The sequence below is a fragment of the Coffea arabica genome, chromosome 7c (assembly GCF_036785885.1).
Source record: "Coffea arabica cultivar ET-39 chromosome 7c, Coffea Arabica ET-39 HiFi, whole genome shotgun sequence".
In the NCBI taxonomy this organism is placed as follows: domain Eukaryota; kingdom Viridiplantae; phylum Streptophyta; class Magnoliopsida; order Gentianales; family Rubiaceae; genus Coffea; species Coffea arabica.
In genome coordinates, this window is record NC_092322.1 from 20,958,907 (window position 1) to 21,030,995 (window position 72,089).

General features: G+C 35.9%; 3 protein-coding genes across 3 annotated transcripts; all 3 read left to right on the forward strand.

The window, feature by feature from the left end:
• The first annotated feature begins 22,238 nt into the window (after positions 1-22,238).
• LOC113699728 (7-deoxyloganetic acid glucosyltransferase-like) lies at positions 22,239-26,342 on the forward strand. Its single transcript, XM_027220082.2, has 2 exons — positions 22,239-22,868; positions 25,212-26,342. The coding sequence occupies exons 1-2, from the start codon at positions 22,346-22,348 to the stop codon at positions 26,174-26,176; spliced, it is 1,488 nt and encodes a 495-aa protein (XP_027075883.2). The 5' UTR covers positions 22,239-22,345; the 3' UTR covers positions 26,177-26,342.
• A 12,634-nt stretch (positions 26,343-38,976) lies between these two features.
• On the forward strand, positions 38,977-42,120 carry LOC140010596 (uncharacterized). Its single transcript, XM_072057895.1, has 6 exons — positions 38,977-39,203; positions 39,634-39,730; positions 39,833-40,140; positions 40,375-40,511; positions 41,672-41,811; positions 41,935-42,120. The coding sequence occupies exons 1-6, from the start codon at positions 38,977-38,979 to the stop codon at positions 42,118-42,120; spliced, it is 1,095 nt and encodes a 364-aa protein (XP_071913996.1).
• An 8,658-nt stretch (positions 42,121-50,778) lies between these two features.
• Positions 50,779-52,807, forward strand: LOC113697740 (7-deoxyloganetic acid glucosyltransferase-like). Its single transcript, XM_072056833.1, has 2 exons — positions 50,779-51,359; positions 51,556-52,807. Exons 1-2 carry the CDS (start codon positions 50,843-50,845, stop codon positions 52,488-52,490), a joined length of 1,452 nt encoding a protein of 483 aa, XP_071912934.1. The 5' UTR covers positions 50,779-50,842; the 3' UTR covers positions 52,491-52,807.
• The last annotated feature ends 19,282 nt before the right edge of the window (positions 52,808-72,089 follow it).

Below are 72,089 nucleotides of genomic sequence, written 5' to 3' on the forward strand. Positions count from 1 at the left end.
GCATTGAAAATACACCAAATTTGGTACACTAGATCTTCCATATATGAACTATATCTCTACCAAATTTCACACAAAAACTCACGTGGGAAGGCAGTTAACAAGACAATTGAAGTTTGTGAAATTTTCAAAACAAATCTGCTAACTCAAACTTCTCTTATCTTTTTAAACACTTTGTATCATGAAATCAGTCCAATTTTTGGGTCATTTGTGAAATCAAGATCCAAGAAATATTTCATAAGCAATTGTTAGTTGATTGACATCAAAATCTCAAAATAAAACCTCTCACAAACAACCAAACCAATCGGTCAGCATGAAAAGAGGGTTTTCTAGATTTGCTGCAGTTTACAAATTGCACCATATCTTATTCAATACAACTTGGAATTGAGAATGGTTGATGGCGTTAAAAACTAGATTCAAAAAGCTACATTTTATCTGAACAAATCGTTTTGAAATTTAGTTTGTAAAGAAGAGAAAACAGAGCCACAAATTGTAGTTTCTAACTTCCTCTCGTTTGGCCTGACAGAACAGGGCAGCCAACTTTGATCAGTCACTACAGATGATTCACTTCGAATTAGAATGTGCATGATATACCGTTAGAAAATTACAGATGTCTAGTTTTGAATGCCACTGATAGCACTCAGTTCCGATGTCCAGATAGAGAGATATGTTCGTTCAAAGAACACTGCCAGAGGACCACTGTTACACATTTTCCAGATTTTGTTCTTGGCAAAATTCAATTTTTATGCAACCAATTCCTCTCGTTTGGACTGACAGAACAAGGCAGCCGATTTTGATCAGTCACTACAGATGACACACTTTGAATTAGAAGGTGCATGTTACACCGTTAGAAAACTACGGATGCCTAGTTTTGAATGCCGCTGACGGCACTCAATTCTGATGTCCAGACAGAGAGATATATTCGTTCAAAGAACACTGCCAGAGGACCACTGTTACACTTTTTCAGATTTTGTTCTTGCCAAAATTCAATTTTTATCCAACCAATCCAAATGATTTTTTGTAGAAACTTTATACACACTACACACAACATATATACATCTGTTTCAAAGTCAATTGAGCATAAAAAATTTGAAATCAAACCACTACAAAAATAGGACAGATTCGTTCATACCTAACATCAACTTCCATCGGTTTCCTTTTCACTTTTCTACCCAAATATCATCTTGTTTAACATATAATTACCTCAAACAACATTTATTATCACCACATCAGTCCAATATATCCATTGTGGGATTTCATAGAGCCCACTCCAACATTTAAACTCAAACCACAACAATAACCATGAAGCTACAAGCTTCCTAGCAAAAATAATCTCACTAAAGTTAAGATTAAGTGATCGGATGATTACCTCCTACACTTTGGAGAAAAATCAGAAATTTTGCACCTCTAAAGCCCAAGAAAAACCGTGAGATGATGCTTCCTTCCCAGCTCAAGTGAATCTCCAAGTGGTTTTGTAGTTAGTTGCAAAGTTGGAGATGATTTGGAGCAAGAATAATGCAAGATGATGGAGAGCTTTTCTTCCTTCTTTTCTTGCTGTTATGGCTGGCCAAGATGAGAGAGAAAAGAGAGGTTTTGTGTGCTAAAACTTGGAGTGAAAGAATGTAATAGTAGGTATAGGTGTTCGGCCAAAAGTCAACTCTTAATAGTGCGCGCACGCGTGCGTTTGGTGTCCGTTTTCTCTCGGGTTTGTTTCATGTGTGCATTAAACCTCTAATGTACTTCCTTTAATATTATAATTATTCACTCTTAGTAGTTTAGAATAAATTTCTTAAAGACCTCCAATTAGTCATGCGCGTGAAAATGCGAACTTCTGACTCACACGTGATAAAGGCAATTTCTAAGAAATTCTTGTAACGATAATATAATTAACCAATACTAGGGTAATTAATCATAAAAATATCTATTTTAAAACTAACGCATGAGTTCTCAAATCTCCAAGGTCACTGTACTCTCAGATTGAATATTGCCTCCAAACACGTATTCGTTATTTCTTACTAAACGAGTTTCGAAAAATTAAATTTATTAACGGGACATTTTAAAAATATATGCAAGTCATTTTTTTTTCTGAAACGATAAGTAATTTTATATATGAAATGTAATTTTACATTGTCGAGCAAAGGCTCGAAGATGCTAAATAATCAGTGCATCATGGCACTGAGGAAATTAGAGTTCCTCATCTATCAATATGCCTAACGTATAAACACTAATCTTGTCACTAAGATGATTAGAATCTTTACTAACATAACAAAAGGAGCACATGCGAAACTAAGACTTCGGATGATAGATATCCTCCAACAAGATAGCCACACGCATGTCTTGAGTTTTATTGTTTAGAATAAGCTTGAGAGCTTGCTTACTAACCATCTGGATCTTAATCTTCTCCCATTCCTGCATTGCAGCTTTACTCATCAGAAGCTTGACTACTGCTATATCATCTAGGAGCTGACAGCCTGTACTTCTTTCGTGCAATGCCCAGCCTCGCACCTGATCCTGGTTGTTCAGTGATATTGTAGTCCCTATTCCTAGCTTGGGGCTGTTATGCAGCTTTTTTGTAGCAAGTCTCAATCTCATTGTGTCTCCAGTCGTGTCCTCTTGCTGTGGAAGTGTCACTGAGTACCTGTTTCTGCTGTACTCATTCTTGCTGCCTTTACTGAAGCTTCCATGAATTCCAGCCATTCCTCCTGAGCTTTCTGTATTGTCCTAATTGTAGGATGTTGTTTCCCATTGAACTCTTTCTCATTCCTGCTCTTCCAGATTTGCCAGAGAATATTAGCAGTTAAGGATAGATGCTCATTTCCTTCACTTCTTGATTTTGCTTCTGCAATGTTGGTCCACCATTTCCTGAAGCATCCCTGCTGATCCATCATTCCTTCCTATTGGATTGGGGCTATCCTCCACACTTGTTTGACATACCAGCAATTAAGCAATGCATGTTCAATTGTTTCACCTTCCTCTCCATATAATCTGCACATTGGATCACCTTGCTTGGTTCTTGTAATGATGAGTTGTCGAACTGGTAATGCCTGGTTAAGACACTTCCACAAGAAGATCTTCACCTTCTGCTTAACATTTAGCTTCCACAGGTGTCCCCAATTCCTTTGGCATTTATTGCTCCAGCTAGTGCTAGCATCATCCTTATCTGCCTTCCTACTTTTCTTCCTGTCTTGCAATAGCAGCCTATAAGCTGAACTAATAGAGTAGTTGCCATCCGCGCCATGGATCCAAAAATTACTATCATCTCTCTCAGCTAGGCTAATGGGAATACTCAGTATCCTCTCTGCCTTCTTGCTGTTGAAATACCTGAAGATTAGTTGTTTGTTCCACCTCCCTTGGTTTATCAGGTCCGCAACCTTGTGTATTATGCACCCCTGTGGCTTGCATGAGGTTACTTTCCCTTCCTAGTTTCTTGGTAACCAGCTATCCTCCCATATCTTGGTACTTTTCCCATATCCTATCCTTCTTCTAACTCCTTTTTCCACCAGGTTTCTCGCTACTATCAATCCCTTCCAGATCCATGAGGCATTATCTCGTACCTTACACTTGAAAATCGAATCCTTAGGATGATATTTAGCCCTTAGTACCTTGCTGACCAACAAGTTTGGTTGCATGATCATTCTCCAAACTTGCTTCCCAAGTTCTTGAACCCTAGTCCTCCAGATTTTCTGTCTAGGGAGATATTGCTCCACGAAGTCCAGTGCATTTTATTTTTCCCATTTGCCTCGCCCCACCAGTAGTTAGCCATGGTGGAGTTTATTTCCTTGCACAGTTTCTTGGGGAGTTTGAAACAAGACATAGTATACTTTGGCATTACCAAAGCCACTGATTTAAGCATAACCTCTTTCCCCGCAGTACTCAACAATTTATTTTTTCTACTTTTTCAGTCTTTGTTGAATGTTGTCTCTGATATACCCAAATAGCTGGTGTTTGGTTCTAATAACCACTATTGGAGTCCTAGATATTTCCCTTGTGTCACCAACTGAATATCTCCCAATGCCTGGGTGGTTGCCATCACCATATCTTGCTCCACATTTCTACTGAAGAACACTGAGGACTTTTCCATATTAATCAGTTGACCTGTGCCCATCTCATACACTTGAGAATTCTTCTAAGCTCTGCTGCATTCCGAGGATCAGTCTTGCAAAAGATCAAAGAGTCGTCTGCAAAAAACAAGTGTGTAATGCTAGGCCCTTGTCGACTGATTTTCATTCCTTCAATTCTTTTTTCCACCGTGGCTTTATGAAGAAGATTAGAGAATCCTTCTGAACACAAGAGAAATAGATAGGGTGATAGTAGATCACCTTGTCTAATTCCCCTCTGAGGAAGCACATATTCTCTGATCTCCCCATTGATAGTGAAGGAATAGGACATTGTTGACATGCACTCCATAATCCACTGCCTCCATCTGTCATTGAAACCCATCTTCTTCATCACTGCCTCCAAGAACCTCCATTCAACCCTGTCATAAGCTTTTAACATATCCAGTTTAACAACCATAAACCCATCTTTCCCGAGCCTTTTGCTTTTTAGATAGTGTAAAAACTCATGGGAGACCATAATATTATCTAGAATTTGTCTCCCTGGAATGAATGCAGACTGGTTATAACTGATACATAGATGGAGGACTTGTTTAAGCCTTTTTGCAAGGATTTTAGCTATTATCTTATACACTGTAGTACACAGACTAATAGGCCTATAATGTTTAAGAGAGGTGGGATTCATGACTTTGGGAATGACGGAGATAACTGTATGGTTAACAGATTTGATGAGATGGCCAGTGTGGAAGAAAGTTCGGATGGAATTAATCAGATCAGCCTTTGTGGTGTTCCAGAATTTCTGAAGAAAGAGGGAAGGCATTCTATCAATTCCAGGGGCTTTATCTGGATTCATGGAGAAGAGAGCCGCTTTGATCTCCTCCTCATTAACTGGTTTAGTCAGGCTAGCATTCAGACTCTTGGATATAGTATGAGGTATACCATCAAGAATGTCCTCCAAGTCACCTACATTTGATGTCTTGAACAAATCCTTATAGTACTTAGCAATCTCAGCACTCAACTCCTCTTCATTTTGTGTCCAGGTTCCATTCTCTCTTTGAAGATCAGTTATCCTATTTTTTCTCCTCTTTCCCTGGACACTAGCATGAAAAAACTTAGTATTCATGTCCTCCTCCTTTAGCCATTGGACTCTTGCTTTTTGGCTCCAATACACCTCTTCCTCAATGTAAGCTTCTCTTAATCTACTCTTCAAGATTTTCCTTTGGCTCCTCTTATCTACTAAAGCATTCTCCTTCAACTCCTGTAGTTGTCTCTTGATCCTTGTAATGTTCACCTTAGAGTTACCTTGTATCTTATTTTTCCATTTTAGAAGTGCAATCCTACATCTCTTTACCTTCTGTGTAACTTGGAACATTCTTGAGCCTTCATCAGCCTGTTTCCATGGCTGTTCTACTACTTCATTTATCTCTCCATTTTGAAGCCACCGTTTATCAAAGAAGAACCTTTTTTTCCTTCTATCCTGTCCTGGTTTAGTATTAAAAATCAGTATACTATGATCTGAAGCAAAGGAGTCCACATGTTTGCAGCTAATCTTATTAAACGTTTGGTACCAAGTGTAGCTACACAACCCTCTATCCAATCTTTGCTTAATCTCTCCATCTCCATCCCAGTTGTTACACCAGGTCCAGGGATGACCTTCAAAGCCCACATCCATCAACTGGTTTACATTGATAAACTCCTTAAAGTCCTTAAAGCTCTCTTCTTCTTTCCAGTTTCCACCCCACTTCTCATCATTCGCCACAATATCATTGAAGTCTCCTGCTAGTAACCATCTGTCCCCCCATAGTCTTTTCCTAGCTTGAAGCACTTTCCACTGTTGTTTCCTAATTTGGTCCTCACAACTAGCATAGACCCCAACAAACCACCATCACACCTATTCTCCTGATCCTCTATTTGGGCTTCAATGGTAAAAGCAGTCCTTAACACTTGTTTGATTTTAATCTCCTCTTTCCACATAAGAGCCATGCCTCCTGCCTTATACATTGCTTCCACTATAACTATTTCATCAAAATTCAGAATTTTCTTAGCCTTGTCCATGTATTTACTCTTGTTCTTAGTTTCACATAAAAACACCATGCTTGGAGAGGAGAGGTTGTTAACCTCTCTCAGCTAGGGAATTGTTACGGGGCTCCCCACTCCTTGACAATTCCACACTAGAACCCTTTTTTGTCCATTAGGGTCCAGTTGGACCCTTCCCCAACAAAATCCATGCCTTGTAACTCCCCAGTCAATTCCGTTTTGTTCCTTTTTCCATCCTTCTTGCTATCCTCATCAATTTCCATGTCCGTTTCTCCCAGAGCCAGTTTCCTCTTCCCTGGCTTCCTACCTCTGGTAGTATTGGCATTGACCTCTTTTAGAGGTTGTCTTTGTTTTCTAGGAGACCTTAACACCCTCAAAGTTTTTCTATTCTGTTTACCTAAAGCGTCTTTTAATTTAGTACTCTCATTACCTCCCAGGTTTACCAGTTCCATCTCTATATCCCCTACTCCCAAGCTCTCAGTTCTGGGGAGGTGAACCGTCACTTGTTCTATTCCTACTTCCAACATCTGGACAGACATGCTAGCCCCTTCCTTTCCTTTTCCCTTCATCTGCATGTCATCCTCTTTGCTTCTTTCTGGCTCAACCAGAACATCCTTCGTAGTCCTAAGGTCCTCTTTGAGCTGATCTTGTAATATGTTACCCGCAACCCTGTCTGTCCCAACTGGCTCCTTACTGTGGTGTGAGCTTATACCTACATCATTTCTTATTTCCTGTACTTCCTTGCTCTCACCTCCTTTAGCCATAGTTGTAACCTCAGTACCAGTCCTTTTAGTGCTCCCACCATCCTTTGGTCCTTGGTTTTCCTGAATTTCCTCATTTACAATAGAGCTCTCTTTCTCCTTCCACACCCCTTCCTGGATTCTCCATTGAGGCCATTGAGGGTTGTACACCGTACCAACCTGTTTCTTCTGTGGTGAGCTCCTTAAGTTACCAACCCTTAGCCAAGGACCATATTGGTTATCCTTCTTTCCTATACCTGAGGAGGTTTGCGTCTTGCATGTTCTTTCACTATGGCCTATAGTTCCACAATTGTAGCAGAAATCTGGGCATCTCTCGTATTTAAAGCTAGCCCATTTAGTTGCTTCTCCAACCTTGACAATGGTACCCCTCAACAGTGGTTGGCAGATATTAGCAACTACTAGGAGTTTCAAGTGTCTCCCTTCTTTACCCCCTGTTTGGGGAACTATCACCTCTCTTACTTGGTGAAAGATTGAACCTATCCTCTTCCCTGCCTCCTTCGACATCTAATGAACAGGCAAGTTCCAAACTTGGAGCCATAGGAGTGCTAGACTGAATACCTTTTCATCCTCTTCTATTCCCTCATACCATTCATGCAACACCAGAAGTTGGTTATCCATTATCCAAGGTCCCCTACACAAAATCCTCTCTCTGTCCTTCTCAGCTAGTATTATAAACTGAAACTTGTTCGGTCCCAGTTCCACCACTCTCAACTCTCTAGGGTAACTCCATGCTGCTGTCATAAAGTTTTTTACTCCCGTATAGTTTAAGATTTTCTCCCCCACAACTTTACCAATCATGCTTCTTTACATTCACTAATTCCTCCAATTATCTCCTCAGTACCCACCTAGTTGTTTGTAGTTCTGTACTCGAGAGATCAAAATTATGCAAAATTTCAGCCAAGTCATCCGCCATACTCTTAGACAAATTGGTGATACCTCACTATAACCAGAGTCTGGACGTACCCAACACCTTAACACAAAGGAGACGAGCTACCCCCTGCTCAAGATGCAAGCGACCCAGAAAAAAGAATTTGAAGGGAAAAAAATGGCAAAAGAAATTAAAAAGACAGACACGACACAAACTAGAGCTAGGTCAAGATAGTTTATGACCAATTAAACTACCTGCCTCAGCTTAGTAGGGTTTTCAGGTGGTAAGGAAGTAGTGAATCTGAGTTTGAGCTTAGTATACTCTTATGTTCTGCTGTGATTGCCTGCTTTAGTAAAATGGCCCCTCGTACGCTGGTGCTACTGACAATAGCTTCTCTAGCTTCTTGCATGAAGGAGCTTTATCGTATTGTGAATGCTTACAGAAGATGTTTCTAGGATTCCGACAAGATTGTGCTTTCTAAGCGGATCAAAGCTGCTCGGAAAGTCAAGAAGGTTATGGATTGAAGGGCGCCAACCAAGTGCTTTTGGAGTCAGAGTGTTTGAAAGTTCAAAGATTCAAAAAGTTAAACTTTTGTTTTGTCTGACCTTCCATCTAGGGAAGAGAGAACTCTTTTCTTAGAGAGATAAGTTGTTTCTACTAGAGAGAGGGTTTTTTTTTTCTTATATGCAAGTCATAGTTCTATGTAAATGGTTTAAAAATGATTGAAATAAATTATTCGGGGGAAAATGAGTGAATAAATATTTAAATAACCCAGTAAATTACGATAAAAATAAGCGAATTTTTGGGTCCTCACAGGAAGAGAATTGTCAGGACCTGAAGGCTAATTTGCAATTAGGCAATAAGTAGCAGTTTCTGTTAGTCTGTTAGAAAGTTGTTAGGATTGGTGAGGTCAGCAAGTTAGTTAGTTTCCAGAATAAAATAGTAGTGATTGGTTAGCTCACTCTTATATAATGAGCTAAGTTGTAAAAGATGAGCAAGTTGATTCATAATAGAATTGATTCTCATTTCCCTCTTGTTCCTCTCTCTCTCTTATTCCTATCTTTCCCCTCCCTTTTCATCTCCATTGTCTTGTTCTTCTCATTCAACTGCTCCGGGGGCGCTTGGTTCAAGTTTAGGAATTGGAATTGTAATTGGAATCATAGACTCTGGTTTTGGAATTAAAACTTTTCATTCCAATATCTTGCTTGGTTCACACATTGGAATTAGCATTATTCCAATTCCTGATGCTTGGTTTGATGAGTGTTTCGGAATTAAATGCAATTAAATTCCAAATTTACCCCTGATATAACAATTCTTCTAAAACAAAAGAATTACACATACGACAAATTAACATTTTCATAATTGTAACTACAATAGTTATTAACTTTTTGATAAAACATAAGAAAATCATAAATAATAAAAAAATTAATACCAGAAAATAAATATAGTGGCTGCATTAACAAGGAGTAAATTCCCAAAAAAAGGAGTTTTTAAACAATCACCCAAAAGGTGACGATTTTTTAGTCTCTTCCCAAAGGGTGAAAAATGCATCCAAGGAATGTGTTCTTCCAAATAAAAACGCAACTTTCAAATACGTTATTTTATGTTTTGGAAATTTATTTAAATATGAAAAATTGGTTAAATAGCCCATAAGATACCAGCTCTTTATGGAAAACTGGCAGGTTTTGTACCAGCTTTATGGAAAAAATTGATTAAATAGTGTCCAAAGGAAAACTAGTATGTTTTGTATTTAACATAAATTAAATATGTGAAAGTTAAAAAAACAAAATTGCCCATAAGATACCAGCTCTTTAAGGGAAACTGACAGGTTTTGTAGTATGTTTTGTACCAACTCTTTATGGAAAACATACCAATTCTTTATGGAAAAAATTGATTAAATAGCGCCCAAAGGAAAACTAGTATGTTTTGTATTTAACATAAATTAAATATGTGAAAGTTAAAAAAAAAAAGAAATTACTCATAAGATACCAGCTCTTTATGGGAAATTAGCAGGTTTTGTATTTAATACGCTATTTAACCAATTTTTTATATTTAAACAAATTTACGAAAATTAAAATAACGTATTTGAAAGTTGCATTTTTATTTGGAAGAACGCATTTCTTGAATGTGTTTTTCACCCTTGGGGAAGAGACTCAAAAATTGCCAGCCTTTAGGAAATTAGTTTAAAAACTCTTTCTTTTTGGAAATTTACTCCATTAACAAGTCATTTGTGGTTCCTATATTAGATAATGATATGAAATAGATCTCTCCTTACATATATGAACAAAAGAAGGAGACTCAAATCACAAAAGCTAACCATACCAAATACAAGTCAATTGTCTAATCCAGTCGAGAGTGCCACTCAATGTCCACAATCTCCAAAAGACTAATCATATAACCATCGAACAATCACCATAACAAAAAGAAATTGCCATCAAATCATCACTTTCCAGCTAACAATAATTTTACTTCAGCGAGTAGATGGAGGATAAAGGAGGTTAATTACATATTGTCGTTTCATTTCTGCAGGAAGATTGTAGAACACATGAAGCTTGGAAATCTGCTTCGAAAGTATGTCGGCTGCATTCATTACATCTCCACTCGGTAAAGCAAGTTTCATTAACTCAGCAACAACTTGATCTCTTCTATCGGAGACCAATTGCTCACGTTTATCCTCATTTGACATGGCTGCTGCCATAGTTGTGAAATTAGCTTGAATTCCCTCCACGAAATCTCCAAATTTGCTGGTGAGAAGTTGCAATGATGCATCAAGATCACCCCTTGTTGTTGATGCAGATTTCATTTTTTTTGACACATTTGCAATGGGAGGGGATTGTTTCTTTTGTTTCTTGGAATTTCTTGTACTTGTTGAGCTTGGTTGAGTTGATTGCTCTATGGAATTTACTTCATCTTCTTCTACCTTATCATTATCCGAGTTTGACATAGCATCAAGCCCTTCATGTCCTTCCTCCAAATTTTGGACATCTTCCATATCTTGGACAGCTTGTGCAAAATCTTCAGCAATATTTCCAGTGGCTCTGTCTCTTCCATATACAATTTCAAGATCTCCTAAATATGGAAATTTGACATCCCAAAGGCCCTTCGCATCCTTATGAGTCTAGAGATAGAATAGAAAGATAAATGATAATCTTAATAAAAGGTTGAAAAAGAACATATCAGAATGTAAAAAGTAATCAATTTCTTACCTTGCACCAATCATCATACCACTATTTTTCACAAGAAATCTTTTTCTCAGCATCATTCCAACTACAACCACTTTCTTTGCACATTTCAACAATTGCATGGAACCTATTTTTCAGCCACTTAACTTTTGATTCAATATGTGGGCTGACTTGTTTGGTAAAAGTAGGTTGTTTACGCAAGATAATTTTAAGCAATTCGCTCATATAATTATTTTTAAATCCTCCATCTGATTTCCACATTGGATCACAAGCCAACTCTTGCAATGATTCTATGAGCACTTTTACCTCTTCACCAGTCCAAAAACATTTATTTTTCCCTCTTCCACGTACAATTTCATCATTCTCCATCCTATCATTTAGAAGTCAACCCATATATATCAATTAATTTTGATACACAATAGCATATAACTGAAATTTATAATATAACAAAACACATAAAAGAACATACAATTAAGAGTCAATCCAAATTTAAAAGAACATACATCAAGTGTCAATCTAATTCACAAATCCACTACAAGAGTACATCAAATGTCAATCCAAATTTAATGAGTCTAAGAGCTAAACATCCATTCATAGCTAAATACTAAGTCCAGCCCTCCAATTGTCAAACATTTCATGTGCTAAATTATTTCTAAAATTTGCCCATTGATCACTTGGCAAAATAGTGGATATGCACTCTACTTCTTCATCACTGTCTTCATCTTCACTTTCATTTTCTTCACTTTGTAGTAATTCTTGTGGATCAAAAGTCATGAACTTCCTTATCAAGTTGTGCAGCAGACAACATGCCATAATTATTCGCACTTGTGTTTGAATTGGAAAAAATGAAGGGGATGCTAGAATCTTCCACCTTCCTTTTAGCAATCCAAAACATCTTTCTATGATATTTCTAGCTTTAGAATGTTTCATGTTGAAATATTCCTCTGGTCTTTGTGGTCGATAACCATTGAATTCATTAAGGTGATATCTTTGCCCTCGATAAGGGGCAAGAAATCCATCAGCATTACAATATCCAGCATCCACCAAGTAATAACAACCTTCAAAATTCAATCATGTACAAATTAATACTAGACTACCTTATTTTCGAAAAAAAATTGATTGAATGGTATTGAATACTGCAATATATGTTTACCTTGTGGGACTCTATGACCATTTGGTCTAGAGATAGCATTTCGAAGCACACGACCATCATGTGCCGAACCTTCCCAACCAGGCAAGACAGAGATAAATTGCATATTAGGAGAACAAACCCCTAATACATTCGTTGCAATACTTCCTTTTCTCGTTCGGTATCTTGATTTTTGTTCGGTGGGTGGTGTCACATCTATTAATGTCCCATCTAAGGCACCTAAACAATTCTATTTTAACAAAAATAAAAAATATAAATGAGTTAAAATATCTATATTGGATAGTTTAGATGAAAACATACATTTTATTAAATGATTGTATTTTAATATTTGAATTACCTTAAAACATTTCCATCTCTCATCTGTGCAATCTTCGGTAATAGGCTCAGGCTTCTTAAGTAATATAGTATGCAATTTCAAAACTGCTAGGAGGCAAAGATTAAATTGACGACTCACCGTTTCTCTACTTCTCCAAAATAGACCACAAATTGTTCTACTTTTCTTGTGGTGAGCCAAAACATATACAAACATGGCAACAATTTCTTCTATTGACATGTTCTTGTAGCTTTCAAACCTCCAGTGTCTCTAATCATTTCACATAATATCCCAAATGTTCGTCTATCCATACGAAGTTCGCTAATACAATAAGCATCACTCTCCCTAGTCAAATTGAATAAGTGTTGCATGTGCTCAGTGACTTTTTCTTCTTTTGATTTTATTTGGCATCTTCTACTTTTGAGATGTATGAATATTAACTGGTACCACATCATAAACAGTGCAATAACAACCATTATCATTCCTGATAAAATCTGGCTTTGCCCTCGATATTTTTTGCGTCTTCTGTTTTCAATAGGCAAACGTGGCATCTTTGTCTACATAACAATATGACAACCAAACGTAAGTATTCACCAAACTAGATTACGGTATCAAAATCTTCAAATGCATTAAACATCAATTGATCTTATTAAAAGGGCCTAGACATGCATCATACATCCGTAAACACAATGATGTATAGATATAAATAAGCATAAACAAATGAAATTGATGGTTGAAACTTGAAATCCTAATGTACGAATAACTATGAAACTGAAAGCTATTCAAGCAGACAATTTTACAAACAGGTACAGGGCATGTAGAAACCCACCCAAACTATACCAGTATTCACGGATCAAATAACCAAAAGATCAAGAATTGATTGACCTCCATTGAATGCGTAATCCAAGAAAACACATTAAAACCATAAAAATGACAAATCTAGTGACATTAACATTTATCTCACCAAAAAAAAGAACAAAATAATGTATTTGTTGAAGTAAGTGAATTAAAATACATGTATTACAACAAAATACATGGATTAAAAACATGTATTATTCTCACCAATAATAGTGTATTTGTTGCGGAAATAATTTCTTATTGGATTTTGTGACAAAAGAATATGAATTCATGGAAGGAAGACTTTTTGCAAAACTGACAGATTGTGTAGCGTGAGTGGAATAAAAGTGAGAAGGTGATGGGTCCAGAGCATAGCATTTTGGTCCAGTTAGTGTTATTGTATCAGATTCCCTTCTTTTCTTCTTTATTTTCAGCTACCCAGTGAGTAGCCTGAAAAAACAGAGAAGAAGAAAGAGAAAAGCTTGCATACGAAAAGAAAATTGCAGAGGCAAGGGAGTTTGTAATCCACTAACCTGAGATCAAGGAATTCACCCTAGTAGAAGACTCTTCAACTCTAGAATTCGTTGTCCAAGGAGAGTCGAAAGCCACTGATCTTTATGGTTGTCCAACCGGTGAAGTAGAAGAGATAGAAATCTGATGAAGAAGAAGAACAGAAGGTGCGGCGTGTAATGAAGGAAAAAAGAGGGTAGGTTCGTCATAAATGTTTTTGCTCGGGAATGAGTTGAGGGTTTTGTCCAAAACCTCCCAATTTACTCAGGAATGGTGAAAGTCCGATTTTTTAGAAATGATTCCAGAAATTACATTCCAATAGACTTAATCCAAGCAACAAATAAGGGGTTCATTCCATTATTTGATTTCCAAACCCTTTAACCAAGCAGCCCCTTAGTAATGACTAGTACATAATTACTATACTAAATCATAACATTTTGGAGCTCATGGAGTAGCAGCATTTGTAGGTCTGTTGCAGCTCTTTTTCTCTTTCGTTTACTTCTGCACACATTTAGTCCTTATGTTAGAATTCCTTGGTTCCAACCAAGGTGACCAAAGAGGTGAAGAACTACGTATTGGAGTGGATCACAGCATTCATAACAGTATTGTATGTTTTTCTTGAAGTTTCACTTTGTGTATGAACTCTATTACTGTGCCTGCTGGTTTTTCTATTTTCTTCACCTTCAACACAAAGTACTGCAACATATGAGGTTGTTGATTTATTTTACCCTCTCTGATCAACGCTAGATAAAGTCTTTAAAACAATATGGTAATTGTTAAAATTAGGTATCTATCATAAGCATTTAAAGAACCTGGCATATGGATTTTGCTCAAGTAAGTACATGCATGATCTTTCTGAATTCTTATCAACTTTCTAATAGGCTACTACAAGCAACCAAGTAACTACTACCTCAACTTTAAGGTCATGGAAATACAACTGTAGATTATTGCCATGACCATCATCCGAATTGAAGTGATTTAACAAATGATATAGTGTCCTTGAATTCTAAATGCGTAAACTCCATTATTCCTTCTCGAAAGAGTTTTATCAAATTTAACACCAAAAGAGTAAATCTAAAATGATTGTTATATGTTCTTCTATAAGTTCTAAAAGTTTCAACTTCTATTGAGATGAAGTTAATAGCTTTTTAAGGTAGAATCACGTCACCATCTTAATATAAACAATATGCTATCTCAAATTTGACCCACTTCTCTTCATACATCAGTATTACATGTTTTGTGCTTGCTATACGTATTAGTTTCTTTAAACTACTTAGACGTCATGTTCGTGCTAGTGTGCACACTTTTTACTATTTCCTATTGGAAGAATTGGCATGAATATTATATTTTGTATGTAGTTTACTAATATCTACTTATTTAGTTCAGAACTTCTTAAGTATGATCATACATGATTCCTTGAGGCTCTTCCCCATTCATCTCTCTTAGATGAATTCTTAATGGGGTTATCACTTTATCATTTGTCAGTTCACTCTACTTTCGCCATTTCCTTTAAGTTGACTTGTCAGTAACATTGTCAATTTCTTATTAGTAGGTGTAATCTAGTTTGACCATTTCAATCATAAAAGTCGAGTAAGGACCTATTTGGGGTTGCGATACTTGATGAGGTTCTACCATGTACCAAATTTTAAAAAAACTTAAATACCTTGTTTTTTCCAAGTACACAGATTGTTTATTGAGTACAGGAACATTAGGTGTCAATCACACAGAGAAGATTGTCAATTACCGATAGTTTTTGAACTCCTCTATTATTTAGACTATCACAAATGCAAGAGATTGAATCTACACTACAAATATGAAATAAAAGTAATAAAAGTAATAATATATAGAAATCTCCTAGAACTATGGAATTTCTCACTACCCTTACAAGTGAAATTACCTGTTAATTGAATATTATTATCTTGACTACTTATGACGTAATTTCTTAATTCATGTAAAACCTATTCTCGTAATGAATCAACTATATTTGTAACTAAGTCATACCTATTCTTGTGGTTATGAAATTAAATGAAACAACTCACTAAAGTTACAAAGGTGCTTTTCTACTCTCGTGAGTGAACACCCTAGATTTAGCACTTTCTTAAACTAGGGTGAAATTTCAATTCTCATTGTAAACTTAACACCTTAAGATTATTACAATTAATAGCTAGTTAATCATGATTAGAAAAGCAAAAGTGCTAAATAACTTGTTCAAAAATACAACTCAAATAACCATGAAAAGATCATATAATAATCATAGACGTTTATCCATACCCTAGGTATAAAAACTAGCAAAATATGAAAGACATGAAAACAAGATCCAAACTTGTAATATAACCGAACATTAGAATCAATACAAGAAATAAAGTGATAGGAGAAATGTTACCCTTGTTATATGAGTTCCAAGCTCTCCATCTTCATTCTCAGATTCATCTATACTTAGTTACATGCAAGATATGGATGAAACAAACTATGCTAATCTATTCTAACTAATGAACTAAGGAAATTCTAGTAAAAAACTATATTTTTGTACAGTTTCTCTAGATTCCAAAGTTATATAACAAGCTCAACAAAGGTCCTATGTATAGAGAATTAAAGTTCCAAACAATCATGTTTCAAGTTGTGCATATTGTGTCTTGATATTCTCAAAAGTTGTTACTCCAAATTTCCTAGATCTTCTTGCACTTTCTTGTTGCAATCCGTTGAGAAATTGGTCCAAAAGTAATAGGAAAGAGATGCAAGTTAAAGTATAACTAGTTCTAGCTGTAAAGCAGCTGAAATATGAATAGGTAGGTTCAAAACATTGATTAAGGTTGCATATTGGGTCACATTTTGTCCTCCCCTGCAGGTTTGCACTTTTCTGATCAGTCTTCAACATTATTCAGTTTTTACACCAATTTCAACTGATATTTTCTCAATGATGGAGGCTGACTAGATCTTATACAAGACATGAAAGTTATAGTCCTTTGAAGTAGCTTTTCAATGCACTGAGAATCATCTTATTTGGAGCTTTGTAGGCTTTAAAATGACCAAATATCCCTGATTGGTCAAAACCCTATTTCAACTTTCGACAATAAAAATGGTCGACTATTTTTTGACGTTTTTAGCAGAAAAACTCATGAACTGGATTTTGATGTCTTCATAAGAAATGCAGTGCTATGTCTTAGTTTCAAAATGGTTTAAGAAAAATCTCAATCCAATGCTTGTAACTCAAAATATAACCAAAATACCAAAGTATGTCAAATTTGTCAAACTTTTCTTCTTTTTCACTTGTTTGCATTTCATCTTTTAAACATTTTGCACTTCATGTCTTCTTTAAATCACAACAATCATTCAAATATCTTCTCATTTGACTTCAACGATGATTGAGTTATTAAAACCTACAAAAACATGAAGTTTTCACCACTTTAATTAAAAAAATGCAATTTTCTCACTTTAGCCACAAGATATAAATTTCACTAAAACCCTAGTTAATTAGCTATTGAAGTGACTAAAACACACCAAAAACTAAACTATAAAGAATAATTCAAACACACAAAATACACACTTATCAAATTTTTCCACATGTGAATATTTGCTTATTCTCAAGCAATAAGAAATTCAAACCAACAATGATCCTAAACTTTTGAAATAACATATGTGCACAGTTTGAAATCATTTGCTCAAAACAAGGTAAATAACCATTATACAATCATTCAATTAATTTCAAGTACTCATGATATCAAGTAAAAGAGAGCCAATTATATCATAATTTTAATTAGTTCAATTCAATTTCTCAGCATCATCCAATTTCACAAGCAAAATAAATCATATAGTCAATAATTAGCTTCCAAATCCTATGATCATTTTCTCAAAAGAGGGATTTATTTATAAATATATCAAATACTTACTCAAGTTGTGAAAGTGCCTTTTGACGCGAAGATATATATTATTAGATGAAGACCCCTAGTTACTCAACACTTCATATATTCGAGTTGCTTTGTATACTCTTAATTCAAGTACCGTTTTATGTGAAAGTTAATATTTGTAGATGAAAACTCTCGATTACTAAGTATAAGAACCATTCGAATAGAACTACAACTTTTATTCTTTTTTTTCTTTTTGTCAACATAAAGATAATAAATAAACATTCCCCCAAAAGAATAATCATAGGAAAAGTATTGCATTTATTGACCATATTTATCACTCAACTATTTAAATTAAGTAAATAGAAGAAACTTCACCAAACATGCAAAATTTATGCATAATTTCTTCCACTTTACAAGATATATTTTCCTAAAATAGCAAACATTATAATCACATTATAGCCTATTTTAAAGTTAAATAAGAAGTGAATTTCTCAAGTCACACATATTTATCTCAAACATAAAAGGAATTTGAGTTACTAATAGTGTGGAACTTGTTGCTTTAGGATGAAATTAAAAAAATTTTTAAAATTTTGGGGCAATTTTGCAATTTTGGACAAAATTTAGAAAAATTTTGACAAAGTTTTTTCTTGTAAATGGACGAAACTCCCTACCAACAATTCCAATCTTGAAAAATCCAAAGCATAATAACATTTTTGAAGCACAAATCCAATTTTTCTAACTTACAAATCAATCACATACAATGCATATAATCTCAACTCTCCCCCCCCCCCCCCACACTTAAAATATACATTGCCCTCAATATGTAAAAAGGAAAATCAAGATAAAGAAAGGAATACTCCCCTATTGATGTGATTGAAATGTTCCAACCATGAAGTTCCATGATCCATTGTTCATTTATCTCCAAATCTTCTTGAGTTCCACTTGATGCCATTAGTAATAGAAACCTAAAAACAAATGCGTCAAACCAACTAGTAAGGTTCAAATGATGCAAAAGACACAAAGGCATGAAGAGTCCTTGCAAATAACTTCTTGCCTTTGTTATTGTACCAATATAAAATAGACAGGAAACTACTCAAGATACAAACCACACAACACTTCCCAAACTTTATGCATTTTAACAAAATTTGCACCCTAATTACCTAGAATATAAAGTATAAGCATATATCCTTTTCTAGGCAATTATAAAATCACCATAGAATAACAAATTTAGGAGCAAAACCAAACCAAGAAACATATATTATGCACAGTAAGTGTGGTTGAGCATATGTCCTAATAGGAGAGGGACTTAGATGATAACTGTTGAGAGAGACCCATGATGCTCCTCGGGAGGTCATCCAGGAGTGGAAAGGATGAGGGCCTTATTTTCGCGTAGTTTTTGTTGGCCTAAGATGGAGAAAGATATTGAAACACACATGAAAATGTGTCTTGTCTATCAACAAGACAAGGTTGAGAGGAGGAAGGAGCCAGGCTAGTTGCAGTCGTTACCTATCTCTGATCGATCGTGGCAGTTACACAATTTTGCTTGGCCAAGATGGAGAAAGATATTGAAGCATAAGTGAAAATATGTCTTGTCTATTAGTAAGACAAGGTTGAGAGGAGGAAGGAGTCAGGTTTGTTGTAGTTGTTCCTATCTCTGATCAACTGTGGCAATCAGTTTTTGTGGACTTTATCTCAGGATTTCCTAAAGTTTATGGCATGGCTTCTGTTCTCGTGATTGTTGACAAGTTTTCTAAATATACTGTGTTTATTGGTGTGCCTAAGCCATGCCTGTTGATGAAGCTGCTAAGTTGTTTTTCAGAAATGCTGTAAAATACTTTGAACTACTTGAAGATATTATTAGTGACAGGGATACGAGATTCACAGGTAGGTTTTGGACCGTGTTGTTTGGCTTATTTGGTTTAGAAATGAAGTTCTTGACTGCTGCACATCCTTAGACTTCTGAGCGGATAGAGAGGATCAATGCCTTGTTGGATGAGTACTTGAGCCATTACGTGACGGCTAGTCAGAAGAACTAGCTTGAGTTGTTGGATGTGGTGCAAATCTGCTACAATTTGCACAAATCATCCTCAATGAAGATGAGCCCTTTAGAGTTGGTGAACAGACAACAACATCTAACACCGCATGAAGTTGTCCTTCAGGGTGGAATTCATTGTCCCATTGCATACAAATTTGCTTGTGTCAAGCAGGAACAAGTAGATAAGGCGAGAGATAGTTTGTCGCTAGCACAATAGTGAATAAAAAGTATGCTGACCAACATAGATGTGATGTAGAGTTCCAAGTGGAGGATCAAGTGATACTAAAATTGACTCCTTAGATTTGGAAGAAAGTGAGTAGTAAGATAGTTTATCGTGGGCTGATTCCTAAGTACAATAGACTGTTTGAAGTGATCAAAAAAGTGGATCATGTGGCCTATCGTCTATCAGATAGACTAAAGATCCACCTAACCTTTCATATGAACTTCTTAACTCCTTACAATCAAGATGAGATGGATGACGGAAGGAGGCAAGCAAAGCATGCTCCACCAGTGATCCACAAGCAATTTGACAAGGACGTGCTGATAGTGCTTGATCATAGAATGATGGGGCAGAGCAAAAAGAATAGAAGGACAAATTATCTAATCCATTATAAGGGTGAGAATGCACTAAACGCTACTCGGGAACATGATGTGACTTTGTGGCGATTTGAAGACAATATTGCTGAGTATCTAAAGAACTGAAGTAAGTAGACCAAGTTGATGAGGGCATCAACCTCTACAGGTGGGGGTGGTTTGTCAGCCCCTTAGTGTGCAAACTAGACAAGGACATGTAACCGTGGCATATTCAGCCGGTCATGGTCAAGAAGGAAAGCCGAAATAGAAGAATAATGTAGAAAAGGTTGAAATGGTGTTTGTTGTTGTTTTCTATATCTTTGTAGATGTTTTAAAGTGTTATAGGGTGTAGGTGTAGTACTTAGTGTTGTTTGCACTCAGGTTTCAATCTACGACTGATTCTAAGTTTTTTTTTTTTTTTTTGTAGTAAGGAATAACTGTGTCGAGTTAGTCATGGCCAAGGATATAGGGTCAGAGGCTGTTGTTTGACTAAGATTTGTGGGTTATTAGGTGTGTTTCCAGTGGCTTGGAACCTTGGGTCTGGTCCATCTAAGTGCGGGAATGGAACTAGACACAGAACGTTGCAATTGGAGGGAAGCCGTATGCGGCAACCCGTGTGTTGCCTTTATTGTGCGTGCCAAATGCTTGTGAACATTGGAGGCAATTTCTTTAGTTGCTGACTATTGCTAGATAGGCGGGTGGTTACTTGCCAAATTAGATCAGCCTTATCTTGTTTCCTAAATTCTTGTACATTCGAAATAGACCAATGGTTGGGTCCTGTCAACCATAAAAGTAGCTATAAATATGTTGGTTAGGTAGACCAATGGTTGGGTCTTGTCAAAAATAAATATGTTGGTTAGCTATAAATGGTTACGCCAAGTGTTTATAGAAATATTCCTTATATACTTAGTGAAATCACTATTATTAAACTCGATCCGACCCGGCGGTTCAACTGGTCAATCCGATGAACTTGCCATGACATCGAGTTTGGTTGTTAATAGGATTAGTTGTGCAAGAAACTGTTGACTTGTCAACGGACCAGTGGTTCAATCGGTCAACTCGATTGAACCGTACGGTTTTGTAAGGAATCTGAGTTGTTGTGTGAAACAGTTTTAAAACATGTTGAAGCGAACATGAGACCTCACATATGAAAATAAAGTGCAATCACCACTAGACCAACAACCCATTTGGTGCTTGTTTTGTCCTTCTTATATTATATATTAAACTTTTATTTTATTTCTCCAAAACAAAATTTGTTTGGAATCGTTTAATAATTTTATTATTCTCCAAATTCTATAAGTTATGAAATGGATTTAAAAAATAAAGTATTACACAATTCATTTTAAAGACAAATATCATTCTTAATAACCTTTTGCACTTAAAATTCGTAATAAACTAGATAATTACACTTAGATAAAATTTTATACTTGAAATTTTGTAGATTACTAATTAAATTTAAGTTTTATTAATTCCTATAAGAATTAATGACTCTATAACAAATTGGACTAACTGAACATTTACTATGGTGTAGTTTATTATAGTTTCAATTACCGGTTGGATCACTCACCCATTGGTTGAACCACTAATCCGTTGACTCACCTTTTTCGCTGAGTTCCTCCCCGGGCCGGGTTTAATAACTATGAGTGAAATGCAAGGTTGGCTTGTTCTACGTGCCAAGTATTTGTAGAAATATTTTTTATATACTTTGTGAAATGCAAGGTTGGCCTTTTGACTGTAAAGTATGAGCGTTCTTTCATTTTTGCCGAAGTGTTCTACTGTGAATACTTGTAAATGTATTTCGAGACCGCTAACTAGTGAGTGACTTACAAGTACAATTACTTGTGTAGGTGAGACACCTTGTAACACCTATCCACAAGCAATAATAATGAACGCATAATTTATGCACATATACTAGAGTACTCTTTCTTTCATGTAACAAGTTTTGACTTTTGCAAAATATGTACCTTATTCAAGTACTAATTAGTAATTAAGACCATGTGCCGGATCAGTAATCTATGGACGGCATCTCTTGCTTCTGTAAAAAAAAAAAAAAGGAAGGAAGACATCTCCTGTTCCACTTGCTTGCGCATACTCCTTCATATTTCTTGGCTTCACAAGAATTCCTACCAGTAAGAATAATATATACAGAACCAAAACCTGGAATAAGGGTGCAAGTCAAAAAATGGATCATCAAGATGAACTTGTTCCCCACGTACTAATCTTCCCTTTACCCATTCAAAGTCCTGTGAATAGTATGCTGAAGCTAGCTGAACTTTTGTGCCTTGCTGGGCTTCACGTAACATTCCTCAACACAAAGGACAACCACAATCGTCTCCTGCGTTGCACGAATATTCACTCTCGTTTAGATCAATATCAAGGAAGATTCCACCTGGAAAACGTCGATGATGGCCTTCCAGATGAAGATCCTCGTACTGTTGAACAGTTTACAGAGATTCTCGATTCTTTGCAGAGGGTGGCCGAGCCTTTCTTAACTGAGGTACTGAGCGGTGAACGTTTTAGTTGTAACAGTAGTAAACGGCCTCCAGTCACATGCATCATAGCCGATGGATTGTACTGCTATGTTCTTGATGTTGCTGAGGAGATGGGAATCCCATTCATATTTTTCGAAACCATCAGCCCTTGTTGTCTGTGGGTTTACATGTGCATTCCCAAACTCATTGAAACTGGTGAACTCCCCTTCAAAGGTAATTATCAATTCACCACCTCAATTTTGTGTTTCATGGAGCTTTCATTCTTACCCCTCTGCCTCCTCCCCTTGCTAACTCCATCACAGAAAATTTTGTGCTAAATTGTGTGCATAATTAGTAGGGCCAATTCGATCAAAACTTTTTGCGTGACTAACGTGTTGTTGTTCATTTTATTATTTAGAAGAACCTTTTCATGATGATAACATCTTCAACTCTTCTCTTCTCCCGTTTGCTTTTCGGTTCACACACTCAAAAGTTTCGTTTTTCTCGAATTTGTTAATGAAGTTGACTTTTGGGAAGAGGGCAATTGCATATGGTATTGTCACTATTCTATTAGGTTGAAAAAGAAAATTTTATAAAGGCCAAAAAAAAAAAAACCGAACAGGGATTTTGTATTTTGCAAAAGAAATAACCATAACTGACTGTCTCCAACGAATTTGTATACATATTAACTGTTATATAGAATCTTCAGAAAAACCGAACTTTTTTTTTGTTTTTTGAAGATTCTTGGGAGAAGAGCAGGCAAAGAATTGACCATTGGTTGCTTAGTATATAAAATACTTGTGTCTGTGTATAGTATCAAAATTCTGCAAAGGAAATTTTCAATTAATAGATCTTCATCCAAAAGACTTTCACACTATCTTAATTTAATGACAAGAAACTAAGACACTCAATTCAAGATAAAGAATATCCTGGCTCTAGTTTGAACACGCACCTAAACCGAAACAACAAATAAATAACTCCAATTCAAGATAAAGAAAATCCTGGCTCTAGTTTGAACACGCACCTAAACCGAAACAACAAATAAATAACTCATTCTTTTTGATTTGTTATGTATATTCCTAGTTGATTTGTTATGTGTATTCTGGAGTGAGTCACATGAATATTGCAGCTGTATAATAATTTCGTGAACCTGAAAGATTGAGCCAAACCTAAAAGCTCCATTATGATTTTTGATGAAGTTATACATGAGATTCTAAATCGAGAAATTTTATCCCAACAAAACATAATTTATATGTTATTACTGCATGAATGATGCACGAATTTGGCCGCCAAGATGAACCCACCAAATGCAGATTAAATTTTTTTTGAACCAAATTAAAGACATCCAGGCAGTGATACTTATTTAGACGAAGATTAAAGCTCTAATCCTGACTTCATGTAGCATAAAAGGAAAAATCGTTCAAAATATTTCTCATATTTTGTCAAATGAATTTTTCCTCTTTTACTTTTAAAATGGTAACTTTACATCTCTTATAAAATATTTAAGTCACTAAAATTTGGCTCCAAATGAATTTTTGGATCCTTCATTTTTAAAATGATAACTTTACATTTCTTATAAAATCAAATCAGTAAAATTTGGTACCAATCTAAATTGTTTACCACTTTTTATTCTAAATCCATCACGTGACATACACATGGTCAATTTTTTTAGAGGTAAAAAGGTAAGATACTATTTGCAGTAAAACAAATAACCTGATTCATATTTAGTTTTGCCCCTAAAACAATAGGATCTTACCCGAATCATATTCATTTTTCCTAAAAAAGTGGGATCTAACATTTTTTGTATATAAAAAATGATTGCATGTGAGTTACATAGTGATTTCAGAATAAAATGTTGTCAAAAACTTATGTTGGTATCAAAATTTATTAACCTGAATTTGTAAATAACGTGAATTTAATATTTAGACAAATTACACTTTACCCCCTGTGATTTAGTATTTTTCTACATAACCTCCTATGACTTCAAAAACTATACATAACCCCCTTATGATTTGAATTAAAGTGTCAAAGTGACAAAAATGATCATTCATAACGAGTCACCTAAAATGTCAAAAATACCCATATATAAAACTGAAAGTTATTTATTAACCAAGGAGGGTTATGTGTATATTTTGAAAACTATAAGGAGATTATATGGTAAAATATAAAATTTTACAGGGTTAGTGTGTCATGTATTTATAAGGGTAATTTCGATATTTTGAAAACTGTTACGAATGATCATTTCCGTCACTTTGATACTTTAATTTAAACCATGAGAGTGTTATATATAGTTTTTGAAACCATGGGAGATTTATATAAAAAAAATACTAACCACAAGGGGGTAAATTGTAATTTGCCCTTAATATTTAAAAGTGTATGCTAAAAATATTATTTAGCGAACTGTAAGGACGTTTTGAACGATTTTTCTAGTATAAATTTTAAATTATCAGGTGAGTTTGTAACAAGTAGGAGTTTCTAAAAGATAAGAGTTTGATATATAAATTAAATTTGAGATAATCCCGTATTGAGAGTCGACAAAGACCAGCACTTGCGCATTTGTTTACCCTATTGCATCAGGTAATGACTTGGACGCAGAAGTAAAAAGCATACCGGGCATGGAAGGATTGTTAAGGTGTCGCGATCTTCCGGACTTCTGCAGGCGTGATTGCACGGCTGACCGTGGTGCCCAACTGGTGATGGAAGAAATTCGAAACATTCCACGGGCGGCTGGGCTTATACTGAATACGTTTGAAGCCCTCGAAGGGCCCTTTCTTTCCCATATACATTCTCAAGCTCCTAATTTGTATGCCATTGGGCCGTTACAACTTCACCTGAAGACAAAACTTGCAGCTCAATCCAGAGAACTACCAGCAGCTGTATCAAACAGCTTCTGGGTAGAAGATGCCAGTTGCCTATGCTGGCTGGACAGCCAACCATTGAAGACTGTAGTTTATATAAGCTTCGGAAGCCTCAAAAACATAACGAAGGATGAGTTTTTAGAATTTTGGCATGGAATAGTAAACAGTGGACAGAGGTTCCTTTGGGTCATCAGGCCAGGCTCTATCAATGGACAGAAGTTGGAGCAGCATGATGACTTCTTGAAGGAACTGAACGAAGATACAAAAGAAAGGGGCCTGATTTTGAGTTGGGTTCCACAAGAAGAGGTGATAGGCCACCCTGCAATTGGTGGATTTCTAACTCATAGTGGATGGAACTCAACATTGGAAAGCATAATTGCTGGTGTTCCAATGATTTGTTGGCCATCCTATGTGGATCAGCAAGTGACTTCTAGGTTTGTGAGTGAAACTTGGACGCTCGGATTGGACATGAAAGATACTTGTAACAGATCCATCATTGAGAAAATGGTTAGGGATATAATTGAAAGAAGATGTGATTTTGATCAATGCGCAGACAAGTTGTCAAAGTTGGCCAGACAAAGTGTTGCGGCGGGTGGATCATCTCACATTGATTTGGACCGTCTCATTGGAGACATCAAAAAGTTGAGTCTCAAAGGAGATACAAATGCAAGTTTTCTTTCTTAGTTGTGTCGTGATGGGTCCCCAATTTGCAATGCTAACTAAAGGGAGTTGGATCTAACTGTGAGGGTTAATTGTATTGGAAATTGGGGTAATTTTTTTTTTTTTTTTGCCTTTCTTTGGTACTTTCAGTGGTGTGTCACCATTCAACGAACTTTTATTTATAATTGGTAATACAAGTTGACTTAGTTAGTGAGAACAGTCAATTTCTTGCAAAAGGTCGTGTGTCTGAATCTCATTGCCGATGTGATGACCGTGTTAGTGAACGATCTATTAGAATCCTTGTAAGCAACTTATGGTTCTAGGATTATGTTCTGACCCATGTTGGTAATTGGAGTCGAATCTATCCAAACTTTTATTTATAGAAAAAGGTAAAATATAAAAAGTTCTCCGTGGTTAAACTAATATGTAGAAAAGCCATTTATAATTTGAAATCATACATTCCCGTCCCTTGTGGTTTGAACTAATTTGAAATAGTAACTCAAATCATTAAAACTAAGGGAGGCAGAAAAATGACCTAATGATAGAAAAACTACCTATGGTTAAGCCAACCTATAGAAAAGTCCTCTATGATTACCTATTGCTGCCACCATCATTCTCCACCTTCTACCATCACCCTTCCTTCCATCACAAACCCTCTACCTCTCATTTTATCTCCTCTCCCTTGCCTCTCCCTCTTTCTCCTCCATTCCCTCCCTTGCACCCTTTCCTTTCCTTTGTAGCTCCTTTTTTGCACCTCCTCACCTCCTTTTTGTGACCAAATTTGTCACAGAAGAGAGAAGGAGGGGGGCAGGGAGAGGGCGATTTGGTCGCAACCCTTTATCCACACCTCTTTCCTCTCTCCCGTGATCAATTATGGTTGCTGGAAAGAGAGAGGGTGTATGAAAGTGACCGTGAGAGGAGCAAAGAGAGTAGGGCACGCATAGGGGAGGGAGGAAAGGGAAGGGAGATAAGGAAGAAGAAGAGGGGGGTGGTGATTGCATGTGGAGAGTGGTGGTTGCAAGAGGTAGGGGTGATGGTGAAGAAAGAGATGAGGGTGGTATTTTATTTTTATTTATTTATTTTTGTTTAGAAATAAGGTGAGTTGTATTTGAGAGTTTTTGTTCATTTATTTGGTGTATAGAAATAAGATGAATTGTACTTGGGAGTTTTAGGTTGTTTTTCAAATTTTTATGAGCTCTAAAGGGTATAATAGGTATATTAGCTAAAAATTGGATTTAAAAAATTTTAGGTCAAGCACTTGTAGTACAGTTGCATTTATCTCAAATTCGTTAATTTAAATGATTTTCATCGATTTTTAACATTAGTTCAAACCACAGAGTACTCGATTGTATGATTTGAAACCACAGAGAGTACAATTTGTATCTCAAATTGTATGATTTGACCCGATTGTTGTTACCAGGACAAATACTTGCAAAAGAGTCTTTTGCACCCATTAATATAGACGATTTTCATCATTTTCTTAAGCTAATTCAAATCACGAGATATTAGAGTGTATATTTTAAAACTATAGGGGACTTTTATAGATTCTCTTAATCATAGGAGGTCAGTGGACTTTTCACTTGAGCTTAATTCTTACGCCTTATTTGGATTGTGGTTTTCTAATTCAAAATATTTATTTTTTTCATGAACATATCTCTGAATCACTATTTTTATCTCATATACATCAAATTACTATAATATATTTTTATACAAGAACTTCAAAAAGTAGCAGTCCAAATGTGAACTACCATCATCCATGCCTTTGCTTTTTCTCCTTATCCTTTTGTAAACTTTTTGGATGTTATAGCTGCAAAGTTATGTTGATAAGTCACTATTTTGTGCTATATTTGAATCATATTTTATATTAATTTTCATCAATATTTTAATATTATAAGAAAAAAATAGTCCATTTTAGTTAGAATTAGTTCTAAATGATGCTTAGTGCTTAAAGGAGAATTTTGTCCCTTTTACTTGCATATTTTTTATTATTTTTGTAGGAATTGAAATTGGACTTCATTTTGGACAAGAAATAAGTTTGCATTATATTGATTGAAGTCCTAAACTTCGCAAGGTTGACAAGTTTCAAAAGTGGTTCGATTCATTAAAAAAGAAAACGAAGGAATTTGTTGAAAATGAAAGTAGACTCGAATCTCCCAAACAATTCGACCAATTTTTGGAGGGATTGCTTGGAGGGATTCTGATCAAACTTTGCAGTTTCAACTTGCGCAACTTGATTTCAATTCCATCATTTCACACCTTTTGAGGGATAATGTCGAAAATTTGGAGCTGTAAAGTGGAGATTCTAGCAACAAGTCTTGACCCTATTTCTTCAGTAATTCTTGACAAAAATAGTGTCGTCTAAAGGACAAAAAGCCTTTCATAACGAAAAAGAAAAAAGGCGACAGGATCACTCTGGATGAAAATGATGGCAACTAAAATTTGTAATCCTACCGCGTCCCATCTTGGATAGCACAATATTCGATTCAGACCAACAATTTGTCTGGCATACATTAAGGAATTAAGGAAAGACAATCACTATCAAGGTATTGGCAAAACCTCATTGACGGCTTTGTTTTGTAATTGTTAAGTATTGGGCTTTTTCTCCTCCTAAAAAAAGAGAGCTTTTTCTCCTCCTGGTGGGAGCTACCAACAAGTCTGAAAAGTGCAGCTCGGTGGGTGGAAAAATCAACCAATACCTAGCAACTAGTACTTTGGTGTATCTTTTAATCTCATTCTGTCTGCGCTTCTTTATGCTTGCTGTTGTTTATTGCTGTCGGATGTTCTGCAACAGCGAGCAACCTGGTCAACCCCCACTAACACAGGTCACAGAGGTATGAAGCTCTTAGCTAAACTTTGTTAGCTGGAGTGAGGGAGGGAGAAAAAAAAAAAAAAAAAAAAGAAAGAGAGTGAGAGAGAGTCGAATCAGCATCCAAAAAACAGAGAGTGAAAAAAAAAAAAAAAAAGCATTCAATGCAGGGGAAGCTAATAGTCACTACAGTGTAGAGGTTTATAAGAGCAACCAAGAAAGCTGCTTCTGCATTTTGGCAACCAGATCTCATTGGCACCCACGTAAGCTCGGACAGGTAATTTTCGAACCATAACTGTCTTTCCCAAGCTATTTTTGTATTTTTGTACCCTTCCTTTCTGGGGTAGCCCTTTGGTTTGGTGCTGTAGATCTATCCTTCTCTGATCATAAGGACTAGGTTTTTATTCAAACTGTAGAGTAGTGTGTGGTATTTCTTCAGAAAGCTCTTATCATGGCGGATGAGCTGGCCGAAATCTTGCAAAACTTTGACCTTTCTAGTACAGAGCTCCAAATGACTAGTCTGGACAATGAGGAACTAATTGGGGGACTTAAGGAATGTAACAATAGTTTGATCGGTAAAGTTATGGGAGAGAAAGTGGCAAACTACACAGGGATCAAGAATTTTGTGTTAGCTGCTTGGAGCTACCCAAGAGACCTACAAGTGGTGGAACTTGGAACCAACTTGTTTCAGTTTATTTTACCATCGCCAAGTCATAGGCAGAGGATTCTGACAGGAGGACCATGGCTACTTGACAATCAGCTATTGGTGCTAAGCGACTGGTATGAGGGTATTGAGGAGGATGATCAGGCTTTTCGGATAGCTCCTCTATGGATACAGGTTTGGAATTTGCCAGTGCATTGGTTGTCTAAGGAAGCAGGTAAAAAGATAGGGGTAAACTTCCACAAGGTTAGAGAGGTGATAGTCCCTCAGACTGGAGGCAAGGAAGGAAGACACCTAAAACTTTTGGTGATGGCTGATATCTCCAAACCACTCTTGAGAGGAACAATTGTCAAGGTAGGGGAAACCACAAAATGGGCAAGCTTCAAATATGAGAGGTGCCCGGACTTTTGCTACAAATGTGGGATTATTGGTCATAGCGAAAGGACATGTATGAAACAAGGTCTACAGGGGCCTGGGAGGAAAGATAACCAATATGGTCCATGGCTGCGAGCTGGTGGTGCAAGAAACTCACCTAATGAAAAACAGGCTGGAATGGTATTTAACCCTAAAAAATCCCATTGGAGGCTCCAAAATGGGGAATGGACTAAGCAAAGGGGAGTGGAAGATAAGGAGCAAACAGTGGAAACACAAGCAGTGACAGGAAATGGTAAATCCAAAGCCACCGAGCCTGAAGTTGGGGAACTAAGCAAAGTAGGACCTGGCCAGGCAGCACAAGGAGGTAACACTACAGAGAGTGTGCTACCAAGATCAGACGTGTGTGCTGAGTTAGTAAGGAAGACTGATCAGACAGTAGGGAACTTGTATGAAAACAGGGAAGTGAGGAACATGGATCATGGTCCGAAGTTTCTTAAGTTAGCTGAGAGTCTTGTACAAGAACAAGGTCCAGACACTACAAACGAAGGAGATGACTGCCTGATGGTGGAAGAGGAACAGGTTACCTTGGTAACCCAAGTGGGAGGGTCGGACAACAACAAGGAATTGATACCAGCACAGGCATCTGTAAACATGGAGACAATAGAGGGTCCAGAGGTTAAAGAGGCACTGATCAAGCAGGCGCGGAGAATACTGAGAGTGCTAAAGTCCCCTAAGAAACACAGGCACTCATCGAAGGAGCTGAACAGTAATACAGGTAAGGATAAGAAGAGTGGGAAAAGGAAAGGGATTCAGGGGGAACTTGACATGGACATCGATGAGGAGATCATGCAAGAAGGTAAGAGGAATAAGGTAGATTTGGAGAACAAATTCTTAAGGTCAGGGGCGATGGAGGTGGGGTCCAACCATACATGGACCCCAATGGATAAATGAGAGTATTGGTGTGGAATTGTCAAGGTGTGGGGAGTCCCTTGACAATTTCCCAATTGAGAGAGGCGAACAACCTCTCCTCTCCAGAAATTATTTTCTTATGTGAAACAAAAAACAGAAGTAAATACCTGGAAAAAGTAAAAAAAAATTTTGCATTTTGAGGAAGCTATTTTTGTGGATGCTATGAACAAGGCAGGAGGGATGGCATTGCTATGGAAAGAGGACTTACGGGTAAAGCAAGTGATCACAACAGCCTTTACTATTGAAGCTCAGATTGAGGATAGGGAAAGCAAGTGTGATTGGTGGTTTGTAGGTGTATATGCCAGCAGCGAGGATCAAGAAAGGAAACAGCAATGGAAGGTGTTACAGGCGAGGAAAAGATTGTGGGGAGACAAATGGTTAATTGCAGGTGATTTCAATGACATTGTGTCAAATGACGAGAAATGGGGTGGCAACTGGAGGGAAGAGGGTAGCTTCAAGGCATTCAGGGACTTCATTAATGACAACCAGTTGATGGATGTGGGATTTCAGGGCCATCCATGGACTTGGTGTAACAATTGGGAGGGTCCTGGGGAAGTGAAACAAAGACTGGATAGAGGCTTGTGTACCTACCCTTGGCTACAAACTTTTGAGCAGGTCACCTGTAAACATCAGGATACCATTGCATCTGACCATAGCATGCTGATTTTTGACACCAAGCCATGCCCAATCAGGAAGAAGAAACGTTTTTATTTTGATAAAAGGTGGCTCCAAAGAGAAGAAATCAATGACATTATAAAACAGGCATGGGACCAGGATGATGAAGGCACACGGATGTTTAGAGTTATAAGCAAAGTGAAAAGGTGTAGGGTGACACTTTTGCAATGGAAAAACAAGATACAAGGTAATGCTAGAGAGAATATTGAAGCACTCAAGTACCAACTGCATGAGCTAAAATTTAGACACTTCGAGGGCAAGAGGGACGTGAGAAATGGTCTAAAAAAGAGGCTGAAAGAGGCATACAGAAATGAAGAGATGTACTGGAGTCAAAAAGCTAGAGTGCAATGGCTGAGGACAGGCGACAAGAATACCAGCTTTTTCCATGCTACTGTGGAGGGAAGACGAAAAAGGAATCGAATGCTAGAAATCCAAAGGGAGAATGGTACCTGGACTAATGGTGACAAGGAGCTTAGTGCTGAAGTTGCGGATTACTATAAACAACTATTCTCAACATCAGAAACAAGGGAAATGGAGGAGGCTTTGGAAGGTATACCACACACGATCTCTGATAGTATGAATGCTAATCTAACTAAACCTGTGGGAGAGGAGGAAATCAGATCAGCATTATTTTCTATGTATCCGGATAAGGCACCAGGTATAGATGGAATGCCACCCCTGTTTTTCCAAAAGTTCTGGCATATTATCAAAAAGGATATAGTTGGTGCTATCCAAACTTTTTTTCACTCTGGTCATCTAACTAAGTCAGTAAATCATACCATTATCTCTCTCATTCCCAAAGTCAAGATTCCTACTTCCCTCATGCATTATAGACCCATAAGCTTGTGCTCTACTGTGTATAAAATTATTGCTAAGATTTTAGCTTGTAGATTGAAACCAACTCTTCAGCTCTGTATAAGCAAAAATCAATCAGCTTTTATCCCCGGAAGGCAAATTCTAGACAACATCATCATTTCCCATGAGTTTCTTCATTACCTCAAAAACAAAAGGCTTGGGAAATATGGTTTTATGGCTGTGAAATTAGATATGTCTAAAGCTTATGACAGGGTAGAATGGAGATTCCTGGACGCTATCATGCAGAAGATGGGCTTCAATGACAAATGGAGGAGCTGGATCATGGAATGTATTTCATCAGTTTCATACTCATTCATGATCAATGGAGAGGTGAAGGAGTATGTGATACCGCAGAGAGGAATTAGACAGGGAGACCCACTGTCACCCTATCTATTCTTACTTTGCTCTGAAGGATTCTCCAATCTCCTCAACAAGGCAGCAAATGCACAAAGAATAGTAGGCATGCGAATTAGTAGGCAAGGGCCTAGATTAACCCACTTGTTTTTTGCAGATGATACGCTAATATTTTGTAAAGCTGACTCCCAGAATGCAACTGAACTCAGAAGACTACTCCAAGTGTATGAAAGGGGTACTGGACAGCTCATTAATTTTGACAAATCCTCAGTCATGTTCAGCCCCAATCTGGAGAGGGAATCAAAGATGGAAATCTGTCAAGCACTTGGGAATATTCAAGTGGCCACCCAAGGTAAATACTTGGGACTCCCAATGGTGATTACCAGCTCAAAACAGCAACTATTCGGCTTCATTAAAGACAACATCCAGCAAAGAATGAAGAAATGGAAAAATAAGATGTTAAGTGCTGCAGGTAAAGAGGTGATGCTCAAATCAGTGACAATGGCTATGCCAACATATACAATGTCAGTCTTCAAGCTACCAAAGAAGATATGCAAAGAGATCAATGCGGCGATGGCCAACTATTGGTGGGGAGAGGCAAATGGAAAGAACAAGTTGCATTGGAGATCATGGAGTAAACTATCACTGGATAGGAAGGATGGGGGCTTGGGATTTAAAGATCTAGCGACATTCAATACAGCTCTACTGGGCAAGCAAGTGTGGAGGTTGCTCACACAACCAAATCTACTTGTTAGTAGAGTGCTCAAGGACAAATACCATCCTCGGGAGCCACTACTCAAGTGCAAAGTAGCTGGGAATGCATCTTGGATTTGGAAAGGACTGATGGGAGCAAGGCACCTGATAGAAAAAGGGTCCAGACGAAGAATAGGTAATGGGAAGAGTACTCAGATATGGGAAGATAGCTGGCTGCCAGATAAACATCAAGGCAAGATCACCACACTGAAACCACACGGTTGCACGTTGGCTAAGGTTGAGGAGCTTATAATTCACAAAAGATGGAACCAAAATCTGATATTCAGGAATTTCAACTCCAAGGATGCAGAAAGTGTACTAAGTATTCCAATAAGCCTGATCAATAGAGAAGATAGCAACTACTGGTGTCACACCTCCAATGGGAATTATTCGGTGAGATCAGCTTACAACTTACAAGCTGATGTCCAGAGGGAACATATACAAGAAGCCAGGGAGAGAGTAGGCACAAGCTGGAGTTCGGCTACACAAAAAGGCTGGAAATATCTTTGGAAGTTGAACATCAAGCACAAGGTTAAGATTTTCTTGTGGAAATGTCTGAACCAGGCGCTACCTGTAAGGCAACTCATTTATGATAGAACCAAACAAGGTGACCCAACTTGCCGGTTCTGTGGTGAGGCAGGTGAGACCATAGAGCATGCATTGCTTAACTGCAGCCATGTCAAATTAGTATGGAAAATGTCACCTGTCCAGTGGGAAGGAATTCAAGACCAGCAGGGTTGCTTTAGTAAATGGTGGACTACGGTGATGGAAGCCAGGAGGAGAAGCGAAGGTAGCAAACATATCTCCCTAACAGCAAACATCCTTTGGCAAATTTGGAAAAGCAGAAATGCGAACGAATTCGAAGCCAAGCAGCACCCTCCTATGAAAACAATGCAGACAGCTCAAGAGGAATGGTTGGAATATGAGGAAGCTTTGACAAAAACCTCAAGCATGAGCACAGGAGAAACAAGAGACCAGATGGAATCCCCTCAGCAACAGCAACATATCGAAGGCATCATGACACTAAGTTTTGCAATACAAAAGAGCAAACACACCCCTAAATTTGGGATAGGTGCCACTATAACAAGGGACAATCAGAGCATGATACAAGGGTGGACGTTGCAAGAACGAAGTTCTGGACACCAGGTCCTGGATGAGCTCACAGCTATCAAGCTCTTGATGAGTAAAGCTGCTGTCCAGAAGATGGAGAAGATTGAAGTGCAAATCCAGAATAAGGTAACGTTTACTCTTCTCCAGCAAAGGAAACCTCAAGAAATGCGAATGTTCACCTTGATGGAAGATATCTATAGTCTCAAGTCCTTGTTTCGTATGTGCTCCTTTTGTTTAATTAATAGGAATCTTAACCATATAACTCATAGGATAAGCGTGCAAGCGCTAGACTTTGTTGTAGATCAGGAATTCTGGATTCCTCAGTGTTAGTATGCACTGGTTGTAAAGTTTGCTCAAGTATTTACTTGAAACTGTAAAGGTTCTTTTCATCTATGAAATCACATATCGTTTCGACAAAAAAAAAAGTATTGGGTTTTTAGATATCAAGGAATGACAATCACTGTCAAGGTATTTTAAGTTTAAATGTAGATTATATATTATTCATTCAACCATAAGAGTAAGAGTATATATACTGTCTGTGTATATAAAATTAACTCTTATTTTTACTCTTCTTTTTTAGTATTACTATCAAAAGTGATAGAAAAATCACAAGATGCCTAAGGAAGATAGTGAGATAAAAAGTAAGGAAAGTTAGAAAATAATCATAAGAGTAGAGGAGAGAGAAATTATAAAATTATGACACAAATATTGTAATTAATTGTGTTTCGTACTGTAAATTATTGTCTTCCTTTTTTGACCTTTTTCTATGTCCCATCCTTTGTTTCAACCCAAGCAATCTTCAAATGCCACTACCAACCATGGCAGCTCCGCCGCTCCTCCAACCAAATCAAGACCAGATTGCCAAATAAGTTAAATAACTATATTAAAATAATATTTTATGATGGGATGTAAATAAAAAAAATGAAAAGACAACAGCAAAACGTGTTCGTGATATAAGCAATAAATTTTATGAGAAAAAAGGTTGCTAAAGAAAATAGAAAAGTTCTCGGAGACTCCAAGTTCACTTGTTAATTTTTACTTGCAAACTACGCTATGTACCTATCAAAACTCTTCTACGACTCTAAGGATTTTATATTTACAAAAGATTGTTGTCAAAATCACAAGGAATAAAAAATAAAGAGCATAGCCACCAACCACGAATCCACCAGCATTGTCACAATTTGCTACTATGGAAGAAAGGGAAAGTGAAAAAAGAAAGACAAAGTAAATAGGATTAGTAAAGGCATAGTTATCAAATCTGACTAACAAGAAATCCCGCAGAGGGATCAGTTTAATGAATCACTAGTTCAACTAGTGGATTATTGATTGAATTGGTGGGTACTAATTTAATATTTATAAATATAAAATAGTAATTTTAATACGTATTAAATATATAATAAAGTGCTTTTAGATACTAATTATTGTACTTAGAAAGATATATAATGAACTTATAAATATTAATGGAATATTTAATTTCATTTTATCATACTTTTACATAAATAAATAATATAGTCAAATATATAACAAAATTGTGTCACTTGTTTTCAAAGATATATTTCCTTCGTTCCATTGAAAGTGTCCTACTTTTCATTTTCGGATGTTCCAAGATATTTGTCTTGTTGAGAAACTTAAAACATCTTTTTAGTCTCTCTTTCCAATATAACCCGTTCCTCTAATCATTACTATTCAAATTCAAATTTTGAATTTGTGGAAGTACAATTAGAAAGAAAAACACAAACATCACAATCAAATCACTATTTTAAAAAAGTTGGATTCCCAAAATAAGATCAAATAATTGGGACGGAGGGAGTAACATAATTTTTTTATTATTTTATTTTTTCATAAAAATAAATAATTTTCTAACTACTCAAATATTGTTAGTTTGAAAATTAAGAGGATTAATTGTACAATAAAAAGTAAAGAAGTTTATTTAAAAACATAATTGGTTATCAAATAAAAACTAAGCACGTGGTAAAATATTATGTACATTTAAATGATGATCCAATGTACAAATCTTGTAAAAGACATATACATACTTTGTTTTAAAAACAAAGATCCACAATTATTACAAAAAATGTCTACTGGAAAAATAGACGGATTCCCAGTTGAACCAGTGGGTCAAATGAGTTTGACCGGATTTAATGGAGTCAACTCCTTGTCCTATTAAACTAGAGATCTGGCCTGGCATGATATTCAGGTCACCTTGCCAACCGGTTCAACGATCGGACTAAGCCGAATTTGATAACTATGGGTAAAGGGAATGGAGGAGAGGAGCAAGAAAAAGAAGAGGGAAGGAAGGAAGAAAATAGGGGGCTTTTATTGATTTTTCCAACGGCCGCAATGTTTGACTGTGGCATAATTCTTTCGTCCCACATCGCAGCAGATAACAGGAAGGCTTCGTTGGAGAGCCTATAAATAGAAGGGGTTTATGAAGGAATCGATTGCACCACTCAAGAGAGCATTATATGAGCTATTAGTTTCTTGGGTCATCTAGCCCATTTATAGTCAAATATTTTAGCCTTTCTTATTTTGAGTTTAAAAATATTTTCTAAACTCTTTTGTAAGTGCCATTTTGACCTAAGAACCACTTTCCTACGATTTTTGTATTTCTTTTTCATAATAAAAATATTGCTCCTCCCTTACCCGTGGACGTAGGTCATTTGACTGAATCACGTAAATTTTGGTGTCTTTTATTTTGCTTTGTTATTTGTCTTTATTGGGTTGCCACAACCCTTTTTATATGGTCGGTTTTACCGCCTAATTATTATATGGTTGGTGTTTATCGCCTAACCATTATATGGTCGATTATACTGCCTATTTTGTTTTAACTTTAGTTTATTTATTCCGGATTAGTCCTAACAAACTGATATCAGAGTTGGTTGATATATTTTGCAAGACAGGTTCATCTTGTAGGCCCCGTTCATCCCGTGGGGTCCACTCACGAGACTCGCATATTTGTTTGACCAATTTTTTGAAACAAGCTTCAAGTTATAGATTTTGTGTCAATAATGACGATAACAAAGACGATTGTCGAGAAATTCGATAGGAATGTCAACTTCAGCATGTGGCAGCTCAAGATGGAGGCTATTCTTATTCAAGACGGAGTTGACCTAGTGATTCACGGAATCAAGAACAAACCAGAAGATGTAAAGGATACGGATTTCGCCGATATGGATAAGAAGGCTAGATCCAGTATAATTTTGAATCTCTCCGACAAAGTTTTACGGGAGGTAGCAACGGAGGCTTCGGCCAAAGTTATGTGGGATAAATTGGAAGTCTTGTATATGAAGAAAACAGTCGAGAATCGGCTATATTTGAAGCAGGGTTTATATATGTTTCGGATGTCTGAAGGTACATCTATATTCTCCCATCTTGATAAATTTGATTTCATTATTATGAATTTGGAGAATATAGATTCGAAAATTGATGATGAGGATCAGACCCTATTACTTTTGTGTTTCCTTCTCCAGTCTTTTAAACATTTCCGTGATACTATGATTTATGGAAAGGAAATAATTTCGTATCGTGAAATTAAATCTGCATTAAAATCTAAAGAGCAGATAGATAGGGATATTACTAGGGAAACTAGTGGGAGTCAAACCGATGATTTGTTAGTTCGGGGTAGATGTGAAAAGAGAAATACAGAAAGTAGAAGAGATTCAAATCCAGATATAAAAATGTGGTGTGCAACTATTGTAAAAAGAAGGGCCGTATTATCTCTGATTGCTTTAAATTGAAAATTAAAGAAAAGCAAAAGGAGAAAAAGAGTGAGACCACTGAGGGTAGTATTGCAGTAGATGAGAATGATGGAACCATTTTCTGTACAACAGAAAATAATTTTAGGTCTAACAATGAGTGGATTATAGATTCGGGTTGTTCATATCATATGTGTCCTAATAGGGACTGGTTTTCAACATATGAATCAACTGAAGATGGAGTTGTCTTAATGGGTAACAACGTCGTTTGTAAAGTTGTTGGTAAATGCACAATCCGGATTAAAATGTACGATGGTATTGTGAGGACGCTCACAGATGTTAGTCATATTCCAGATTTGAAGAAAAATCTCATCTCTTTGGGCACTCTTGAGTATATTGGGTGCATGTATTCTGGTGGAGGTGAAATTCTCAAAATCACTCGAGGTGCTTTGTTGTTATGAAAGCACACAGATCTGGTACTTTATATATTTTGCAGGAATCTACTGTTACAGGTGCTGCTGCTATTTCAACATCATCTTTGTCAGATACAGACATCACCAAATTATAGCATATGCGTTTGGGGCACATGAGCGAAAAAGGCTTGGGAATACTGAGTAAAAGAGGACTTCTTTGTGGACAAAGTACCGGGTCATTGGAATTCTGTAAACATTGTATTTTTGGGAAGCAGAAAAGAGTCAGCTTTAGTTCACCAACAATTCACAAGACAAAAGGTACTCTTGATTACATTCATTCAGATCTATGGGGTCCTTCTCGTGCTCCTTCTAAAGGAGGTGTCAGGCACATGTTGACTTTCGTTGATGATTATTCAAGAAAAGTTTGGGTATATTTTCTTAAACATAAAAATGATAACTTTCAAGCAATGAAAAATTTTGATTGAGAAACAAACAGGAAAACATGTTAAGCAGTTGAGAATAGATAATGACATGGAATTTTGTGAAGGTGAATTTAATGAATTTTGTAAGAATGAAGGAATTGTTCAGCATCACACCGTCAGGATGACGCCTCAACAAAATGGTGTGGCCGAATGTATGAACATAACGCTTTTGGAGAGAGCAAGTTGTATGATCTCCAATACAGAGTTGACAAATGACTTTTAGGCAGAGGCAATCAATATGACATGTTATATTGTCAACCGTTCTCCTTCTGCATCTCTTGATTTCAAAACTCCTTAGAAAGTTTGATCAGGTATTCCTGCTGATTACTCCAGTTTCAAAGTTTTTGGGTGTTCAGCATACATGCATGTGAAAGATGAAAAATTGGAGTCTAGAGCTAAAAAGTGCATTTTTCTTGGGTATACTTCTGAGGTGAAAGGATACAGATTATGGTGTCCTGATCCCAAATTTTCAAAATTTGTAATCAGTAAAGATCTTACTTTTGATGAATTGTCTATGTTATCTTCCAAGAAGGAGTCTTCTAGTCCTTGTACTACTGATAGCACACAGAATCAGGTGGAGCTTGATATTGGCAGTTCCGATCTTTCTCAGTCCAAATCTTTTATTCAGCAAGAGCCAGTAGATGCATCTGAATCTACTGTTGAAAATAATTCAGAAGAAGAGGAGTATTTCACAGCCAGAAATAGAACAAGGAGAGACATTCGACCACCACAAAGATATGCAAATTTAGTTGCATATGCGTTGTCTGTTGCAGAAGAAATTGATGCAGTTGGTGAATCTTCCACCTGTTTAGAAGCAGTTTCTTGTGATGATTTTGCAAAGTAGTTGATTGCGATGAATGAAGAAATTGAATCTCTTTATCAAAATGCAACTTGGGTTCTTGTAAAGCCGCCGTCAAATAAGAAAATAGTTGGTTGCAATTGGGTCTTCAAGAAAAAGGAAAGTATTCCAGGGGTTGAAAATGCAAGGTATAAAGCACGATTAGTTGCAAAGGGTTATAGTCAGGTACAAGGTGTTGATTTTAATGAAATTTTTTCACATGTTGTTAAACATAGTTCTATTCATGTTTTGTTTGCTTTAGTTGCCATGTATGATTTGGAGTTAGAGCAGTTTGATGTTAAGACAGCTTTCTTCCATGGCGAACTTGAAGAACAAATTTATATGAAGCAATCCCAGGGTTTTGAGATTGAAGGTAAGGAAGATCATGTTTGCTTGTTGAAGAAATCCTTATATGGATTAAAACAGTCTCCAAGACAATGGTATAGATGATTTGATTCTTTTATGTTAGGTCATGATTATTTGAGGAGCATGTATGGTAGTTGTGTTTAATTCTAGAAGTTAAATGATGGTTCTTTCATTTATTTGCTACTTTATGTTGATGACATGCTCATTGCTGCCAAGAATTTGTCAGAAATTCACATTTTGAAACTGCAGTTAAATAATGAATTTAAAATGAAAAATTTGGGAGCAGTTAAGAAAATTCTTGGCATGGATATCAAAAGAAATCGAGAAGTAGAAAAGTTGTTCTTGAACCAAAAAAATTACTTTGAGAAAGTTTTGGAGTGTTTTGGCATGAAAGATGCTAAACCAGTATCTACTCTTCTTGCTAATCATTTTCGGCTATCGGCTGCTCAATCACCACAATCAGATAAAGAGAAAAATTATATGGTACAGGTTCCTTATTCCAGTGCAGTCGGTAGTGTTATGTATCCAATCAGAGGCGGATTTAAGATGGGGGCATTGGGGGCACGGGCCCCCACTGCCCTCCTTGAATTCCTATAATACTTATACAATTTTGACATAATTTTAAGTGTGCTTCCAGAGTTTTTTTTTGAAAAAATGTGAAAGAATGGGTCACAAAATTTAGTTTGGTTATTTATATTGAGAAAAATATATTTTGCGAAATTCAAAATGAGAAAATTATAAACCGTTATCAAAATATGAAAACTCATCGTGAGCAATTGTAAATAACTTAGTTTGTTTTTGAAATAAAATTATTATTACATTAATAGTTTTGAGTTTGTTTTTTTATATTTTTCATGAAATACACGTATTATTTGTACTTGTTGGTGAATTTTTTTTTTCCTTAAAAAACTAGAAAAAGAGTAGACAAAAAATTTTAATATTATTTTTGCCCTCTCTAAGATTTTTTTTTCTGGCTCCGCCACTATATGCAATGGTTTGTACTCGTCCAGATATCTCACATGCAGTCAGTATTGTTAGCAGATATATGTCTTGCTCTGGTAAATCATATTGGCAGGCTGTGAAAGTGGATTTTCATATACTTGCGAGGTATTTCAAATGCATGTTTAGAGTTTGGAAAAAATAATAACACTTTGGTTGGTTTTGTAGATTCAGATTACGCCGGGGATCTTGACAGAAGAAGATCACTGTCAGGTTATGTATTTTGCATTAACGGTTGTGCTGTCAGTTGGAAAGCTACTCTACAACCTATCGTAGTTTTGTCTACTACAGAAGTAGAATATATGGCTGTAAGCGAAACAATCAAAGAAGCCTTGTGGTTGAAGAGTTTGTTTAGTGAATTTAGTCTACATCAAGGTATTACTGTTATTCACTGTGATAGTCAAAGTGCCATACACTTGACTAAAGATCAGATGTATCATGAGAGGACGAAACATATTGATGTGAAGTATCACTTCATTCGGGATATCATTGCTGAAGGAAAAATCCATATTCAGAAAATCAATACCAAGGACAATCCAGCTGACATGTTTACGAAGCCTCATCCAGTTTACAAGTTCAAGCAATGCTTGGATTTGATTGGTGTTCGTTGTTCGTGATATGACCCATTGGGGCTTATGTGAAGAAGGTGGAGCAATTTTGCTATTGTCGATGGTAGGACTAGAAATTTTGCCAAGGTGGAGATTTGTTGATTTTTTCAACTACCGCAATGTTTGACTATGGCATAATTCTTTCGTCCCACATCGCAGCAGACAGCAGGAAGGCTTCGTTGGAGAGCCTATAAATAGAAGGGTTTATGAAAGAATCTATTGCACCACTCAAGAGAGCATTATATGAGCTACTAGTTTCTTGGGTCATCTAATCCACTCAGGCTCTCCTGTTTTGAATTTAGGAATATTTTTTAAACTCTTTTGTAAGTGCCATTTTGGCTTAAGAACCACTTTCCTACGGTGTTGAGATATGCCACCTTTGCCTACAGATTTTTATCAGATTGATTTTGATATCAAAATAATTTAGTTATTAGAAAATAAGGATATTTGTTAACCAAAATCATGTTCGTCTGTTAACAAATATATTAGCTAAGATTTGCTAGTAGTAGAAGATTATATTTTGATGAGATTTTTAGAATAATTGTTTGTTGGATATTTTGCTAGTTTGTTTCATGTAATCACTATAACTGTGAGTTGATGAATGTAGAACACAAGCTCATTTTTAACCTTCAATACAAGTCTCTTATAAGCTTTTTTTTTGCAACATTAAGGTGTTGTTTCTTAGTTTATGCCCCCAAAAACCAACAAAGTGATATCAAGAAACTATATCTTAAGGGCCTGAGTTTTTTTTTTTAGAGTGATGCATTGGTGAGGATCCATTATAAGTTTAAAACCATGATAGGAAAGAACTTTTTGTCAAATGTTTCAACTTTTAGTGGTGAAATTTACCAAATTTGGGCCATAAAATTTTGGACTTATTTGGTAGTCAATGATCTACGGGATATGGTAAAAACGAAATTTGTTTCACCAGCATTTGAAGAGCTGATGGATACACAAATTAGAGACCATAAAGTTGCAATTAGACAGAGATCCAAAACCAGCATTCACATATCAGTTTTTGATGCCGTTTTCACAAGGATAATGGCTAATAATTTGATTGAGAATAAATTATTCTCAATTAAAATAAAAAGGAGAAGTTTCACTATGAATTGGTCAGATTTTGACAATTCTGAAGTGGAACATGATGATGAAATCAAGAATTCAGATCCTGAAAAAATTCAGGAGGAGATCATTGATAAGTCAGGAGGTATCAAATTGATTCCTGATATTTATCAAGGTTATAACATTTCTGTTTTTGAGTCTGCAGATTTTGATGGTGATGACAAAATGAAAAACCATGCAGAATTTCATATTTTTTGTATAGGTTCAAATATCGTCAAAGTATGTTCCATTTTAAACCTATGAAAAGGTTATTTGGAAACATAACAAAAAAAATCATCTTTTATGTGGAATTTGACATGAGAAGATAGAAGAAGTGGCTTGTTGCAAGACTAATATTTAGCTTGCATAAAAATCCAAAGGAAGAAGTTCATAGCAAGGCTAATCATCAATTGTAGAACTTCTTCAAAAAGTCTCGTGCAAAACAAGATTCAAAAATTTGAGTAGACAATTGAAAATCTACAGCAAAAGTGGTAAGAAGGAGTGTTGAGATATGCCACCTTTTCCTACAGATTTTTATCACATTGAGTTTGATATCAAAATAATTTAGTTATTAGAAAATAAGGATATTTGTTAACCAAAAATCATGTTAGTTTGTTAACAAATATATTAGCTAGGATTTGCTAGTAGTAGAAGATTATATTTTGTTGAGATTTTTAGGATAATTGTTTGTTGGATATTTTGCTAGTTTGTTTCATGTAATCACTATAAATAGTGAGTTGATGAATGTAAAATACAAGCTCATTTTCTACCTTCAATACAAGTCCCTTATAAGCTTTTTTTGCAACACTAAGGTGTTGTTTCTTAGTTTATGCCCCCAAAAACCAACAAAATGAAATCAAGAGCCTATATTTTAAGAGCGTGAGTTTGTTTTTGTGAGTGATGCATTGGTGAGGATCCATTATAAGTTCAAAACCATGACAGGAAAGAACTTTTTGTCAAATGTTTCAACTTTTAGTGGTGAAATTTACCAAATTTGGCCCATAAAATTTTGGACTTATTTGGTAGTCAATGATCTATGGGATATGGTGAAAACAAAATTTGTTTCACCAGCATTTGAAGAACGGATGGATACACAAATTAGAGACCACAAAGTTAGAGTTAGACAGAGATCCAAGGCCAGCATTCACATATCAGTTTTTGATGCCGTTTTCACAAGGATAATAGCTAATAATTTGATTGAGAAAAAATTATTCTCAATTAAAATAAAAAGGAGAAGTTTCACTATGAATTGGTCAGATTTTGACAATTCTAAAGTGGAACATGATGATGAAATCAAGAATTCAGATCCTGAAAAAATTCAAGAGGAGATGATTGATAAGTCAGGAGGTATCAAATTGAATCCTGATATTTATCAAGGTTATAACATTTCTATTTTTGAGTCTGCAGATTTTGATGGTGATGACAAAATGAAGAATCATGCAGAATTTCATATTTTCTGTATAGGTTCAAATATCGTCAAAGTATGTTCCATTTTAAACCTATAAAAAAGTTATTTGGAAACGTAAAAAAAAATCATCTTTTATGTGGAGTTTGGCATGAGAAGATAGGAGAAGTGGCTTGTTGCAAGACTAATATTTAGCTTGCATAAAAATCCAAAGGAAGAAGTTCATTGCAAGGCTAATCATCAATTGTAGAATTTCTTACGAAAGTCTCGCCCAAAACAAGATTCAAAAATTTGAGAAAACAATTGAAAATCTTCAGCAAAAGTGGTAAGGAGGAGTGTTGAGATATGCCACCTTTTCCTACAGATTTTTATCAGATTGAGCTTGATATCAAAATAATTTAGTTATTAGAAAATAAGGATATTTGTTAACCAAAGATTATGTTGGTTTGTTCACAAATATATTAGCTAAGATTTGCTAGTAGTAGAAGATTATATTTTGTTGAGATTTTTAAGATAATTGTTTGTTGGATATTTTGCTAGTTTGTTTCATGTAATCACTATAAATAGTGAGTTGATGAATGTAGAACACAAGCTCATTTTTCACCTTCAATACAAGTCTCTTATAAGCTTTTTTTGCAACACTAAGGTGTTGTTTCTTAGTTTATGCCCCCAAAAACCAACAAAGTGATATCAAGAGCCTATATCTTAAGGGCCTGAGTTTTTTTTTGAGAGTGATGCATTGGTGAGAATCCATTATAAGTTCAAAACTATGACAGGAAAGAACTTTTTGTCAAATGTTTCAACTTTTAGCGGTGAAATTTACCAAATTTTGGCCATAAAATTTTGAACTTATTTGGTAGTCAATGATCTACGGGATATGGTGAAAACGAAATTTGTTTTACCAGCATTTGAAGAGCTCATGGATACACAAATTAGAGACCACAAAGTTGCAGTTAGACAGAGATCCAAGGCCAGCATTCACATATCAGTTTTTGATGTCGTTTTCACAAGGATAATGGTTAATAATTTGATTGTGAATAAATTATTCTCAATTAAAATAAAAAGGAGAAGTTTCACTATGAATTGGTCAGATTTTGACAATTCTAAAGTGGAACATGATGATGAAATCAAGAATTCAGATCCTGAAAAAATTCAGGAGGAGATCATTGATAAGTTAGGATGTATCAAATTGATTCCTGATATTTATCAAGGTTATAACATTTCTGTTTTTGAGTCTGCAGATTTTGATGGTGATGACAAATTGAAGAACCATGCAGAATTTCATATTTTTTGTATAGGTTCAAATATCGTCAAAGTATGTTCCATTTTAAACCTATGAGAAAGTTATTTGGAAACATAAAAAAAAAATCATCTTTTATATGGAGTTTGGCATGAGAAGATAGAAGAAATGGCTTGTTGCAAGACTAATATTTAGCTTGCATAAAAATCCAAAGGAAGAAGTTCATTGCAAGGCTAATCATCAATTGTAGAGCTTCTTACGAAAGTCTCGTCCAAAACAAGATTCAAAAATTTGAGAAGACAATTGAAAATCTACAGCAAAAGTGGTAAGGAGAAGTGTTGAGATATGCCACCTTTTCCTACATATTTTTATCAGATTGAGTTTGATATCAAAATAATTTAGTTGTTAGAAAATAAGGATATTTGTTAACCAAAGATCATGTTGGTTTGTTAACAAATATATTAGCTAAGATTTGCTAGTAGTAGAAGATTATATTTTGTTGAGATTTTTAGAATAATTGTTTGTTGGATATTTTGCTAGTTTGTTTCATGTAATCACTATAAATAGTGAGTTGATGAATGTAGAATACAAGCTCATTTTCCACCTTTAATACAAGTCTCTTAGAAGCTTTTTTTATAACACTAAGGTGTTGTTTCTTAGTTTATACCCCCTAGAAACCAACAAAGTGGTATCAAGAGTCTATATCTTAAGGGACTGAGTTTTTTTTTAAGAGTGATGCTTTGGTAAGCTTCCATTATAAGTTCAAAGCCATGACAGGAAAGAACTTTGTATCAAATGTTTCAACTTTTAGTCGTGAAATTTATCAAATTTGGGCCATAAAATTTTAAACTTATTTGGTAGTCAATGATCTACGGGATATGGTGAAAACGAAATTTGTTTCACCAACATTTGAAGAGCTGACGGATACACAAATTAGAGACCTCAAAGTTGCAGTTAGACAGAGGTTCAAGACCAGCATTCACATATCAGTTTTTTATGTCGTTTTCACAAGGATAATGGCTAATAATTTGATTGAGAATAAATTATTCTCAATTAAAATAAAAAGGAGAAGTTTTACTATGAATTGGTCAGATTTGGACAATTCTAAAGTGGAACATGATGATGAAATCAAGAATTCAGATCCTAAAAAAATTCAAGAGGAGATGATTGATAAGTCAGGAGGTATCAAATTGAATCCTGATATTTATCAAGGTTATAACATTTCCATTTTTGAGTCTGCAGATTTTGATGGTGATGACAAAATGAAGAACCATACATAATTTCATATTTTATGTATAGGTTCAAATATCGTCAAAGTATGTTCCATTTTAAACCTATGAGAAGGTTATTTGGAAATATTAAAAAAAAATCATCTTTTATGTGGAGTTTGACATGAGAAAATAGAAGAAGTGGCTTGTTGCAAGACTAATATTTAGCTTGCATAAAAATCCAAAGGAAGAAGTTCATTGCAAGGTTAATCATCAATTGTAGAATTTCTTACGAAAGTCTCGTCCAAAACAGGATTCAAAAATTTGAGAAGACAATTGAAAATCTGCAGCAAAAGTGGTAAGGAGGAGTGTTGAGATATGCCACCTTTTCCTACAGATTTTTATCAGATTGAGTTTGATATCAAAATAATTTAGTTGTTAGAAAATAAGGATATTTGTTAACCAAAGATCATGTTGGTTTGTTAACAAATATATTAGCTAAGATTTGCTAGTAGTAAAAGATTATATTTTGTTGAGATTTTTAGAATAATTGTTTGTTGGATATTTTGCTAGTGTGTTTCATGTAATCACTATAAATAGTGAGTTGATGAATGTAGAATACAAGCTCATTTTCCACCTTCAATACAAGTCTCTTAGAAGCTTTTTTTATAACACTAAGGTGTTGTTTCTTAGTTTATACCCCCCAAAAACCAACAAAGTGGTATCAAGAGTCTATATCTTAAGGGACTGAGTTTTTTTTTAAGAGTGATGCTTTGGTAAGCTTCCATTATAAGTTCAAAGCCATGACAGGAAAGAACTTTGTATCAAATGTTTCAACTTTTAGTCGTGAAATTTACCAAATTTGGGCCATAAAATTTTGAACTTATTTGGTAGTCAATGATCTACGGGATATGGTGAAAACGAAATTTGTTTCACCAGCATTTGAAGAGCTGACGGATACACAAATTAGAGACCTCAAAGTTGCAGTTAGACAGAGGTTCAAGACCAGCATTCACATATCAGTTTTTTATGTCGTTTTCACAAGGATAATGGCTAATAATTTGATTGAGAATAAATTATTCTCAATTAAAATAAAAAGGAGAAGTTTTACTATGAATTGGTCAGATTTGGACAATTCTAAAGTGGAACATGATGATGAAATCAAGAATTCAGATCCTGAAAAAATTCAAGAGGAGATGATTGATAAGTCAGGAGGTATCAAATTGAATCCTGATATTTATCAAGGTTATAACATTTCTATTTTTGAGTCTGCAGATTTTGATGGTGATGACAAAATGAAGAACCATACATAATTTCATATTTTATGTATAGGTTCAAATATCGTCAAAGTATGTTCCATTTTAAACCTATGAGAAGGTTATTTGGAAATATTAAAAAAAAATCATCTTTTATGTGGAGTTTGGCATGAGAAAATAGAAGAAGTGGCTTGTTGCAAGACTAATATTTAGCTTGCATAAAAATCCAAAGGAAGAAGTTCATTGCAAGGCTAATCATCAATTGTAGAATTTCTTACGAAAGTCTCGTCCAAAACAAGATTCAAAAATTTGAGAAGACAATTGAAAATCTGCAGCAAAAGTGGTAAGGAGTAGTGTTGAGATATGCCACCTTTTCCTACAGATTTTTATCAGATTGAGCTTGATATCAAAATAATTTAGTTATTAGAAAATAAGGATATTTGTTAACCAAAGATCATGTTGATTTGTTGATAAATATATTAGCTAAGATTTGCTGGTAGTAGAAAATTATATTTTGTTGAGATTTTTAGAATAATTGTTTGTTGGATATTTTGTTAGTTTGTTTCGTGTAATCACTATAAATAGTGAGTTGATGAATGTAAAACACAAACTCATTTTTCACCTTCAATATAAGTCTCTTATAAACTTTTTTTGCAACACTAAGGTGTTGTTTCATAGTTTATGCCCCCAAAAACCAACATACGGCTTTTATATTTTTTCTTTGTAGTAGAAATATTACTCCTCTCTCGCTTGTGGAAGTAGGTCATTTGACCGAACCACATAAATTTTGGTGTCTTTTATTTTGCTTTGTTATTTGTCTTTATTGGGTTGTCACAACCTTTTTTATATGGTCAGTTTTACCGCCTAATTATTATATGGTTGGTGTTTACCGCCTAACCATTATATGATCGATTATGCCGCCTATTTTATTCTAACTTTAGTTTATTTATTTTTGGGCCGGTCCTAACAACTTCAATCAGAGGTGGAGTTAGGCATGATAGCTGCCTTTTCTTTTTCCTTTTCGGTATCAAATTCAGTAATGGGATCACTCTCACCAACTTGGTTTGTAATGATCATAATGTACTTTTAGATTTTGATAGTGATTGAACTATATTTATAGTCTATTAAATTATGCTTATTTGTTTTCCCAACCAAACAGTTAGCCAGTTTCATCTAAGCCATTTTGTTAATTTCTAGACAAGTGATTTTGCTATCAATTGTTTGCATCTTCACTGTCGTTCCAGCTATCATGTCCAACGAGAAACTATCGCATAACTAGCTAGCTGGGTGCCATGTTGGTAGTTGATGGACTACCAATTTGTAAACGAGACACAGCTGTTGGAGATTGTTTTTCAATATCTTTTCTCAAAGAACCAGTACTTATTTACATTTGTTTTATGTAACAAGATGGATATTGACATAATTGTTAATTTATACAAGCTAGATAGTTTCCATCTTTATCCTATTGACACGAAAGTCAACAAAGTAAAGTGTTCTTCCTGTTCTTAATTAATAACCATCAAATGTTGGACCGCACATTATCTTTTAGACAAGCTCATAGAAGTTTTGTATCGATTCAAGGACTTACTAATTCACATAGTCCACCTTGCACGTTAAATAAAATCAAGTGGAATCTCATATGTTCAAACAAAAATTTTTCATTTATTTGAGAACAACTGTTAAACATATTTAGTGGTTGTTCCGACAAGCTTCCACCACTAATGTTACTTCACAATGAAAATCGAAGGATACTAGAACTAGAAAGAGAGATTTGTTCCGCTCTACCTCTCCCGTTCTGTGCAAGGATTTGATTTTGGAGCTTTGTTTTGTTCCGTGCAAATTGAGATCAGCGATTCTGCAACTTGTTGCTCCAGTACAAAATCCAATACAACGGTAACAACACTAATTTGAAGATCTTTCACAAAGTGAAGTGAAAGAAAGTAAGGTAAAGGAAAAAAAAAAAAAGTTTTCCACACACTTTTGGTTACTAAAAAAAATATTGAGAGAATATAAGAAATTAATAATGATTAATAGTAGTTATTGAAATTTTTATAAGTAACTAACTATTTTTCTTCAAAATCCTCTAAAGTTTGCAAGACACAAAATGCAGACAAGTGTAAGAAAATGCAAGAAAAATTTTCAACTTTCTAACCGACCAAACATGCATGAAAGATAAATAACTAATTTTCCTTTACTTTCCCACACATCTCCTTGCAAACGACATTAATGTTTACCAAACCCAAGATATTCCATCAGACTAAGTCAGTTTGCCTATTACCCACCTAAATTCATTAATCCCTTGCTCTAATCTCACCTTATCACATAAAATAATTTAGATCTACCAGTAAACAACATTAGTGAAATGAGGGATTCTGCTTTGTCTGTTTGTACATTTCCCACTGTTTATATCCAATCGATGGCAAGTGGCAACTACATATTGTCCCAACTGCAGCCAACTAAGCCGAGGACTCTATTACCACCAACTTCACAGGGGCCAAAAAAAAAAAAAACCAGTATAGAGATGGATCACCAGAAACAATTCTCTACTCCTCATGTGCTAGTATTCCCTTTACCACTTCAGGGTCCTGTGAATTGTATGCTCAATCTGGCTGAACTGTTCTGCCTTGGTGATTTGCATGTTACCTTCATCAACACTGACCACGTCCAGGACCGATTGAGAAGTTGCAGCGATGTTGAATCCCGCTTCGAGCGTTATCCCAATTTCAGGTTTCATACAATCCCAGATGGCCTTCCCGAAGATAGTCCTCGTACGGGTGGTCATATTCTCAAGTTAATACAGTCTTTGGAAGTTGTGAGCCAGCCAATTTTCAGGGCGATGGTAACCTCTGGTTCCCTGGGTCATAACTCGGAAAAGCCGGCCACTTGTATTATAGCTGATGGAATCTTCAGCTTTGCCGTTGATATTGCTAAAGAGATTGGGGTTCCACTCATTTACTTTGACACTATCAGTCCCTGTGGGCTCTGGACTTACCTATGCATACCTAAGCTCATTGAAGCTCAAGAATTCCCTTTTAAAGGTTAGTCATCGCACTTGAATTTCTTCACATTGATTAGTGGCGCGCTTTGTAATGAGTAAATTTTTCCCAGAAAACGAATGAGTATATATATATCTGTATCTTCCTTAAAGTCCCAAAGCTGAACAATTTAACCGCAGGCTAGCATCAGACATGTCTTAATTCTTTTGTATTTTATGTTATTTACCATTTGATACAGGGGATGATTTGGATGCACCGTTAAGCAGCTTGCAGGAGATGGAATGCATTATGAGACGCCGCGATCTTCCAAGCTTTTGCCGTGTGAGGGAGATTGATGACCCTTTAATCCGAATTATTCTGGAGGAGGACCGACAGCTCCCGCTAGCCCAGGCGATAATTTTCAATACCTTTGAGGAGCTCGACAGAGGCACACTTTCACTCATGCGAACTCTGGGCCCGACAGTGTACGCCATAGGGCCGCTCCACACCCACCTCAAGTCAAGATTGGCTGCCACAACTTCTCCGCCGGCCTCTTCACATAGCCTGTGGAAAGAAGATAAAAGCTGCATTGCCTGGCTCAATGACCAACCGGTCAAGTCTGTGATTTATGTCAGCATAGGAAGTCTTGCGACCATGACCAAGGATCAGCTGATGGAGATTTGGTATGGCTTGGTCAACAGTGGGGTGAGGTTCTTGTGGGTTCAGAGACCGGGGTCTATTGCTGGATCTGCTGCAAAGGGGGATCAAATTCCTGAGGAATTGGCTAAAGCAACCCAGGAAAGAGGGTATATTGTGGATTGGGCACCCCAGGAAGAGGTTTTGGGGCATCCTGGAATTGGTGGGTTTTTGACTCACAGCGGTTGGAATTCAACGCTGGAGAGCATAGCGGAGGGAGTTCCAATGATAGGGTGGCCGTACTTTGTTGACCAACAAGTTAACAGTAGGTATCTTTTGGAGGTTTGGAAACTGGGATTGGACATGAAAGATACATGTGATCGAGTCATTGTTGAGAAGATGGTCAAAGATGTTATGCAGTTGAGAAGGGATGAATTCTTGCCAAGGGCAAATGAAATGGCAAAATTGGCTAACTCAAGTGTGAGTGAAGGTGGATCTTCATACAACGACTTGGACAATCTGATTGAGGACATCAAATTGATGACGTTGAAGGCATAAAATGTTTTTAGCATGGCTGAAATATGCTGTCAGGACTCAGGACCAAAGTTTGACACGAAACAAGCAGCGATGATTATTATGATAATGCTTGCACCCCAAGCATTTTGCAAATAATACCGAGATTCAGCCTATGAAGGTGGACTTGGCAAAGTTTGGAGTTTCTTCTTCCTCATTTCTTGTGCTTCGAGAAGATCAATATCGGACGAAATAAATATTTTGAGAGTCTATGAGTATGTCATCGTTGGACTACGAGTGCATTTGATAAATCTAGAGTTTGAAAATTGAAATTTGAAATTTGAATAAGTTAAGTTATTGAATTGTTAAGTACTAAATTTAATATATTTGAGTGTATGTCATATTAAATAATAAATTAATAGTTTATTACTTCTTTCTTGAAATAAATTTATCTAAAAATTTTAATGTTATTTAATTAATTAAAATGTTCTATATTTGGTTATAAAATGCATCTAAATATGTTAAAATCCAAACTTATCAAGTTTAAATTAAATATTGAATCAGGTTATTAAATAGGTCTAAGTTGCAAAATCCTCTTTGAATTGAAGTTCGGAGTTGACATCTATCTTAAGAAGATTGTGTAGCCTACTGATTTACACGATTGTGTCTTGAGTGGTATGCTTATAAAGTAGAGGATATTTTTCATTCTAATCGATTAGTTACTTTGGCAACAAGAACTGACGCACTAGGCTGTTTATCTAGAATATATGGGCTACTAAAGTTGCCCCAGTGGGATCCGCGGATGATCGTGCGGTGTGGGCCTTGACAGAATCAGGAGATTTCTCCATTGCTTCCACGTACGTGCTGCTTGGTAGTCAGTCCCCCTCATCTTTCATGTTTGATAGGGTTTGGCACCCTGTACTTCCAATCAAGATATCATTCTTCATGGTAAGATTGCTGCGGGATCGTTTACCGTTGGCATCGTCCCTAGGAAGGTTGCAAGTGTATGGCCCTTCCAAGTGTTTTTGCTGCTTGGCCTCGCAATCTGAGTCGTTGGATCATGTCTTTGCGGAAGGTGAGTTAGCTCTTTTTCTGTGGACCTTTTTTGGGAATAGCGCTGGAGTGAGTTATAGAGGTATGGGGGTCCGGTCGCGTTTGGCGGCTTGGTGGTGCCAACCGGTTCGGCACTCTCGTCTGGAATCATTACATTCGGTTTTGCCTTGCATTATTTGTTGGCATATTTGGTTGGCACGGAATCTTGCAATTTTTGAAGGGCAGCTCCTGCGTCGACAGACCATTTGTGACCGTATCTTGGCAGATGTCGTAGGGCTATTTTCCAGAAAGTTTGCAGGTGCGTTTATTGGGGTTGGCTCCTGGTCGGCGGTCCTCTCCATCTTCTCTGGGTGGAGGCCTCGGTATTCCCATAGAGTGGTTTGTTGGGAATTTCCAGTCCAGGGAGCCTTCAAGTTAAATACGGATGGGTGCTCGCTTGGCAACCCGGGCGTTAGTGGTAGGGGTGGTGTGCTTGGGGACTCGTCTGGTGCATTGTTGTTTGGCTTTTCTGTTCCGTTTGGGGAACTTACATGTCTGCAAGCGGAGATAAAGGCTTTGGTGTTTGGGGTGCAACAATGCCGTCTTCGGGGTTTCTCGTGGATTCGGGTGGAGGTGGATTCTCTTGTGTTAGTCAACCTCCTGGTAAGACAAGTCAGGTGTCCGTGGTCAGTTCGGTCGGATCTGGAATCGTTACAGGCTGTCCAAGGGTTGGAGTGGACAGTGGGGCATTGTTATCGGGAAATGAATCAAGTGGCGGATGCCTTAGCCAAGGTTGGGGCACATTCTGAGGGTACTATTTTGTATACGACACAGTCTGAGTTGCCAAGGGTGGCAAGGGGGGCCTTAGGTTTAGATAGGTCGCAGATTCCTGCGATTCGTACTCGAGCTATTTCTCACTGAAGCCTGTATATTTTGATTTTCTTGATTCTAATAAAAAAAGGCTTTGTTGTGTTAAAAAAAAAAAATATGGGCTGCTATGCCTGTTTGTATTCTATTTCAATTCCTTAGCCAGGCGTAGAATTTATTTTGTCATATTATTTTAATTCTGGAAGACAAAGCACTATATGGTATATGACAAGCGCGGGATATGCATATAATAATTAAGTTCGTTCCACAATCAAATTTTATATTTATAAATTTCTAAATACCTTACACGCGATTTTCTGCAAGTATACAGGTCATAATTGAGTATACAGTATTAAGAGTTGAACCCATAAAAAAAATTGTCAATTACCGATGTTTTTTGAACTTTTTCATTATTTAGACACTGATAAGTACAAAAAAGTAAATCTACTCTATGTATATGAGGTAAAAGTAATACAAATAACAATAAAAGCTCTTAGAGGTATGGAATTCCTAATTACTCTTGCAAGCAAAATTACAAGTTAATTGAATGTTATTATCTTGGCTAGTTATGGAGTAATTTTCTAACATATGTGAAACTAACTCTCATAGTGAACTGACTATACTTGTAACCAAGCCATACCTACTCTCGTGGTTATGAAATTAGCTACAAGTTTATTTTTTTTATGAAATTATATGAAACAAATCACTAAAACCACAAAAGTGTACATCTACTCTTATGAGTATACTCCCCAAGTATAGCATTTCTTTAAACTAGTGTTAAATCCCTATTTTCATTGAAGAAATAGCACTTTTAAATAATCATAATTAATAGTACATGTTAATCATGATTAGAAAAGTAAAAGTGATAAATAACTTGTTCAAAATAATGTCATCAAATAATCAAATAAATATCACAAACAAAATATAAAAAATTCATTCGTAAATCGAGGCAAAAGCTTTAGCCACACATGATAAAATAACATGAAATCAAATACAAAAGAGAAACTGACAGGAAAAAAGTCACCCCTGTCATATGAGCTCCAACTCTCCATCTTTGTTCCTCAATTCTTCATCCAAATCTAGTTATAATTACAAGAAGGATAAACTACACTAACTATACTAAACTAATGAAATAAACTAATGAATTAAGAAAAATTAGTGAAGACTACATTTTGGCAGTGTCTCTGGTCTTCCAAAGTTATGAAACAAGCTCTCCAAATGCCCCATTTGTAGAAGAATTCAAGTCACAAATCAGATGTTTCTAGTTGGCAAATTTGCCTCTTGAAATCTCCAAAGGTTATTTTTACAAGTTTCTATACTGAAATTCTTGTAGATAAATTAGACAAAAAACTTATGTAAATAGAGCACAAGTTACAAAACAAATTGTAGCTGCATTTGAAGAATATGCAGCCTCAAAAAATGCGTGCCGAGGTCATGTATTCATAGCTCAGGTTTTTTCTTTTGTAGGTTTTCTCATTTCTGGCTAGTCTTCAACTTTGCTCTATTTTTGCACCAATTTCAAATGATATTTTCTTGATGATAGAGACTGAAATAGCTATATTGCAAAACATGAAAATTGTAATTCTTTGAGTTTGCTTTCCAATGCCTCAAAAATCAGCTAATTTGGAACTTTGTTTACAGAGAAATAACCAAAACACCCTTGACCGGTCAATCCCCTGTTTCAACTTTCGACAACAAAAATGGCCCACTATTTTTTGACTTTTTGACTAGGAAATCTCATGAACTGGATTTGATGTCCCATAAAAAGTATAGAGCCATGTGCTAGTTTCAAAATATCTCAAGAATCACCTCAATCCGATGCTTGTAGCTCAAGATATAGTCAAAATACCAATAGGTGTCAAAACTGGAAAACTTCCTTTTTTTTATACTTAATTGTATTTCATCTTTGCACTTCATATCCTCTTTAAAATCACTTAAAATCATCAATAATTATTCAAATATCTTCTCATGTCACTCCATTTGATGATTGAATTATTAAACCTACAAAAATATGAAGTTTTCGTCACTTTGATCCATAGAAATACAATGTTTGACACTTAAACCATAAAAATGCAAACTTCACTAAAAACTTAGTTAATTAGTTATAAAAATAATTAAAACACACCAAAACTAAATAATAAAACATGTTTAAATCACACAAAATGCACACTTATCAGTATATACTAAATTTAGCTAATTTCAAGCACCATACATGTCAATCATCGGAGATTTTATCCAAAAGCAAAAGACTCCAACGATAGGAAGAAGGACGCTTATCCAAAATAATGCATATTTAGACAAAACATCAGCAGCCATGTTAATGTGTAAGATGAAGCTTTAACTGGTGTAGACCTGAGACGCTGGTGGCTTTCTTCCTTCTGTTTATATCTTTGCTTTTAGAACATGGAAAAAAAAATGGATTGGGAAGTTCTTGACATCGATTTTTGTCTTCTAATGAAATTAAAAAATTATGGCAAGGGAATTGAGATCCCTAGTTTAAAAATCAAAGGCCACAAAGATCGATAGTAGAAAAATAATTTCATGCAGTCTATCATCCACATAACGAAATATAAATGTGTGTATGACACTTTTAAATCGTAACTTACCATAAGAAGTAATTTGCACTATCAGTTTTTGGTACTAATTTAATTGGTCAAATCTCAAATCGGTCCCTTTCTAAAATGAACCTCAACTTTATACTTGAATGTTGAATCAATTTCCATATCAATGGCAAAATATTTTATGACTTCCTGTACTCTCTTCATTCTCTAGATGGCCAAACAGAACTTAGCTGCATCCTATAATCCCCTTGATGCCCAAATTTAGTCTTTTTTTTCCCTCCCCGGTTATGTTTAACCTTCGGGCTCCTGGACGACTTAGGGTTTACAGTTCTTTCAGAATTTTTTCCTTTACAATTTAGCAAGTTTCATACCAATATGGCATTGCAATTATAAAAACAGACCGTATGTTGACAATAGGAAACAGAAATAGGGACGGTTAAAGGTAATGCGGATTGTTTGTCCAATTATAGAACTTGGAATGCTGATTTCCGTTTTTATTACCTACTGGACGTAATTAATAGATTTGGTTACGGAGAGCAGTTACAAATACTTTTTCCAGTGGTTGAAGCTCCAAGGAATCCACCATTACATGAATCTATCATTCTATTATTGTATTATGATCAATTCTCTAGAAACATTCAACTTAATTATTTAAAGGGTCTGGACACCCGTTAAAATGTATGTCAGGTGTTAGATTTATAGATAAATAAGATTAATTAGGAAAAAATGTATAAATGCAATGGAGTATGGTAATTATTAATATGTGTATATACATAATAGGTTTAATGGAATTTAGATATGTTAAATAGTACCCATTGAGCACTCATTAGAAAAACCCTTATTTAAAAAGCAAGAAAAAAGCTCTTCAGATATATATTCAAATTAATTAAAAAATTGATCTTGCCCCAATTCGTATGCCAAGCAACTTGAATGATAAATAAAGAAAACACTTGGAAATAAAAGAATTGAATCAAACGATTCCTTCTTGAAGCGATCCCTGGGATTTTAGGATACAATCCTCCCTCAATGTTTATAGTAAACCGTTTTCTATTTCTTTCTTTCTTTGTTTATTTTTTTGAAAAGAGTTTTCTATATATTTCTTGAAACAATTTTTAATTTTTCACCTCTCCTCTTTTGTTATTTTTCCAAGAATTTCAATGAAAGAGATTGATAAATTATAGGGATAATTTTAGAAACTGCCCTAAGAGTCTAAAAATATGTCACTTGGCATCCTTAAAGTATTAATAACCTCCCTCAAATGCCATTTTTTGGTAGCATTTTTAGCCTAATGTCACCCTTAGATAGAGAAGATATTTCCATCATTACCCTTTTGTTGCCCCGATTACGAATTTTGTTCCAGATTGAAGCTCTGATAGCATGTAAATATAGGCATTAAGTGTAATAACAAATAAAGAATTAGAAGTCATGTAGAAGACCATAGCAATGGCAATAGCTAGAACATCGTTATAATAACAAAGTATTTCTCCCGTCTAGTTGTATTGTTTACTTTTGATAAAGAATAATTGACATAAAAAGCAAAATCCAGTTGAGTATCGTCAAATTTCACAGTGTCAGGCAATAGCTTGTTTGGTAAATTCATGGCTTGTAAAAGGTGATTTTCGGTCATATCTCACTTACAAGGAAAGTCAGTGATGTTCTTGAAACTTCAAAAATACTAAGTAATATTATCAAAAATGTCAAAGGAGGTTTCTTAAATTATTTCTAAACTCTAATATTGTCTCCCTTTTTTTATTTTGTAGTAGTGTTCCTCTTCTTTCTCTTTTCTTTAAAAAAACTATATATATATATATATATATATATATATATATATATATTCTGAAAAAATTACATATGTCTACATTTTTATTTCTTAATTTGAGTAGTATACAGGACTTGGACCTTGAAACTCAGTTTCAGTTTTGGTCTTTTGGTAAATTGCACCTAGTTAATTTGTGACTTTGGGTTAGGCATGTCAATGTGTAGAGTTTATGTTGGATCCCTTTGATTCAAATCCAGATCGATTAAATTCAGTTAGATCCAGATCCGATGGGTATCCATTATATTTTTGTAAACATACTAAAATAAAATATGTTAAAAATATAGATTTCAAAAAAATATAAATGCCACCTAAATTTTATTTTCAAATAATAAAATTAATATTCAAAAAGTTGAATGTAATATTATGAACTCAAAAAAATAACTACCACCAACTGCTTCAATTTATTTTTAAAACTTCAAGTGTATGTACATCAAATTTTTCATTTATTCACCGTTACTTTTTCCTTTTTCTAAAAAAATATGTACTAATTACAATAATAACTAGGATTTGGTTGAAAAAAGAAAACAATTATGAAGTCTTACTATATTCAATCCAATAACTATAGAATATTATAATATTTTATAAATTTACTAATATATATATAATTTAATTATATATGCATCCACATCCATCGTTTTAATTCCCAAGGTGCCAAGCCCCCAGGACTTTTCTAAGTATAGGCCGATTAGTTTGTGCAATTTTTTCAACAAGGTGGTGTCTAGAATTCTGGCGGATAGGTTAGCATGTATACTGCCCAAGATTGTGTCTCCACAGCAGACAGGGTTTGTCAAAGGCAGGAATATAACAGAGAATTATCTCCTTGCTCAGGAGTTGATATCAGGGATTAGGAATAAGGCGAGGGGGGGAAATGTCGCATTAAAACTTGACATGGCAAAGGCATATGATCGTGTCTCGTGGATATTCATTGTCAGTGTATTGCGCAAATTTGGATTTGGTGAGAGATTCATTGACATGGTTTGGAGGTTAATGTCGAATGTTTGGTTCTCGGTCATCATTAATGGGGCATCATATGGTTTTTTCAAGTCGAGTCGTGGGGTCCGACAGGGAGATCCGCTGTCGCCAGCATTATTCGTAATTGGAGCGGAGGTGTTATCCCGGGGGCTTAATAGTCTTGCTGCACAGGCGGGATTCTTGGGTTTCACGGTACCCAGGGGTTGTCCGCCAGTCACCCATCTAGCCTTTGCGGATGATGTAATAATATTTGCTAATGGCTCTTCTAGATCTTTGAAGGATATTATGCGGGTTTTGGAGATGTATCAATTGGCCTCTGGTCAGTTGGTGAGTGTTCAGAAGAGTGGATACTTAGTGCACCCGTCAATGTCGCTCGCTAGGCGGAGGGTGGTTGAGCGAATTATGGGCTTCTCAAGGCAGCACTTTCCGGTCCGGTACCTAGGTTTCCCGTTGTACATTGGCAAGTGCAAATCCGTGTATTTTGGGGAGGTGTGTCATGCTATCTCAGCAAGGGTTCTCTCTTGGCGGTCTAAATTTTTGTCGCCTGGAGGCAGGTTAGTGCTAATCAAGCATGTCTTATCGTCGATTCCGATGCATCTTCTATCTGCTGCAGTTATGCCAGTGGCTACATTCAAGAGTATTGAGCGAGTCTGTGCAAATTTTTTATGGGGGACCTCCAGTGAGCAGATTAAGCATCACTGGATTCGGTGGTCTCAACTCTGTTATCCGGTGGAGGAAGGTGGCGCTGGTTTCCGGCGGGTTCGCGATGTGTATAATGCTTTTTCTTGTAAGCTTTGGTGGGGTTTGCGCACTGGGTCATCTCTCTGGGCAACATTCATGCGGGCAAAGTACTGTAAAGGGGCTCATCCTTCTCAGGTGGGTAGATCTCAGACTGCTTCACCAACTTGGAGACGTATGGTCAATGTGAGTCGCCAGACGGAATTGTGCATAGTATGGCTGCTTAACGATGGGACATGTGATTTTTGGTTTGATAATTGGTTGGGGAGTGGGCCTCTTTTTCTCAGAGCATCGGTGGTTCCGGGCTTATCGTTTTCCGATGTTATGGTCAATGGTACCTGGGATAATTGTCGGCTGTCACAGATTCTGCCGCTTCACATTGTGGATGAGGTGATGCAATCGCCGGCTTTGAGTGGAAGGGGGACAGATCAAGTGGTCTGGCGATTGACGCAGTCAGGGCTCTTCACTTTGGCATCAGCTTTTCAGGAGGTCCGCCAAGGTCGCAACAGGTCATTGGTGTTTTCTCGCATATGGCATGCTAGAATACCTGTGAGAGTGTCCTTGTTCATGCTACGCTTGCTCATGAGGCGACTGCCTTTGGATGACGTCTTAGGGGAGATGGGATTCCAGTTGGCGTCAAAGTGCTTCTGTTGTGTGCCTGCCTCAGGAGAGACACTGGAGCATGTGTTTTCTACAGGACAGCTTGCGGTGGAGATCTGGGCGTATTTTAAGAACGTATGTGGTATTGGCTGGTCATTCGATAGCCTCCGAGCGCATTTGTTTGATTGGTGGATGTCACCTTCTCCAAAGGGAAAGCAGAGATTTGTATATGACATTGTTCCAGTTTTTATCTGCTGGAACATTTGGAAGGCGAGGTGTAGAGCGATTTTTGAGGGGACTAGAGTTCGTGCGAAGGAGGTCTGTGGGGCGGTCTTCCATGATGTTCAATCAGCATTTGAGATTCAGTTCAGCATGACCGTCCAGGTGAGCGATTTCCCGCTGTTCTATGAGAGGGTAGCTCAATCGACTGATCGGTATGAGGTCACAGTTGTACGGTGGAGGGCAGGGGGTCCAGTGGATATGGTGCTCAATACGGATGGCTGTTCTAAGGGAAACCCGGGAGCGAGTGGTGGAGGCGGCATACTTAGAGGCTCCGATGGGCAACTACTGGTTGCTTTTTCGGCATACTTGGGGGCAGCTTCTAGTCTTCGTGCTGAGGTTTTGGCCATGTTGAAGGGTGTTCAGGTGTGTCTTGAAAAGGGGCTTCTCCCCACAGTAGTGCAATCGGATTCAATGTTGTTAGTTGACATACTCCAGCGGCGATGCCTTTGTCCTTGGTCCGTTAGAAGGGAGGTGGAGCAAATCTGGCACCTGGTAGAGGGGACTCGGTTTGAGCATTGCTACAGAGAGGCAAATAAGGTTGCTGATATACTAGCGAATGTGGGGGTATCTCATCCGCAAGAGCTGGTCAGGGTTTACTGTACTGAGTGCACTCTTCCCTCGGTGGCCCGGGGAGAGTGCAGGATGAATAGACTTGGGGTGCCATCGGTTAGGCGTGTTAGGATAGGGTGTGCATAGGCTGTAGTAACTGGGGTTCTTCCTGGTGTTCGTTGTCTTCGTGATCTGGAATGAATAAAGTAATTATTTAAAAAAAAAAGTATTTTAGGGGTTAAATCCACATGGACGAATTAATTTTGTCTACTTTAATTATTATGAGAAGACAATGAAATTTAAATTTTAAAAAAAAATAATTATATATGCATAGATTTGGGTAAGGTTTGGTATGAGTTTGAATTTTTTTTTCTCCCACAACTTCAAGGGCTTTACTTATCATTTTTTTTTGACAGAATTTTCCCTTATAAATGGACGAAAACTCCCTCCCAACAAACCCAAATTGAAGAAAAATATCACATGGTACTTGCTACATTCTAAGTCTACGAAAGTTTGGAAATCCCAATTGATCAAGAGCAAAAACACCTCTCACCAAGGGAAGCACTTCACAGAATGATTCATACGTCGAAATAATTTGCAATTCCTCTCCAATGTTTGCAAGACGGTACCTTCTGTACTTTAGCAATTCCTGTAGATGCTCTCGTGACTGCCATGAACGCCGTGCTTTCCCATGAATGATTACCTTACAACTTGTGTCCTAAAGTTGGGAAACGACATTGAATCTAGAGCTACAATGGCTTTAACCGCAGATGGTAGCTCTTGAGGTAAGTTAAAGACTCACTGTGATCCCAAGTTCAAGCTGGCTAATTTATCTGCTGCACCGCTTGCCTCTCTGAAGACATGTGAAATCTGAACTGAAGCCTGAGCTACTATTTTCCTGATATGATGTAGTGTATTGCATAGGGGCCATTTGGCCAGAGAGTTCGATTGAATCAATCTCACCAACACCGCCTAATCGACTTCAACAGCAAAACCATCCATGCCTCTTTGAACACACAAAGTCAAGCCAAATAAGAGGGAAAGGCTCTCTGCCGCCAAGACATCCACGTCACCAAATTCTTTGTAAAAGGCAAAAATTACCTCCCCCTGGTGGTTCCTGACCAGCCCATCCCCAGCGGCCACCTGTTGCATGACACTCGCATCTGTATTAAGTTTTAGGGAATCCAGAGCTATGTTTTCAGAACCGGACCGGATATCGACTCGGCCGAGGTCAGGGGTCAGGAGTCAATGGGTTCGACCGGGGGTCGATAGGGGTCGAACCGGATGACGTCATAAATAAAAATTATTTAAAAATTAAATTATTGTATATAAAATATCCAATAACATATTGATATTAATAAAGGTATATTCATATATATTTGATGTTTCAAATATATTTAACAAGAAAATACAAAGAAATTAGAACAATCAAGTAACAATTTATATTATTTAATAAACATTAACAAGTTTAGAATTAAAATTATGGATTTAATTGAAAAATAACATCAAATTTTAGGACAATATTTATAAAGTATGAAATATTTGAGGTATATTAATAAGTTTTCACAATTTAGGGGGCCAAAACATAATATTAAAAAAATTTGAACTTTTTTTACAAAAGCTCCTGTTGGACCGGTTTTTCCGGTTTTGTACCGGTCAAACCCGGTCAAACCCGGTTTTTGACCGGAGTTGACCGGGTCTTGAATCTCCCGGTTCTGATGACCAACTCGGACCGGACACTTGGCCGGTTCCCGGTTCAACTGGTCGGACCGGCCGGTCCGGTCCGAGTTTGAAAACACAGATCCAGAGGTGGTTTATCCCAAGATACGGCCACATGCCGATGCGAAATTGTAGATGAAGGAGCTAAAGTTGACCATATAACATCTGTGTCCCCTTGGAAAGAATCATTTTTGAATACCTTTGCTGTACCCAGTTGCTTTACGAAACCCTCAACCTCCCAAATGACCTGAGCAGCTGATTGGTTTACCCCTTGAAACTTCGCAGCGTTGCGTCCTTTCCAAATAAACCATGAAACAATAACAATAATCGGGGGAGCAACCCGTATATGGTTCCTGTTGAGCTTGGGTAACGAAAGAAACCAGTGGAGCAGCAAAGCTGAAACACAAAAGAACTTCAGCTTTTTCAGACCAAAAATATTAAAGAAATGGCCCCACACAGCACTGGCAATTGGACCATCAAGGAAGACGTGGAGCCCCGATTCAGTACTTACTTGACAGCATACACATCTTGAGACTAAATTTAATATCAATTATAGAAAACTATACCATATTCAGACCTATAACTCTTTTATATGGTTTGGATCCGGGTAAGGTTTGTGTTTAAGAAATTAAATTTAAATCCTACCAAGTACATTGACTTTGGGTAATCCAATACATTGACTCTTGGACCAACAATCTTCTCAATGGTGTCCTCTTTATGTAATTAATAACAAATTGGCACATAGTCTAGCTAGCTTTTTGTGCAAAATCTGTCAATTGTAGTGACTCTCTGTGGAACGCCCCTCCTGACTTTGGTAAGCATGGACCATTACCAGCAATTTCATTAACAAATCTTCCTTATTTATAAAAAAAAAATACTCTACATAGTTTTTGCAAAATCGAAACACAACCAAATCTGCCGAATCTGTTATCCTATTGCAGACCAATTTGGCCGTCTAAGTTCCGTGACTGAAGTGAGCTATTGACATCTTGAATGAAAATAAAAGACAAAACTGATGGTTGAAGTCAAGATTTATTTCCCCAGAATTCAGTTTCCATCTGTAGTCATATGAAACAAGAATCTCTGTGAAACATGTTTCATTCTTGGGATTTTTGTGGTAATTTCTTTGACGCGTAGGAACAGAAAGTACATAGTATCATTAACCATTTTTCTTTTGGTTAGTACCATTAACCATTTTTCCTTTTGGTTTCTTTTTTTATTTGCTGCGTGTTTGTGCATGAAAGTACCATTGCTTTCGGGAAAAGCAAAAGGAAAAACATACCTTGATATCTGCTTGGATTATAAACATATTTTTCAACTACTTTTTTATTTCATATACATCATATCAAAAAAGTAATATGATACTCTTTTTTCAAAAAATTATTCCAAACAATCTTCTATCCAAAACATATTGAATGTTAATCTCCTCAAATCACTTCCACAAGTTAGCATATGCTTAAACGCTTTCTGATCCAACGTACTACTTCCTATAAATGGTAGAATTATTAAGTGTCACATATCCTTTTTCAGGAAAAAAGAAACAGGTTATTGCATTTGAGAAAATACAATTTTTTTTTGTATGCAGTTAATTTATGCCTTGCATGGTTTTCAGAAAGTTAGACCGCAGCTTCTTGTCAAAAAAATTTTCTTTCTCAAAATTGTACAGCCAATTATAGAACAAGGATACATGGAAATAATGCAATTGAACTGCCTTTAAATAGGATTGAAAACAGAGAAATAAATGTATACTTTTGTTATTGGCCAATTTGAAATACTAAAGTGGTTCAAATTGCACGGAGTTCGGTTATCTATACGCTCAAGATATCTGTCTAATCGTTTGATAAGTACTCCCAGTGTTCTTATTTGATGAGTTGAAAAAGTATGTGTCGCAGCAATAAAAAAATTATTTTTTTGATTAAAAACATCATCATTTCTTTAAATTTGCAAAATTTACATCAATCATATATAGATACAAACAGATTTAAAAAAACAAACACTTGATATTACAAATTTAGAAATCAATAGAATATTACATTGAAACTCCCAAAAAAAAAAAAAATTGCACTCCCAAAATCATGTGTGTGCTTCCAATTATACTGCTTGCTTATGCAGGGTGGTAATCCAAATTCATTTCTTTATTAGAGGTTTTAACTAAAATATCTTCTAAACATGACAAAGTTTTATAGCTGATTGGACACCTCGTAAGCACTTGACAAAGTCCTACTATCATCGTTGTAATTCTGGTATCAAGATTGGGGATGATAGCGGGTAGTGTACCCTCAAAAATCCCTCTCACCAAACTCTAGCTCGCATATCTAAACTTTTTAACCAAACTCTATCAGGTAACCCTACAAGTTTAATTCTCATCACCAAACCCTTTCATTTCGGGTTCAGATTAACTATTAGGTTCCCTCTACCTACTAATCTCAATAATTGAAGAAAAGGGAATCAGCTTTTATCAAACTAAAATCAATAAATATCATGTTAAATCAACACACTGCATTGAATAACTTGAGTAGAGTCATGGAGAAATTCAACATTTTATGAAGGATAAATTTAATAGTCTTCCAAAAGAAGCTTCAAATAACAATCCTACATTTTCCAATAAGAAATTGTACAAAAAGTGAATACAAACTAAAGAAAATAAGTTTTATAGGGGAATTAATTCCTCCACACAAACACAAGTAAAGTGCATGTGCATGTGCATTGCACGTGACTGTAATATTATGTATGAAAGCTTAAATTTTATAGATGAAATTGTTATTTGTAGAATTTCAATCAATAGCAAATATTAAATATGCATGGAAAGAAGTAGAATTCAATCAGTGGCAAAATTTAAATATCCATGAAAAGAAATTTCAAAGAATTGAAATGTGCATGAAAAAAAGATTATCTTCAAGCTTTTTGTTGAGTTATCTTCTTTTTGGTCTTTGGTATTTTCTTGAGGTTGGTAATTTTCTCATCATCATGAATGATCTCCAAGTCTTCATGGTCGTGTTCTATTGTGGCCATTATATTTAATCTGTTTCCTTTTTGCCTTTTTTATGATAACTTTTTTGTTCCATTGGCTTCTTGTTTTTCTGGAGTATCTTTTTCTATCACTTCTACAATGAGCTTAATCGTTTCATTAATAGGCTCTTAACTCTTTGATTCATCTTCAATAACAACTTGTGCTCTAGTTTATTTTATTTAGCCAACTCCAAGTTGATGTAGTATTTCAATTCTCTATTGTTTTGTAAAATTAAGTTGGATGCATTGTATAAGATTCATGAAAGATATAAATAAAGTAAATAATGTGGATTTTTTGACATGCTTTTCCATCAATTCCTTGTATTCTATAGTTGGACATCCGACATAGACCTTTTTAGTTTCATGAAAGAGGGTAACTATTGTATTGCAATCTTCATTTTTAACATGTATATTCAATCTATATCTAGAATATACAAAATAAAGAATCAGTAATATTTACTTAAACTATATATGATGAGAACATGAAGATTTGGATTCCCTTCAAGTTCAAGGAAATTCGTTTGACGGTTGATGGTATAATCGGCCACAAGAATCATTGGACATCCGAACTTGTGTCATGCTTATTTATTATTATTTATTTAATTAAGTTTTCAACAATAATTGTTAGTTAATTAGAGTTAGTCTTGAGTAATTTTTGAGTCCTTAATAAGGGGAATAAAGGCTAAGGTCATGTTGACCGTAGTTAAGCCAATTTGAATTAGTTAGTTTCCTATTCTAGTTGAATTAGAGTTTTAGGAAAGTAATTAATTGCTTCCAAATTCATTTAGGAAGTTGTGTCAAGTTTAAGTCAAATAAGGAAACTTGTACTGTTTCCAATTTAAATTAGGTTTTTGAGTCTTGCAAGGCTATAAATAGCCAAACTTATGATATTTTCAGTAGCAATACAATAATGAATTGAATAAAAAAATTGAGAGTTTTCTCTTTCTTGTTCCTTTGGGAACGTTCCTAGCCTTGATACAAAGTGAGTTGTATATCCTTTGTTGAAGTTTTGGTTTCTCAATTCAAGACCACGTTGAATTGTGGCGTCATTCTACCAACACCTTTGGTTCGCTAATCTGTTAGTTTGTGGATTGAAATAATATCAAGATTGTTCGCAATCTTGGGTATTAGAGGGGGTCGTAAGGTTTTTCCATCTTTGTATCCATAACCTGGTCAAGATAGATCCTTCCGTTGCCTGATCGATTCGATTTTTTCTCGAGCGGTCCTTGAAGAATGTAGTTCGTATCAATTTGGATACAAATGTGGAATAACCTCGACCCCTCTAACCCACGAAATTGAGAACCTTGAATTTGATCGCGACCCACAACTCAACAAGATAGCGAACCAAGATGTGTTGGTAGAATGGGGCCACAATTCAACGTAGTCTTGAATTGATAAGTCAAAACTTGAACAAATGAGACATGACTCACTTTGTATGAAGGGACGTTCCCAAAGAACAAGAAAGAGAAAAACTCTCAATTTTTACTCATCTCATAATTTTCTTACCTACTAAAAATATCATAAGCTTGGCTATTTATAGCCTTACAAGACTCAAAAAACCTAATCTAAGTTGGAAACAATACAAGTTTCCTTATTTGACTTGACTTCTAAACTTGACACAACTTCCTAAATAAATTTAGAAGCAATTAACTGCTTTCCTAAAATTCTACTTCAACTAGAATAGGAAACTAACTCAAATTCGCTTAATTGTGGTCAACATGACCTTAGCCTTTATTCCCTTATTAAGGATTCAAAAATAACTCAAGACTAACCCTAATTAACTAAAAATTATTGCTGAAAACTTAATTAAATAAATAACAAGAAAAAAGCATGACACAAGTTCGGATCTTCAATGATTCTTGAGCCCGATTGCACCATCAACCATCAAACGAATTTCCTTGAGCTTGAAGGGAATCGATTAGTTTGGAAACCTAATTTGATTTGGATTGTTGCCAAAATCTGGTCACATAAATCCTTGTCCAATTTGGTTTACCACTTGAATCACACTGAGGAAAGCTTCGTAAAATAACAATTTGCTTTTCAAAAGTGAATCCAAGAATCAATCAAACTGAACCTCCAAATTCTAGCCAAGTACAATTAGGTGAAGATATTAAAGCTATTCTTTGACAAATGGAGCATGTGCAATGGTTCGTGTTCATAATCAAGTTGAGTTGATGACATGCTTCTTGGATTGCATTTATCAAGACATTCCCCGAGTTACTCCTTTGTAAGTAAGCACTCAATTTGAGGACAAATCGTCTTTCAAGAGGAGGGGAATGATGAGAACATGAAAATTTGGATTCCCTTCAAGTTCAACGAAATTTGTTGGATGGTTGATGGTATAATCGGCCTCAAGAATCATTGAAGATCCAAACTTGTGTCATGCTTATTTATTATTATTTATTTAATTAAGTTTTCAACAATAATTGTTAGTTAATTAGAGTTAATCTTGAGTAATTTTTGAGTCCTTAATATGGGAAATAAAGGCTAAGGTCATGTTGACCGTAGTTAAGCCAATTTGAATTAGTTAGTTTTCTATTCTAGTTGAATTAGAGTTTTAGGAAAGTAGTTAATTGCTTCCAAATTCATTTAGGAAGTTGTGTCAAGTTTAAGTTAAATACGGAAACTTGTATTGTTTCCAATTTAGATTAGACTTTTGAGTCTTGTAAGGCTATAAATAGCCAAGGTTATGATATTTTCAGTAGCAAGACAATAATGAATTGAATAAAAAATTGAGAGGTTTCTCTTTCTTGTACCTTTGGGAACGTTCCTTGATACAAAGTGAGTTGTATCTCCTTTGTTCAAGTTTTGGCTTATCAATTCAAGACCACGTTGAATTGTGGCGCCATTCTACCAACACCTTTGATTCGCTAATTCGTTAGTTTGTGGGTTGAAATAATATCAAGATTGTTCGCAATCTCGGGGATTAGAGGGGTCGTAAGGTTTTTCCATCTTTGTATCCATAACCTGGTCAAGATAGATCCTTCCGCTGCCTGATCTATTCGATTTTTTCTCAAGCAGTTATGGAAGAATTGAGTTCGCATCAATATATTATTCTTGTAGTATTAATTACATGAGTATTTCTTCAATGTCATAGGTTCTACAATTTTTGCATTCTAGTCCAATAGACGTGTTAAAGATTGTCCTATAACACTCTGTGCATGCATTGTGCCAAGGATCAATGATGTTTTTGACGTCATCAATTATTGCTCTAAACCAATATAGTTTGTTTTGCAAGATTAAAATGATGTTTAATGGGTGAACATAATGAATCACTACAAGAAAATTATCATTCAATGACACTAAAAAATGCCACTTTATATGTGTTTTAGTGGCATTTTTTAATCTAATGGCATTGCCTCTGAGTGTTAGCGATACTGATGCCACTATAGTCTAGGGGAAAATGCCACAAAAGAGTTCCTATGCCAATATTTTAGCATGCCGTTGTACCAAGAATCCGTGTCATGGGTGCCACTATATCATTTTTGTTATAGAACTTGCAAATGCCATCAATTTGAGTTCTGATACAACTTTAAATGCCTCTAAAAATTAAGAAAAGTTAAAATTTTTGCAATTAAAAATCAAATTACTCCTATTGACCCCGATCATTGATAACAACTCAAGAAAATAAAAGTTTCTCCATAAAAAAAAAGTCACAAATAACTAATAAATCTACTAAGAAATTATATGACAACAATCTATACAAATTCATACATTTTACAACTAAAACATGTCTAAAGACAGTAGCATTTAAAGCTAATAACTTGAATAAGATCATGTCTTCTTTGCTTCATTAATCCTCTCAGATGCTGTGTAATCTGCACTTAACCAATACAATGAAGATATTACCTCTTCTCAAGGATTAGTGAGTAAAAATACAAACTCAAGATATTAGCAATAGTAGTTGAAAACTTTACAACGATCAAAGTAGGAAGTAGAAAGGGCCACCTTGAACCTGCCATAGATAAATTGACGAGTTTTTGACATGTGTACAAGTTTAATCCCGAATTACACCCGTTTTACTATAAGCATACAGGTCAAACTAGTAGTTTAAGGTATATATCGGGTTGATCCCATAGGGAGCAACTTTGCAAGTACTAGATCCTTACTTACTCTATTATTTAAACTAATGATCAATTTAAGCAAGAGAAGTTGTAATTACTACTATCTAACTAATCTTAACTAGATATTTGCAAGGTAACAATAGAGAAAATTCACTAAATACTTGAGTCTAGGGATATAGAATCCACTTATGGCATAAAAGATATAAATAAATAGATTTACCTCTTGTTATAACTCTTGTTTAACTAGGGATTTATTTCCAACATTACCAAATCTCAGTCTCATGATAAAATGGCCTAAAATAAACTAGTTTTCCCTATTCTCATAATGAATAACTAGATCTACTCTTATTCCTTGATGAAATGCAAGTTTAATTTACTTAAGAGTATCTCTATTCTCATGAGAATACTACTCAAGCTCTATTTATGTTGTTCCATCATTATTACCAACTTTCATTGAATAATCACAACTAAAAGCTTGCTATTGGTGATCAAGCAACAACAAGTGATAAGCATACATAAATAAACAAGTTAATACAAGGTGTAACAAGTGTAAATTATATTCACTTCATATCAAGTAGCCATAAGTTTCATCTACTCCCTAGATCTAGAAATTTAGCTACTCATAATATATGACAAGAAATAACATTGTTTCATTGCATGAACACATATTGAATCACAAGTAAAAGATAGATAAAGAAAACTTAGCCAAGATTAGTGAAGAAACTCCCAATGATCCTCAATTTCTTCAACATAATGAGTTGTACAATGAAGTCTCCAATTATTCTCACAAAAGTTCTAGTTAGAGAGAACAAGACAAGACTCACTACTAAGTTCTAATGCTAAAATCTGATGAGAACTACTTCTAACATGTCATATTCTCCCTTTTCTAATGATTCTAACATCTCTTATGTTAAGAGAGTCAAAAAGTAGTTTTTGGACAAGACATAAAGCTCATTTTTTTCTTCCAAAAGGTTCCTTGAACATATGCAGCTGAAATAGAGCTGGAAAGTAGTGTGAACATAGAGCAAGTTGATGAGTAAGTTACAAAAATCAGGCTACAATATGCGGCCTTGAAATATGCAACTTCAACTCGCATATTCAAGAGTCGTGTACTCACTTCTGTGAATTTGGCATCAACTAAACTGGTATTGTCTCAATGAGGGAGGCCGAACTAACTCTTGTGAAAAACAAGAAACTTGTAGCTCTTTGAGTTACTTTCCAATGCTTCAAGAATCATCCAATTTGGAGCTCTGTGGACCGAGATATGATTAAAATACCCTCAACTAGTCAAAGCTCTATTTCAGCTTTCGACCATGCACATGTACTTCTGTATTTTGACTTTTTGACAAGAAAAATGACTGAACTGGATTTTGATATCTTCATATCAAATGTAGATCTATCTCTTAGCTTCAAAATGGTATAAGAATCACCT

Coding starts and splice junctions, on each gene's coding strand:
- LOC113699728 (XM_027220082.2), top strand. CDS start 22,346: ATGGATCATCAAGATGAACTTGTTCCCCACGTACTAATCTTCCCTTTA. Junction 22,869..25,211: donor TGGTGAACTCCCCTTCAAAG/GTAATTATCAAT, acceptor CTATTGCATCAG/GTAATGACTTGGACGCAGAA.
- LOC140010596 (XM_072057895.1), top strand. CDS start 38,977: ATGCGTTTGGGGCACATGAGCGAAAAAGGCTTGGGAATACTGAGTAAA. Junction 39,731..39,832: donor TTCTTGGGTATACTTCTGAG/GTGAAAGGATAC, acceptor TCTTCCAAGAAG/GAGTCTTCTAGTCCTTGTAC. Junction 41,812..41,934: donor CAGAAGTAGAATATATGGCT/GTAAGCGAAACA, acceptor ACTAAAGATCAG/ATGTATCATGAGAGGACGAA.
- LOC113697740 (XM_072056833.1), top strand. CDS start 50,843: ATGGATCACCAGAAACAATTCTCTACTCCTCATGTGCTAGTATTCCCT. Junction 51,360..51,555: donor TCAAGAATTCCCTTTTAAAG/GTTAGTCATCGC, acceptor CATTTGATACAG/GGGATGATTTGGATGCACCG.